The sequence below is a fragment of the Argiope bruennichi genome, chromosome 5 (assembly GCF_947563725.1).
Source record: "Argiope bruennichi chromosome 5, qqArgBrue1.1, whole genome shotgun sequence".
Classification (NCBI taxonomy): Eukaryota; Metazoa; Arthropoda; class Arachnida; order Araneae; family Araneidae; genus Argiope; species Argiope bruennichi.
In genome coordinates this window covers 22460843-22532931 of record NC_079155.1, presented here as the reverse complement: position 1 = coordinate 22532931, position 72089 = coordinate 22460843, and the positions used below count along the sequence as shown (strand labels likewise).

The window sequence follows — 72089 nt, the reverse complement described above, 5'->3', positions numbered from 1 at the left end:
TTATCATGAGGTAGTATTAACTTAATTTTGGAAACTAAGACCTCGAAAACAATCATAATATACCACTTCTTTTTCCAACCAAAACATAAACTGAGTTACAGGAAGTATTCTTTCGTTTACTTAGGCGATCTTTCGCACGTATTTGATTTAATATTATGTCTAATGATCGTAGGATAGGTTAAAAAAAATCAATTCACCATAGAACAAATCACAGCAGTCATGTAGAAATTTTGTCGAACGTCTCACATAATTTATTGATTTCGTAAGGGATTCATTCCCTGCATATTATGCTACTCCTTGTTAAGAGCAAATCCAGAGTTCTTAAACATACATGGTTATTGCATCAGGTATTTACAGAAGTGCGCAATATACAAGAAAGAGTAAGTAACATGGCCGGGGTAGCCTAATTGGTAGGGTGCTAGATTCGAATCCCTTGGGTTGTGAATTCAAACCTGCCAGCCGAAGACTCTCCGTGTGTGCTGGTGGCTGGCGCACGTATAAAAGTCCTAAACACGTATGGTCACGAAGTCCTCCATGTCGAGAGTAATACCACTGGGGGTACTAGAACAGAGGTGATCGTTCTCTGGTTCAGGTCTAAATTCCGGTTTGTGGTTGCATGAATGAAGTCTGCCCCGTGAAAAGGATTGTGACGTGTGAGTAGCTAAGTCGTACTCTTAGCTCTAGACGGCGCTACTGAAAAAGAAAGGACGCAAAAATCTTCGGCTTAAATTCGCTAACTTAGTCAGCGGGCTTGTGTATGACAAGTGCAACCAGAAACAACAAAAGTAATATATAAATGGAAGTGAATACACATAACGCCGCCTACTCTTTAGACACTGTCATTCGCAACGGATTTCATGAATTTTACAAAAATGTAATGTTTTACCAAAGAACTTGTAAGAATTAAAATTTTTACACCTAGCATTTATATGTTTACCTTTAAAAAATATGAAATAATAATTGAATCATGTCTTCCTAGCTTGAAATAAGAATAGTCAAAATACATTTTTTTTTATATACGAAGTTTACTTTAAAACATTTTATTTTTTATACATACTTTTATAAATACCTTTTTTATATATGGTATGTTTATATTTTTTATACGAAGTATAGCTAAAGTAAATCTTCCTAATCAAAAAAAAAAAAAATGGAATTAAGTTTATCTGTGAACACGATAACTCAAAAACGCTTTGAGCTAGATGGCTGAAATTCGGTAAATGGAATTACCACAAAATTTGTAGATTTCTATCAAACTTTAAATCTATTCAGATGAAATCTTTCTGTCCGGCTGTTTGAGTACAGCTGAATTTGATAAACAGAAAATGTAAAGAGCTATATACATAAAATTTGGTACGAAGGTTTAGCATTCAAAGTATAAATTCTTACCAAATTTTGAACCAAATCTATAAAAGGATTGATCACCTATCAATTTGCAACTTTGTATGTGTATGAATGTATTAACTCATAGACGCAATGACTTAAATCAATGAAATTTGGTATGTGATCGTGTGACAACAACTGTAGTTCAGGGCGACACTTTGGTTTCAATCGGCCAGGTAAAAAATAAATATAAATAAATGGCGCCTAAAATACATATTAACACGACAGATTCAGTAATAATGTTAGATTCAAGTGAAGGATCTGTAATTCGTAACTATTATTCATCAGTGTTATATAAGATATTCATGAATTTACCCAAGTTCCATAATATTTTGCGAAGGGAGGGGAATACGATATTTATTGGAGAAAGTGTCAGGGAATTAACTTATAAATTGTTTTTCTAGCAAGTTCAAAGCAAGTTTCGCGTATCCATCATAGAATTAAAGACTAACATATCATACTAACAGTTTAATTTGAAATGTTGGATTTACTAAGTTACACAGGCTAAAGTTTAGGATCCTTACTTTCTTTAAAGGCCAGACAAAATGGCTCGATTGATGAAATGTCATATAGGGCGTCCACTGAAGTCCTTCTATCTTACATTAATTATAGAACGGCGACAACTATTGCCACAAACTTGATGTTTAGATATAGTAAAGTGATCCTACGCTGTTGGGTGAAATCGATTGCAGCGCTACCTGAAGGCAAACAAAGGAGATGGAGCTCCTATCTCGGATACGGTACAACATGCGGGAAAAAAGTCATTACAAAATTGTAGAGCATCTTCATTAGTAAAAAAAGGTACTTTAATCGCAACGAACAAAATGTGTAAAACGCGCATTTGTTTGGTTGTGTCTTTTCAATTCTGTGTTATAACAGCTCCCATCAATAGATGAAAAGATCAAAAATCATTTGAAAAATAAACGTTGAGTGTATTACAGATGTGGATTATCGAAAGTAAAGTGTCTGCTCATAATTAATTGTTCTGTTTTATTTCTAACGCGTCTCTGGTGTAAGAATATTACACACTTTGTATATACTATATGTACAAATAAATGGCCCCATATTTCAAATTGCTTATGGTCTTGTTGAGGATTGTGATGTGCGAGGATAGAACCTAGGACCTTGTGGTTCGCCGCCCAGTAACATGACCACGATACAAAAGCAATTGCTCGGGTAGCGTAGCTGTTAACTGGCTTATAAGCTTTCACCACAGTCTTTTCACGTCTAAATTCGGGAATGAGGTTTCTCTGTTCACAAGAGTGTATGGTATGTCATGTAAAATGAGATAACTACAATCCATTGGTTTCCTCCATATTATACAACAATTAATTTTGAAAGGTATAAGTGTTAGAATTTTCCTTTTCTGATGTCTCTTTTAGATAAAAACGGTAATGTTTTAAATAAATAATAAAGAAAAAAAAAGGTGCTTTATTGCATAATTATGTTGCACGAATCATCTCTTATCTTTATTCGGTTAGAAAAAAGATAATTTTCCCACCAAGTTTGAGATAAATGATCTGAATAGAAATGAGATTAACTGCCACCGAAATTATAAATCTGCACATGTTGATTCAAGTTTACTGCCAAATTTACGCATCATATTATGGTGAGGAAATCAGCGATTAATTAAAATTCTTAGGCTCAGTTATCACTCAATCAAAATAGCACTTGAACTCAAATAGATGAATAACATTATTATAAGTGATATACAGCAGATATGCGAAAGATTATAGGATGCCATATCAACAGTATATACTCGAAATCTTTAAGTATTCAAAAGATTTGCTATTCGAAGTGATACATGTTTTGCTTGTTGTTATTAATGCCTTGTATTTTCTTACTATTGTAAATTTTCATTCCTTTAGTTGATATAATAGACCTAGCTCAGGATTAAAATCTTTTCATGTATAATATTTTTAATATAAAACTTATAAACTATTTTAATATACTAAAAATTTAATCAGCTGCATTGGTTCCTTTTATTTAAAATTAAAATGTCAGTTTGGACAGACGATTTTAAAACCTCCGACAGCTCATTTTCTCAATAAATTATTAATATTGTTTAATAGAAAATTCCATTCACAAATGATGAGAAAGACTGTCCGCGATTGATTTAAGCTTTGCTTTAAAAATGATTAAATCATTACTTTTAAATCAATAAAAACAAATTTTAAAAAAAACCAGTTTGAAGTATTTAAAAATGTAAAAAAGACAACGTTTTTCTTAATTTAATTAATAATTAAATTATAAATATTTTATATTTCTATTAATAACTATATTTTAATATTATTCATTTTAATCTTATTTAATTAAACATTTTCTAATTTAATTAAATATTTAAATGATTTTTATACTTTGAAAAGTCGATAGTTTTCCTTCTCATATCTTCGTAAAAAGTTGCGAAATTTGGCTAAGTTGTTTAGAAGATGCGAAACATGTATGTATGTACGTAGGTATAGCCACAATAACCTTTATTTGTATTAACCCTTTCTAGGGCCGTGGGAAGTATGCTTCCCACCAAATTTATCAATCTTTGTATGAATTTATGTAGGTTGGCATCAGTTTTGACAAATTTTTTTAGAAAGACAGAAACTTAGAGGCTTCAGTTCTTTATCTTACACAAAAATGACGTGTCTTGATTTTTTACTTAATTATTAATTAACCTAATTAATCAAATTAAATTTATCTAATAAGCTAAATGAATCCCTTTTCTTATTCTAATTTCAAGCCTAAGAATATTTTAACATAATATGACTAGAAAAAAATGGCCCTTTAAAGGGTTAAAATTTGTCGATTTACATTAAGATTTATTTATTTTCGAACATTTTACGTAACATATCCTTTTTACTTAATTCATTGACAAACAACCCCCTGCAGCTGCTTTTTTAGTTTCAGGCTCAATGATCTATTATAAAAATGGGTAATTAGTATAGATCAGATCTAAAATCAACGTTTGTTCCATGATTTTAACCCATTAACTCCTTGGGGCTTGAATCCAAATAATCATTTTGGTGCAGTCGACGTATACTTCTTTTATAAAAATGAAATCTTATTCGAAAAGTATTTTTATGAAACCATTTGTATTGCATACGATGTGCATGCATGTCATCGCTTGATTTTGATTACATACCGCTTGAACGACTATTAAAAATAAATTCCGCAGTTAACGGGTTAAAAATATCCTGGATGTACCAATTTGACAACATAAGAGTGGGATTTTGAAATAAATTTGGAAAATTAACTTATATTATCCCATATAATCATTTTAACCTTCACAATATAAAGCGAGATATAATTGATAATAAATCACTATCAGTGAGAAGTGAATCCTTTTTATTTGATTAATCGTGATTTTAACAGAAAATAATCAATTAATAACGTTTGATTGTTTTCCATTTCATAAAACAATAGTTAACAACAATAACCTTTTTATGTAAATTAAATAGCACGGAAGAAAAATAATAAAGAAATTTAAATAATGAATTTAATGATGTTTCCATTTTGATAACTGTTAACTTTTTTATTCTCTACCAGCTGCAATTTTTTTTTCTAATCTCAAATTTCTTTAAAAAATGCTGACTATTTTTTTTTCTTTCTTTCGGTATTTAAAATATATTTCAGTTGCTACCAGATTTGGGCCAACGAACTCTTACCACTTAAATAAAACGAAGAAAAATTAGGACGATCTTTGTATCGTCTGGCGTTCATCCTAATAGACAACGTTATAAAAAAAAAAAAATCAATTATAATTCCATGGCTTTATTTCCGCCAAACTAGAAAATGTCAGATTTTTGTCAGACAGATTTTTCACAGCGGACTTCCGTTTCGAAATCACAGTCCATTAAGTCGTATTTTTTTAATGCATTTTCATCCAAAACTGCTAAAGAAATTGCTCATGAAAATATGTACAATTATTGCTCATATTATGTACTCTTATCATAAATACAACCATATATATCCATAAAGATACACTATAAAATAACATGGGAAACTAAAATTAAATTTCATTTTTGAATGCTTTTTTTAAATCGTTTGTTGAAGTCGAGGAGGTCTATGTCTACTCAAGGTCTATATCTGAAACCACCTTTTGAGCAAAAAAAAAAAAAAAAAAACCCACTTCTATACCATTTCAAAAAAGGATGAAAAAATAAATTATCAAAAGTGTGTGGAGGAGAGAATTCAATAAAACATTTTATTTACTAAGAGAAGAAATTGAAAGATGAAGCAATAGAAATGTACTTCATACTTCAAGAAACCTTATGCGTTCCTTTTTACTCCTTTAACCAATGAAAATGCATTCTTAAAGATGAAAGAGAATTCAGTTTGCACAGATATGGACTTGTTCGACATGCTTTTTAACGTTCAGACTAGTGTTAACTGCACTGCTTTAAAATAGTGAGGCATTCATTTGAGAAATTGAACACCAAATTTTCGGAATCCCCACAATTTCTATTCATTTGAATTGTTTATGATTCCTAATAACTTATCCAATTATTTATAATAATTGAAATTTGTTGTATAATCCGAATAATCAGTTACGAAATTACCTCTTTACATTAAAGTTCGAAGATTTCTGAAAAAAAAAAATCCATATATTGAAATTTTGATAACAGGAACACTAACTACAAATTTATACTATTTCCTTATTAAAAATAATTATGCTTAGTAAATATATGAATGGGGAATTTACTGGGACAGATTTCAGCACTTCTGACGATAAAACTGGAGAAGTTACAAAATAAATAAATAAAAAAAGGAGATCGAGTGAAAGCGCAATTAGAAAAATGTGTGCTATACCATATTAAAAACATTAAAAAAAAAGCTTCATGGAATTATCTGTAAAACTGACGAAGATATTTGCGCTTAAAATCAGGCACTTTCAGAGACTTGAAAAAGGGTTCGTCCTAAATTTCAAAAATGTGTTATCCGGTATTTTCATACAATTTTTCGAGTTAAGCAATGGCGAAGTGAAATTTAAGCAATGAAGAAAGCAAACACGGGGAAATAGCAGACGGGGAAATATCAAAAGCAAATGCGCGTGATACCAATTTTAATGAATAATTGGTGAATCAAAAAAAGAAAAAAAAAGAAAAAGTAAAACTTAAAATTTATTAGTAAACATTTTTCAAATTTTTTAAAATTATTTTTGTTTAGTTTCTTTATTGCTTAAATTTCATTTCGCCTGTTTCTTAGCTCATAAAAACTTGTATGATGATATTGCAAAATACATTTTTCAATTTTAGGTTGAACCTTTCTTCAAGTCACAGAAAGTTCCAACATTTAATTGCAATTGACAATTTTACAGATAACTCCATGAAACGTTTTCATGTCTTTTTATTATGGTATAGTGTACATGTTTCTAATTGGACTTTTTAACTAATATCCTTTATTTTTTAGTTACTTTTTGTAACTTTTTTATTTTATCGTTAAAGAAGCTGTAACTAGTAAATTCAGCATAGTCATTTTACTAGTACATTTTAATTTCCTCTACTTAATTTAATCTACAAGAGACATCGTTTTGAAAAGACCACTCACCCTGTATAAAACCAAACAGAAACAACACACTATGTAATCTGGCATGACCTTCAAGAAAATTGGTTACAATAGTTCAATGACAAAATATTTTAAAATGTTAATTTAAACGCAATTTCATATATTATGGTAAAAAAATTGTCAAACATTTTAAACATTATCTAAAAACTTGAATGCTAAGTTCGTTAGCTGTTGACTTGCGGATCAATTAGTTAACTAAGAACAAAAAAAAAAAAAAAAAAAAAAATCATAAATTTTACTAGCTAATTTGAAAACATGAAACAAAAATATCGAAGAATAATGTTCTGAAATTTAAACGCTATTTCCTTTTAATTTGAGTAAGTTCAACTACATGATCCTTATAAAATCAAATGAAAGCGAAAATTAAATTAATCGGAAAATACCTAATATCACTCTGGCGCCCTTAATATTTGTACTTTACCAATATGATTACCCGTCTTCACACAAATATAAAAGGTTCCGAATTATCGAATCCGTAGTTTCGAAAGCAATTCAGATTTCAAAATTGAAAGCAATATTTAAATATGTGCTTTACTGTTGTATCTGTAATTCAAAATTAAATATGAGGAAATATAGTTATTTACTTTTATTCTTGACATTGTTTGATAAAAAAAAAAAAAAAAAAAAAAAAAAAAAAAAAAACTTTATTTCAAAATGTGTGATTGGAGTTAGTTTCCTATTGCGCAAGTACATCCAATACTTGCATGATGATTATGCTAATATCTTCTTCCGCTACCCATAATTGTGCAACTACATATTTCAACGCCAAAGGAAATATATATTACAATTTTTTGACTTTTTCCTAAAGAGCAGAAATTGATTTTTCGGCATTTCTTTAAAAATGATGACACGCAAACAATTATACAAGTCATCTCCCCCTACACACATACCACTTTACTCTAATTATAGCGGTAGATAGAAAACAGACAGCATCTGGCAATATCCGAGCAATTTACTAGTTAATATATCGATTGCCGGAAAACAATAGGGGATTACATTGCTTCTATTCCTCAAAATTTCTTACCGTTGGTCGGAACCTTCACTAGATGATTATTAAGAATAATAAATAACAAATAAAACTTCAAAACAGTTGTGTTTTATTATTAAGAATAATAAAAAACAAACGCAGACTTCGAAACAGTTTTCTATATATTTGATTTAGCAGGATAGCTCACCTCTCCCCTCCCCCACACACACTAAGCTACAGGGGGGGGGGGTGAGAGGAGGGGTTGATACGGCCTCACATGGAGTAACTGCTCAAATGCGTCTACAACATATACTTTCCCCCAACTTGCAGTGTTGTGGGAAGAAAGGGGGCAAAAAATATAGCCCATTCCGTTACATGTTCCTAAACATGTCTACAAATACATTTTTTTTAATACCAGAATGTATTTTATGATTACTAGCTCACATTTTATTATATTTGTTTAAGAAATTAAATTGATTGCCCAACAAATATTAAAATCGCAATTTGATAAATTATTTAATAAAATAATTAATGAACCATTTGTGTAATCACTATTTTTTATCATATGTAAATGTCATTATTAGTATTTAAATATATCATATTAGTGTTGCAAGTTTGTATTTAAATATATCATAATACAGTATTGCAAGTTTGAAAAAACTACATATATTCGTGCTTATATTACAAAAAATATTTTTCTATCTGTTTGTAATATCATTACTTTTTCACAAAACTAATTAACTCATAGTATTTATTCAATATCGGAATTTATAGAATCTAGTAGAGGAAACAAATTATATTCAACACTAATAAATTTCGACATATATCGTTTGCCAAAACTTTTCTTTGTTATATTTTCCTTCTGAATCCATAAAATAATAATTATTTTTATAAATAAAAAACATTCCCTCAATTGAAAACGCACCTAAAAAAAATCCAGACTTTTCATATTTATCGACGGGAAAATAAATAACAAAGCAAGAATTGAAACAAATATTATTTCAAGATACTATTTTTTTTTCTCTTCAGGTAAAAATCCATTCTTAAGTCAGATAAGAACCAATAATATATGTTAGAAAATATTAAATCGTTATTAACTAAACAATTGATAAGTATCTACGCGTGCACATTACACTTTCGACAAATAATATTCTTTATTTTAAAAATTAAAGGTTATCCTCCATGACAGAAAAGAATTTACATCAAACCAATTTAAAGATCATAAAAAATAATAACCAAAAATTTAATATTAATATCATTACAAAAAATCCGCTAGTTTTTATCCTAAAAATAAGGAAAAAAAATTGGAAATATTTTTTATATATCTAATTAAAAAATTATTAACGAATAAGATTATTTTAGAAATTAGTCAAAAAAAGTACGATTTTTTTTTTTAAATAGGAGAAAAAGCTAAACGTCAAAGTATACCTCAAATTGACAGTAGTATTTTATTTCTTTCATTAAGAAAAAAAAAGTTAATTAACAGTATTTTCAATTTAGTATAAAAAATCATGGTAGTTCATTGAGATTACATTTTACAAAATTAAACTAATAAATTATCGGTATAAATGAAATTAGACATGTCACTACTTAAAATTCATTAATCCATAAAATTCTCTGAACTCATATATCTAAAAAATCAGACTTTTCGTGACTTCTAAATCTTATTAATTCATTCGATACATGTCTTTTACATCTTAAATTAAAAATAGTTTCGAAAAGCTAATAAAGGTATTTCACAAGATTTCTCTTTTCATTACATCAGAAATTCTACCAATAGGAATTAAACGTTTTTCAAATTTGATATTTAACTAAAAATATTAAACATTAAAACTCATCAAAAAATAATAAATATTTTTTTTTCAAAATTTTTATCAAAACAAAAATTAATTAAAAAATTTTTTTATCCCTACCATTCCCCCCCCCCTCGAATTCTGAGGAAGAACACTTTTCATATTCTGATAGCAACCGGCAAGTAAACTTAACACATATAAGAAAAAACGCGTAACTTCCGCAATCTTAATATCACAAAAGCCTTAATGAACTACAGCGATAAAAACAAAATAAATCTTACCTTGCAAAATATCTTCACACACTTTACAGAGTTGAAGACACATGGGATATATTCCTCGACACAAGAAAAAAAAAAGACACACAACACATTAAGAAAAAAAAATCGGTAGTAGATTTCTTCTTTTTTTTTACTTCAAGCTCTTTTTAAAAGCGAATTTATACAGCGAATAAAACAAATTCTATGTGGAATCATTTACAGAACGGAAAGTATGCGATGATATTTTATCGATACATATATATATATTTCAAGATGTTAGATGAAAAAAAAAAAAAAAAAAGCGAATTCTGTACAAACGATTTTTTTCACGGTTGTGATTAACCCGTCTTGGACGGCAACCGTAAACGAAGTTTCTCATTTTCTGTCTGCAGTATATCATTTTCTTTCATAAGAGAGTCAATTTCTTCTCTAAAAACTCGAATCTTTTCCATCTCTTCTTCCACATTAAATGTTCGTCTCGTCGCACTCCTTTGCAGTCGAGCCTCCATAAGGGATTTCTGCAACTCTTCAATTTTGTCTTCCATGTCCATGTAATTTTTCACCAAGTCCCAACATGTTCTATCGTTCACAAACTGATCCTCAACACAACCGGACTGGTACCAGGACTCCAAATTTCTTTCCAAGTCTTCTTCTTCTTCAAAGGAACTTGACAAGTCGTCACATGAATCAACACTCCCAATACTGCAAGTACTGTTTTCCCTGCGTCTATGTCCAACAACGCCGTTGTCATTAACTTTAATCAAATCGTCTTTACCTATGGAGATGGATCTGTTAATACCATATCGACGCATCTCCTCGCGCAATCTAAGGACCCTTCTGGACTGTCTTTCCATCAAACGTTGTTTTTCTCTTTCAGAAAGTTGTTCATAAGGTTTCTTTCCATGTAAAATACACTTATTATTTTTCATTTTCGCAACATAATTAGTTTGCGATGAGTTATTAGTAATTCCCTCATTTAAATTAAGTTCAGAAACAATAGATGGTTTACTTGTATCATTGTCTGAATTCGACACCGAGTCATCGCTAGTAGGGATTTGGGGGTAAACAGAAGTCTCGTCCTCGACATGAACCCTCCGAAGATCCTCCGCACGTAACACATCTACTCCTAACATTCTTCCGGGCCACGGCGCCACTACGATCAAAATCCTATAACCGCTAAGACTGGATGCAACAGCTAACGTCAGCTGTTTGATAACGTCTGCTACCGATCCGATAGGTGGGATGACTTTTCACGAAGTAGTAAGCGCAGGACAGATTTGTATGACGCCGAGTAAAAATATAGTGCGCTTGTTTTTCTTTACCGTTTATAGTCAAAAAGAGAAAAAATGGGTGTATCGATTCAAAATATTGCTAATAAATGATAAGTTTTAAAGTATTAAGATGTTTATGAACTTAAATTCTGCTCAAATTCAAAAAGCGCATGAATACGAAATAAATTTGATATTATGTAGCAAAGAGTAAAATCTCGTGTTTTAGGAACTCGTGCTGCCATCTTCTGAATGCTTATTAAACAATGTTTGCTTTGAATAAATAACATGAAATATTAAGGAATTTATTTTAATCTTCAAAGAAACATATATCAAACAGGAATATTTAAAACGAGTGATAAAAGCTAAATATTTTTATAAGTTTCGCGACAGCTAAGTTCGAGTTTAAAATCAAGGAGTAAACAATAAGATAGGGATAATAAAACAGGAAAAATATGCAAGGAATTTAGTTCTTGTGTTTCATTTATTTTATATTTTTTTTTGTGTAACAGAAATAGGACAATGGTGCATTTTTTATTCTTATAGATCCTTTACCATTTCATTTAAATGAATAAAAACAGAGCTTTATTTTTTAAAATTTTAGTTCTATTTTATATTTATAAAAAGAACTTCTTTAAGTGCAATAAAAAAAAATTATCTGTAAAAGTAAACATTATAGGAAGTACTACATTGAACTAAAAGTTTCTTTTTCAAATATATTTATTGAAAATGAACGTGTCTGGACCCATGGTTGGATATGATGTTGTAATTAAATACATTATTTTTAGCGGCAATTAATTAGAATGCTATGAATAGTTAGTTTTATTTTAACTCAATAAAATAGTTAATAGAATTTTAGTTTTAAAAATCTGTGATTTGATTATTTTATTCTATAATTGATAATTTGAAAAAGAATTAACTGTAATTTTAATGGAAGTTATAAAAGAGATGCAACATGTATTTTTTTAAAAGCGGATATTGCCATGTCTAGTCTTGTCTGCATTATATTTTGAACATCTTGCGCAACAGTACTTTTGCGCAATAAACAGTCTGGTTTTTGTATGAATTCAGCAGTAAATCATTAGAAAGTGATTAGGTCTTAATTTTCAAAATTTCACAATTTTCAAAAATAATAATAATGGTCATTATTTTCTACAAAAATAGTCCATTTTTCTGTAAGAATCGAATTGAAATTCGAATTAGTTGTGAAATGTCATTATGAGTGGATTTTCATATTTCTTTAAGTGACGTTGTAATCACAAAAATTCTAATTATGAAAGTGATAATAATTCAGTAATTAAAAAGGCTTCATTATTGAAAAAATAAATTTATCAAGAAAATGAATAATATCTATTCTTTTAGTTTTTTTTTTTTTTTTTTAACTTTTGTTATCAGTGTTTTTTATTACTCTTATTAAAAATAATAGGGTTTGGTAATTTTTAGTGACTTTATTATTTTTTCAGAATTTTTTTTTCCCAACTTTCTTATTATTGCAGCAACATTAAGACAGAGACATGACAAAATGGTTGAAAACTGTATTTCACTATTTGAAAAACATTTCCACAGAATTTGTTTTATAAACAAATCAAGAGACTAATTTTTAAAACAAATTCTGTGGAAATGTTTATGAATTCGTGATTTGTAAAGTATGCATTGAAAAAAAAAGCATAACATTTAATTCATTGTTAATTATTTTAAGAACAATAGCCGTAAAAATGAGATAAAAGAAGAAAAAGAATAATTTGAATTTACGAATTTGTGACACTTCATCATTCCCATTGTAATGCAATTAAAAAAAAACAATTTAATAAGTTTGCATGTTAATAAGTTATTTAAAGCAAAATTTCATTATAAAAAAAATTGTTCTGTATTACTTATCGTTGAACTAATTTAGAAATATTAGGTATCTATTCCGCTCACATGATATAATGCAAATGCGTAATACGATTTTTGCGTACATATACGTATGTGTATTGCTTTCGTTTTATATTTTTCAATAAACCTATATTATTATACTATAAATATTTAGTTTCTCTAAACTATAAATATATAGTTTCGTCCAAAATGAAGAGATTCCATATTGTAAAAATATCATCTGAAAATTTTCTTCCAATTTTTATTTGACAGTAATATTGTCTGGCATTTAGATACTTTATTTTGAAGAAATATTGTATATGAATTTTTAATTGATTTCTGTATAGCAACAATTATTTTCATTTGATATAATTTTTAATATGATGATGGAATTCAATGTATATCAGAGAGATTTAATATTTAATCAAAACATTTTATATGATTAATGGTTTTAATTATAATAATTTCATTTGTTTCATGACTAAGATTTAAAAACAACTGATTTTTCCAAACTTCTTTACTTTTTTTTACTAGCCGCCTTTGGCAACCCGTTCAGCAGCTGAAATTTTCAATTAAATATTTTGTTTGCCTTAATGGCTTCTTCAGCAAAATAATTGCGAACTTTACATTTTGATAAAAATCCATACATTTTAAAAATGTATGGAAAGTTACATGGTTTTCTGGATTGTTTTATCCATTTCCTTAACTTCCGGTTTATATTTTTTTGTACTTCTAATACTACTACAAGAAAAAGCAACACTATTTAAGAATGGGCATACTTTAAATTTTTTCACCATTCCTTGATTCTGAAGTTAGGCGAGTTTACACTCAGTTATACGATTCCAGTAAGTCACGCATGCGCAGAAGGAAGATGTGCTGAAAGAGCGGACAATAGCACGTTCTTGTCTTGCCCGGACAAGTACTTGCTACTGTACAGTTTCTGCGCATGCGTGGTCTTACTGGATGGATTGTAGCTGGGTAAATATAAACCTTACTTTAAGTCTTAATTGTGAGCGGAACAAAATTAAAATTTTTTTTTCAAAAGCATGCTTTATACTAAAATTTTTTCAATATGGAAAAAAAAAAAGGCCGAATTTTTATATCTTGATCATCGGCAAAGAAAAAGAAAGCCAGAATTAAATATTAGTAGTAACAGAAAAGGCGAATTGAATTTCACTTTAATAAAGAAATATATATAAAATTTAGCTGAATGTTTAGTTAAGAGAACTCTTAATAAAAAGTTCTCAAGTGCACATTTTTACCCTCTAAAGTATATATGTGGTAAAAAATGGGGGGAAAAAACACAGAGACACACACACATTCATCTTTATTATTACTAGAGATAGAGATCCAATGATATGAAAACTCAGTACAAATTTTTTTTATTACGTTCACAACTTGTAAATAGTATCAGATTCCTTATCAATATCCTTATCTGAGCGTTTCTACCTTCTTTTAAGGAAGGAAAATTTCTCTATTTAAGCAATTTTCATTATCTGCCTACATGTACGGTTGACTCAGAATATCTGTTATCAGTGCTCGTTATGTCAATTTATGCAATCTGATTTACAACAAAACATTATGTGGGCATAACTGTTCTGCATTGCTTTTAAATTGATATGGGATTGGCCGAGCAAAAAAAAAAAAAAAAAAAAAAAAAATGGGGATTTGTTAGTTATACGAGGAATATCCAGAAACTAAATCCCGTTAAATAATGAAATAAAAGGGAAATGATTATTAGTAAAATGCTTGTTTTGCATTATGAAGTACAATGTTTTTAGCATTAATTACCACCATTGTTGAAGCATTTATCTGAGCGGGGTACGAGCGTTTGTATGTTCTCAACGTAGAACAATACCGTCTGCGATGATGAAGTGAATCGAAAATTTGTGGAAAATACATATGATTATGTCATAACAGTGAATCTTCGATTCTCCTTAATCTTCTCTTCAACATTCTGTAAGCTAATCGTCATGAATCAGATGATTCATGATGATCATCACACCGCCGCCCACTTCTTTCTTCATCGTGAACATTTTCACATCGTTCATTGAAATTTTGCATCCACCTCCTTAACATCGAATCACACATCTTCTTTTGTCCCTAAAGTTCACAAATTTGTCAATCAATTTCTATTGGTTTTGTTTTGTTAGTATTAGAAAGCGGATGACAAAATGTATTTCGCATGCCGCGAGATATTCAATTTTTTGAAACATTTTTAACCGTTAACATGCAACCAGTTCAATTCTAGGTTATTTAAAAATGATCATTAAATATTGTATTTTTAGCATTTAAAATGTATCATTTGCTAAGGAATTAGCAAAGTGATCGCGCATGCGTGATATCATGGACTCAACAATTCCATGGCAAAAATCGAAAGCAGTGCTTAGTGTTTAAATACCTGTTGTATTAACGTCTCATTAAAAAATATATAGCTTAATTCTGATCTGCGGTCAAGCGACGTTTGGTAGATGCGATGGCAATCGTTAGGGCCAATTCATATTTCACAACAATAATAATTTAAAAATATTTGTATGTTATTTTTAAATAAGTATTGTAGTGTTTGTAATATTGTGACCCTAAAAAACAAAACTTGCCAAAATTTGATTTCTTTTAGTACATCATTGCTATCAAAGTCATTTGAAGTCTTTGCAACTGTTGAGAAAATAAACTTTAGTCAATTTAGGAATATTATTCGGATTATACTTAAAAAGTAGTAGGTAGTATGTCCAAGATAAATTTCTAACCATTTCTTTCAAGAAATGATGTACTTTAAATTATAAGTAGAAAAAAATTTAATTTTTGCAAAATCAATCGTGATACTCGATTCTCGAAAACGTGAAACCTCGCACGCCAGCACTTTTCGCCACATCCTGTTTTAAATCCTGAAACTGTTATTTTTTAAAACGAAAATTTGACATTTTTACTCTCTTGTATATGAAGTATATAAAAAAATCACTGAAATCGTTAAAAAAAACTCCTAGTTTCCTAGTTTCAAATCACTTTGAATCCGAAAGCATACAATAAGCCAATGAAATTTGTCGATGAATAGAAGGTTGAAGTTTGTAATGTGGTGTTTATACTAAATTTGTAGATTTCTATGAAATTGTGAATGGAATCCATTCACAAGAAGTTTGGTTGCCTACTGTTGGATTACAAGTAAACACAATAACTGCAAAATGTGAAAATCCAGATGGATGAAATAGGTACCCAGTTTTAGCATCTAAAGCATAGACCTATATTAAATTTTGGACCAAATTCTTCGACTGTTTGTCAGTTTATGCATTGGTATGTATATAAAAGGGATAATTCAAAAACAGTTTAGATAAATTAAATTTGGTATATGATCTTGCTACTAAAATTTGTCCTGTGTCATATTTTGAAGACAAGAAGGCGTCTAAGAAGGCACGGTCGGTTTTCTTTGCTGTACTAAAGCCCCGTTCCCATGATCCTTCTGCCCGGTACATTTTGCCCTCTTTTCCCTCACATGTGGTTTTATGGGGTTCTTTGAGGCCTGTTCATTTTGCAACAAGTTTGCTGGAAGCTCCCGATCAACGTCCACAGGCGAGAGTGATTCTACAATGCTTCATGGCAGATTTACGACCATATCCATTAAAGGCAACAGACTGTGGGTTTGGTTTAGTTATATTAACGTCCCGTTTTAAAGCAACACTAGGGCTATTTTGAGTAGGACCTCGTCATTTTGAACCGCGGTCAGATGGCGAGGACGACACCTGAGCTGGCACCCCCTCTCCACACCACACCACACCAGCGGGAGGACGTTTGGTCATGACGGATTTAACGTGCAACAGACCTCCTTACACGAAGGTTCTTCGGTGGAATCGGGTCACGAACCTGAAACCCACTGGTTCTGAAGAGACCTTACCATCAGGCCACCGCGGCCCTTTAACAGACTGTGGGAAAGGGGCTTAAGATACGCAAGCTGCTTAAATGGCGGATTCTGAAAATAAAATTCCGAGCGTTTGTGAATGTTCAATGTCTTTCTCACTATTTAATGCTGCAATGGGATGGGTAATACTTTTATTAGAAAGTATCCGAGAGAGTTTCGGAGAGACTACTCTCACTGGTTATTTTAATGTGGTAGTTTAATGTCTTAATCTTTAAATGTTATAAAATCTTTATACAAGGATTGGGAAGTCAAGAATGGAAAGCTGGTTGTAGCGTGAAATGAAAGCAATATGATTAAGATTTAATTCTAATCATAATTTCCCCCATCTACAGTCAATAAATGAATTCGTCTATTAAAATCTACACGAAGGTGCTGTAATATATTGTAGAAAATTGTATATTATTTCCGTGATCTAAAGCTGGGCGTTAATGATACAAGATAGTAGTGTCTTAAGTCGGAGAAAATTGCATCGCCAAATGTTCAAATATTTAACAAAATGCAGAAATAAAAGATTTATTAGATGGCATTCATTACCGAAATCATAGCAGTAATTCTTAAAATGACAGATCGCTTCTTCTAAACTATCAACAAAACTGGTACTACTTTAGGCGTACCCCAGTATCCATAGCAGTGGTAACGGATTTTATAGAACGCCAATGAAAATATCGAAGAAATGTAAAGATTTAAAGGAAATACCTATGTTGTATCAGCTGCAATTACACGATTGTCACTATTGAATTTCCAGTCCTCATATATAAAACTGAACGCATATGTGCCTATTAGTGTGTTTGTTTTAGCATCACTTCTGAATGGCTGGAAGGATTTGAGTGAATCTATTTCTCTCTCATCGACAGAAAATATTTCTTGTGTACAGCTGATTACCCTATCACTACAGGATTGACAGGATTTGTTTGTGGCCGTCAGTCGATAGAAAATACTGTTGGGATAAACCAATCCCTTTTTATAAGGTGTAGACAAATTAGTTAAATACTTGTACTTTCAAATGGAATGATTAATTTAATCACTAAAATTAAAAATATGGTGGGGTTTAATTTCTTAATTAAAACATCTAGATGATTACTACCTTCAATCTACCGATTCTAGATAAAGTAAGGTCTATCATTTAAGATATATGTAACAAATGGAGCAAATTAGATGAAGTTGTTTCCCATGATTCAATTTAAGGAAATAAAAATTAGGAAAATGTTAATTCTTATCAAACGAGACCTTTTATAATAATAATCATCCCAAAGGAATCAAAGAGAAGATCGTCTCCAAGATTGGCGTAATATTTATGATTTTTTGGAAGCATGCTCTTCCATATTCAAATAAACATATTTAAATGTTAAAGGAGTCAATGAAAGAAGTTTAACGAATGGAGTAATTAACATGAAATGGTATGTTCGGTATTCTTGAAAGGAATGTTCCTTCAAGAAAAACATGCCTACGAATGTCAGTAGTAAAACCTTTTCACGAATGTCAATGGAAAAATATCTACGAATGTCAATAGAAAACATTTCCACAAGCGTTAATGGAAAGAATGCCCACGAATGTTTATAGAAGACGTTTCCACAGAGGTCAACAGATAAAACGTCTACGAATGTCAATAGAAAACATTTCCACGAATGTCGATGAAAAAAATGTCTACGAATGTCAACAGAAAACATTTCTGCGAATGTTAATGGAAAAAACATCTACGAATGTCAAAGAAAAAATGTCTAAGAATGTCAAAGAAAAAAATGTCTACGAATGTCAATAGAAAACATATCCACGAATGTCAACGGAATAAATGTCTACGAATGCTAATAGAAAACATTTCCACGAATGTCAAGGAAAAAATGGTCCGCGAATAGGTTGTAAGAAATATAGGAAATGCATAATATTACATTTTAAAGTAAAGAAAATTTCCATACTTTTAGTTTTAGAAAGATTAATTAGAACTTTCAAAATTCCTTTAAAACACAAATATTAATTAATAATTGTATTATTTGTATCACTATGTCCTTTTCATCATTTATATCGTTTACAGTCTGTTCAAAATTTTGATAAGAAAGAGAACAGATAATATTGGGCATTCCTCAATAGAAAAAAAAATTTATAATGCTATGATTACACGTGTTTATGGATCTTTTTTTTTAAAAATTATTAGATTAATTTATAACGGCTATATACTTATAGATATTCATTTATCTATATCTATACTTATAATAAAGCTCTTGTGTGTGTGTTGGAGTTATACAGGCCAGACCGTTTGACTTACAACTACCGAATTTTACACATGTATACCTTGGAAGTCGGGAATGTGCACCCGGGGTCCCTTTTTGAATTTTTAATTAGAATTTTAATTATTAATTAAAAACTAGCTTTCCGCCCCAAAAAATCTTCATTTCCCCACCGCCAAATGAGTAAGGCTTCAGTTTTTTTCCTCCCGCTAATGAGGTTAGGCTTAACATGTTTTCGACCGATTATTTCAAAGGATTCTGTTTATTTTTTTAATGTTTGATGCATTTAAAATTAAACATTGTTAATTAATCGTTCAGATTCATTCTGAAGTACTTTTGAATTAAAATAAAACAGAATAAAAGAAATTAAAAAATTCTAACCTGCATAGCGTTACCCCAACTGGCGTAGAAAATTCACGCTTTTGCGTTACCATAACAGGCGTGAAAAATTCACGCATGCGCATTGTGTTCTGTTTGTTGACAACTATTTTCAACGGATTCGGATTTGATTTAAATTATTTTTAGGTTAGTTGTGTGCTTTTGTAATTAAATTGTATTTATGTTAGTTATATATTTTTTGTATATGCATATAGTTTTAAGTACATCGTTTTTTAAGTAGTTTTTTTAAAACCTGTTTTCAACCGATTATTTTAAACGATTCTGTTTATTTTCTTGGTGTTTCATGCATTTAAAACTAAACATTGTTAATGAATCGATCTGCTCATAATGAATCTGAGAAAGTTTTGTTGAAAAATTCTTGAGATATTACATAAATTAAGAAAGATATTCTTCAGTGTCCATAAAGTTTAAATGCTCGGGGACTCTGTTTTCAGTAATCATATTATTAAAAAAAATGCTTTGTTTCAGTAAAAATTGTTATTATATTAATTGCAGTTGATTCATTTCCACTTTAATTTAAAGCATAAACCCTACGGGAGCTAACAGAAAATTAGAAAGATACATATTACATTATGGCTGAAGGCCTTTATAATATTATGACTGAAATATATGACTATCAAAATTTGAAGTTTTAAAATATTTTGATTAAGAAGCTATTAAAATAGGAGTTACATAAAATATTTAATTATTAAAATTTTAACGAGCATTAACATTGGCGAACCGGCTGGTCGCCAAAGGCGGCTAGTCAGTTCATAAAAATAAGAACTTTATTATAGTATAATAAAGGTATTAAGCAAATAAATTAATTTTTTAATTTTTCTGTTCTGTGATTTTAATGCGAATGCTTTCATATCCGAATTGTTTCTGATATAATGTGTACACTAAATTGGCGCAATTAAAAATTTTACTACATTTTCTTTTTATCTTGGACAATTTTATGTTCGTTTCAGTGCTTTCCACTAAATAAAAATTATTAAAAAATGTTTATGAATATATTAAGTCGAAAAACTGCCGGTTATTTTATAGTTTATATTTATTTTATAGATACAGCTTGCAAAATAGCTTTTTAACCATTTTAATAATGTTTTTTATTCAATGTTTGAATACAATACATGTATGGGTATTCCATCGAATAAAATAAGATATTCTTTGAGAAACAAGTTGTTTCTGACGGAATTTTTCTGCAGCTATACGCAATCAGCTTCCTACTTTATCAGCAGGTGGTTGTGATCTGCAGGGCGTTTGAACAGATGAAAGAATTTTGTGAACAGCTGACAATAAATACTGATGTGTAGGCGGTCATTTTATTTTATTTTTCTTCTCTAATTCATTGACGTACCAAGAAGAAAAGCTGATAAGAAATAGAAATATTTGATCACTTGCTGATGCCAAAATAGAAAAATATCAAATCACAAATCAATAAATAGCTTTGCAAGATATTCTCTATATCTACCCGGATCTGTGTTTGAATTCTATTTTGTGTGGTTTATTATATTTTTATATTTATCTGATTTTTTATTTCTACGATCGAAATGATCTGTTGTTTACAAACTGTAGATGGATTTGGATTATTCGTACGTATATAGTTTGAATTCTTCGATTATTCTAGCATTTTCTTTGGCCTTATGGAAGGAAAAGCCGAGTTTGAAAAATAGTATTGTAAAAGAAAAATGCGATCGAATTGCATATTCATTATATCACAATGTCTATGATGTTTTACACTCTCCTTAAAATAGAACAGCATTAAAACACATTAATAATAATATTATAATAACATAAACAGAATGGTGAATATAATAGAAATATAAATAAAATTCTAAAATTGAACGAAACTATGTTTCAATTTAAACGTGCTATTGTGTTACGTAAGCATGTTGCCCCGCCTCTCACTTGTAAAGCCCTCTAGTGGTATATGTAAAAAACCATCAGTCTTTGTAACATCATCGACGTAGCAGCAACGCCGAAAGGCAAGGTTCAATCCAACTCCCGAAAGCGGAGAAACAATAAAATCTTTAAAATACAAAAAAAGGTCCGTCATCATTATCGAACCTCTCCACTATTGTATGTCAAAAATCAATTTAAAAAATTCTATCAGTTAATCCTTCATACATGGTTGTAGGCTTTGTTGTAGTTGCGAAAAAAAAATGTCGTCAGTGGAAGTAATACACAGGATTTCGTTCCCTTATTAGCGTGACGGAAATGCTTACAGACTAATACGTGTATTATTAAAATGTTTTTATTGCTTTCTCCTGTTATTGATTCTTATTCTAATTTAATATGTATTCCAGTATAGTATGTCTGTTTCTTTTATCTTGCAATCCAATTTTTATATGAATGTAATTCCAATGTAATATTTTTTTTTTACTTTCTCTTATAAATAGTATAAGGAAAATATAGTAATCGTTAAAAAATTCGTTCTCGATATTTTGACGAAACACCACGATTTAGACCTCTCTGAATTCGAAAAACACATTTTTGGAAAATGACCGTTCGTCTGTCTGTCTGCGACAGAGTAACTCAAAAACGCTATGAGCTAGACGGTTGAAATTTGGTACAAAGTCTTTACACCAAATTTGCAGATTTCTATCAAATTTTGAATAAAATCTATTCATAGAAAATCCGTCTATTTGGCTGTTCGAATATAAATGAACACAATAAATACAAACGAAGAGAGCTAGATAAATAAGACTTGGTACACAGATTTAACATCTATAGTGCAGACACCTGCCAAATAATTAAAGATTATTGCTAAAACCCAACAACGTGTTGATTGTCTGTCGGTCTGTATTTTCAGAAACATGTAAACACGATAATTCAAAAACGCAGTGACTTAAATTTATGAAATTTGGTATAGGATTTTGTGACTACAAAAACAGTTTTGTGTCAGATCTTTGTTCCAATCCATTGAGAAAAACATGCCTAAAGCACAAATTCGATTTTCGGATACTATAACGGCATATCATCGCTTAAAATCTCGCCAAGGATGCCACGACAGATTCAGTAAAAATGCTAAATTCACGCCAAAAGCTAATATTGCGTAACTATTGTATGCCAAAGTCTTCTCTGGCATGACTCATAGAGAGTATTCCAGGAAGTCTTGAGGGAGACCTCTAGCACTGGTTTCTTTCTAATGTTATAACGAATTATTCAAACAATGATAAACTATTTTTCATAATAAAGTAGACTAAACCTATTTTGGGGTGCTTTTTTGATGCTCTTTAAGCACTGACTGGAAAAGGGATTAGCGGTTAGTGCTTTAGTCGAAGAGTTTCATAGCTACATCCGCTTAAAGATATTTTTAACATTATTAGATTTAAAACTTAATACCCATTTTCTACAGTAGAAATGGGGGAAAAAAGTAACAAATCAAGAATTTTTCTTAACAAATGTTTAAATCGAAATTCGAGAAATAATGTCGGACTTCATCTTTCTTTTTCGCATTATAACTGCCAAAAATCTAAAATAACGATTAGTTTTTCAGTTGAGCTTTTGAAAAACATAAAAAAAGTGATATATAGTAGGCTTAAGCCTACTATGTCATTTATACAATATTTCGCAGAGGGCTTAGATACTAGGGCAATTACTTCTGTCACCTGATTGTGTGGTCACGTGACTTGACCCGGTGAATCATTATTTAACCCTTTCAAGGGTCGTGGGAAGTTTGTTTCCCACCAAACTTATCAATCTCTGTATGAAATTATGTAGGTTGGCATAAGTTCTGACAATTTTTTTTACTAAGTCAGAAACTTAGAGGCTTCAGTTCTTTATCTCAGACAAAATGATGTGTCTTGATTTGCTACTTAATTATTAATTAACCAAATTAATTAACTAGTCAAATTAAATTTATCTAATAAGCTAAATGAATCCCTTTTCTTATTCTAATTTCAAGCCTAAAAATATTTTAACATAATATGACTAGAAAAAAATGACCCTTTAAAGGGTTAATAGAAGAAAAATTAAATTATGGAAATTAGATGCATTTTCTTATTAATTTTAAAACAGTTTTGGGGCATAATTTATCACAGATGGACAAAATATTTTTTAAAATTAAATTTACAATTATTCAGCTGATATTTACATAATATTTAAGAAAAGGAAATATAGCACATTCTTTCTAAGAATTCTTTCAAAATATTTGTTTTGATCGGAAACATTGTAAATATATAAAATGTTTTAAAAGTGTAACATTAATTTTAGAATGAAATAGCAAATCCTTAATTTCAGATGCTTATTTTGTAAAAGAACAATATATTTAATATGTATAAATTGAGATTTCCTTGGAATACCTAATATATTCCTTTCGTTTATGACTTTAATAAATTGTTCTGAATCCATTTAATTTCAAAATGATTCTCTTCAAGTTCAGATTGCTTAAAAGATAATCAAAAAGAAGAAACGTATAAGTGCACTGATGCTGGCTTTGAAGGGCCCATTATCGTATCTTAAGATAATAACCGATAAGATAATAATGAGAGTGTTGTTTACGAACCAGAAATATTTAATAACTAAGCTGTTTTAAAACTTTTTCTTTAAAAGGCATTTTAAAAATGGATGATATTTAGTACTATTAAGATTCTTTATTAAATGAATTTTTGAATATTGATGTAATCAGAAGAAATTTTATGAATATGCTTATGTTGTTAAGAAATTTTGTAAACATTTATATTATATTACAGCCTAAGAAGCTTCGCAGCTTAACAATTTTGGATAGATATGTTTTTGTCCCTATTTATCGTGTTTTGTTTCAGCTAACGCAGGAATATTAGTTTAAAAAATGTATTCCAAAATAAATAACATCTAAAAGTATTGGGATATTTCATACATTTGTAGAAAATGCTCTGGAATTGGAATTGAATTCGAAACAACGTTAACATTTTTTTTTATTTCTCTGTTTGACCCCAAATAAAATTTGACATATTTGTTTTGTTCTTTCTATTTCTTCGTTTTCTGCAAAGAGCAGAAAAGTAACGTACCACAAAGGAGTTTTTAAATCAAGATAGCTTCAGATAAATTCAGAGATAAAATTATCGTCAGCTTCTGTACTTTAATTATATAACATGATGATGTTTAAAATATCGTTTGGAATTTACGGTTTTTAAATTAATGGAAAAAAAATACTTTATTGATCAACTAAAGATGATGCGTAATCTTGGTTCGTTCAAAAAAACATTCTGAAATTGATTATTTCAAACATAAAAATGGTAGTAAATAAACTCAAAATTCATTTCAGTTATCAATCCATTTAACAGTTTATAGAATGATAAAATGCTTTATATAGAAAAATTGAAAGAAAAAAGTTAGATAAAAGTAGCATTTTGTGTTGTTTTTCAAATTGTATTTTTATAAGTTTATGAAGCGATTGTATTTGTTTTTAATTTATTAACGACTATTTTGTGATTTAAATGTTAACCATGCGTAATTTATCATTTTAATGTATTTCTTAGCTTCTTATTATAGCAATTTATGTAGAGTAAAAAAATAGCGAAATACAATAAATCATCATATTATTATACGAACTTTGTTTTAAGGCTCTGTAAATCCATTTTTATTTGGACCGGTCTTGTTAATCACTAGTAAAGTTCTTGATGAAAAAATATAAATTACTTAAAAAAAAGTATATGAATAAAGATCTGATCCTGTTACAAAATGATGGTGAACTGTATTCTCTTATTCTTTACCTGAAATATCACTTAAATAATTGCAATATTAAGGCTAAAAATCCTGAGCACTTTACAAGTGGCTACTGAAAATAATCATAATAATAATAATAATAAATAAACCTCCAACGGGGGAGGTCTTCTCGAATCGATCTCGCATACTCTGTAATAAACTTGTCATGCCAGATGACATTGGCGTACAATAGTTACGAAATATTAATCCTTGGCGTGAAATTAGTCTTTTTATTGAATCTAACGTGCCATCTTTGGCGATTAATCCCTGGCATGCGGTTAATAATATCCAAAAATCGAATTTGCGCTTTGGACGAATTTTTTTTAAATGAACTAAACCAAAATTGCTTGCAAAACTACAAATCACGTACCAAATTTGATTATTTAAGTCATTGTGTTTTTGAGCTACTGCGTTGACATGTCAAACCTTTATGCTGAATTTTATCCCTCTGGCTCTCTCCGTTTTATAGTTATCTTGTTAACTTATATTCGAACAGTCAGATAGACAGACTTCCCTTGGATGGATTTTGCTGACAAGGTGACAGAAATCTGCGAATTTGGTGTAAGGACAGTATACCAAATTTCAACCGTCTAGCTCAAAACGTTTTTGAATTATCTGTGCCACAGACAGACAGACGAACATTTACCAAACGTGTGTTTTTCGAACTCAGAAAGGTCTAAAACGTGGAGATTCTTCAAAATCTCGAGGCCGTGGTGGCCTGGTGGTAAGGTCTCGGCCGTAGGGTTTCAGGTTCGAGACCCGATTCCACCGAAGAACCGTCGTGTAAGGGGGTATGTTGCACGTTAAATCTGTCATGCCAAACATCCTCCCGCTGGTGTGGCGTGGAGAGAGGGGTGCCAGCTCAGGTGTCGTCCTCGTCATCTGACCGCGGTTCAAAATGACGAGGTCCGTCCCAAAATAACCCTAGTGTTGCTTTACAACGGGACGTTAATATAACTAAACTAAACTAATCTTCAAAATCTCAAGTTAATATTGTTTGACAATTACTATACTTTCTCTATACTGCGTATAATAGAAAGTAAAAAAGGATTATAATTTGATCAAACATTTTATCAAAAATACTTATCTACAGGTTAAAGACAAATCCTTAGCGATTGTATTGTTGATTGAATGTTTCTATTCTTAAAAGAATTACACATAATTTAGGATCTGCCTTGAGACGAATTAACGAATATATTATCACTTCTTTGAAATGAAACAGAATTAATACGAAATATCGATTTTCATGAAATAATTTAACATTCTTTTAAGGATAATGAATTTCTAGTAAGTATTTGTAAGTATTGAAGAAATTAGATTGAGAATTATTTTTCTTAAGGTTATGTAATTTCATTTCTGCTATGCAACTCATTGTAGGTTTGAATTAAAAATATAATTTGGCTCAAAGATTATTTTACGATTATGTTTCATAAGCTAATTAAATGCTTATGCGTTTTAGATGAAACTATTATTTTGGATATTCTGTAGAATTAGATTATCTTTAAGTTTAGACGCAAATCAAGAAAAAACATAATGCTACATTAGAACCCGAGGTGGTCGGAAACGCAAAAAGATGGCAGTGAATTTAAATAAATGAATTAGTCAAAATATGTAAACATATTTATGAAATACAAATTCACAAAACAATAGTTGCATAAATAGCTCCATTACATATCTTACATTGCATAATAGATGCTATAATACAAATAGGGCGAAATATCAACATCAACCTTTTGGAGTATTTAATTTAAGTATTGAGTGTCTTGTCATCCGAACATGTTTTGTCTATTGTTATTCTTACGACTGTGTTGTTGTATTATTTAAATTCATATTCCATTAAATTTATGTTTAGGTTTTTATCTGGTGGATCGTTTTCCTTTATTTAATTCATTGAAAACGTTCTACTTTATGTGCCCCCCTTCCCTTCCATTTCTTTTGCTTTATAGCAGAAATGACTTGTTTCAGTATGTTCGATCTTTAAAGTTTGATTATAGTTTATAAACGACCTTTCGACACAACCTTTAAATAAAATCGAAAATTATAAATTAGCTTTTTCAGGAGAAGATGTGAAATTGCACGTTTTAGCCCAGGATGTAGAAATGTGTAAATCTTTCACTGATTCTACAGATTGTTACAAAATTTTTCTTCTACAACAAATACCGCTAATTAATCTTAATGACGCAGCGCATTTAATCTCTAATAGTTCATTAGTTCAGCAGCTTTCTTGCTGTCTAATTCTCTAGTCTTTTTACTCATCGGCGACTCCGATCACTTTCACACACACACAACTTTTGAAGATCCACACAACTTCTGACGATACACACGACTTCTTCCTCAGATTCAGATTGCCTGTCTTTTATAGTTCCGGGAGGCGGGGCTGGAATCTTCAGACCAATCAGGGCGTACCTGGCTGTATCTCGGGTCTTAGTGGATGGATCGTGAAAGTTCTCGAACTTTCCAGTATGATCCATTTAGTCGCCAAACTCGCCAAATTCGTCGCCAAGTCGCCAAATGGTCGCCAAGCTCACAGGTCATTGACGCACAGGACAGATCTTACAAAGGGTCTTTCTTACGGTGATACTAGCCGTGATGGGAAGCAAATTACAAGTTTGTAACAATATATATTTCACTCAAAAGGTGCAGATCAAAGGTGAAGATTGGGTATGATTGCAGATTAAAAACGTAAAAATTGTCTTGCATGATTGTCTAAAAACAATAAAAATCTGATAAATGGTCTCAAAAGTCACAAAAGTTATGACTATATTTCAAGTATAACTACAAAAATAATGCAAATACCCGAGTGTTAAGGAATTTAAAAAGAACTGTTCATTAAGAGTAGAGACGTTTTGACCTAATTGATAGGTGTATTCTTCTGAGCTGGTAAGTTTCAAGTTCGAAACCCGATTGGACTGAAGATCCGACCTATATGTGTGGGGCTTGGAAATGAACGTTGTAGCCGGTTCCGTTATTAAATAGGTCACCTTTGCTTCAATATTATTAATATATAAGTAATTAATCAAAAATTAATTACCTATAAATAATTCAATTAATAAGAACATTAATCAAACATCCAAGTTTGGTGAAGTTCTATTGGATGTATTTATTTGAAAATTATCGGAGATCAGCTTTGCACCTTGTACATTGACCATATATAAAGTGGATATACGATGTCTTAGAATGGGTTTATTAGTTCAATATTAAACCAGAAGATTTTTAAATAACTTAGTTCACAAAAAAAAAAAAAAAAAAAAAAATTATTTATTATGGAATGGCAGCAGTCAAATGTAAACATCGATATACGAACGTTTAAAACTGCAAAACTGCTTTATTTTATTGATGCTATAAGTCCCAATCTCCTACTTCGTTCGCGAGTTCGCAAATTGTACAGACTAACTCTATGGCAAAGGATACCGACGTGCTCTGATTGGTGTAAGCCTTGGCATATTTTTGGCAATGTTTTGCACTCACAATAGTGCAGTTATCGCTTATTTGGCTGAAACCTTGCAAAACTGTGCCAAACTGTTTCCGATCTTTGTTGATATTCTTGAATCCATTCATGAAATATGTGTTACAGAAATGCAAGAAATAAGTATTCAAAAGAAATGTATAAACTATTTATATATTTATAAATCTTAATATTAAGTTAATAACAAATATCAAGATTAATAATTAGATTGTTAATAACTATATGAATCTAAATATCTTAACAAATATAGCACATTTGCAGATAGACATCTCATGGTAATAATTTGAATACGAAATGAATAAATAAATATCTCCTTATTTTATTTTGCATGAATATTCAATAAGAATTATAATGATTTCTATTCCGTTTAATGTCATCTAAATATCTTAATAAATATAGTATATTTGCATATAAATATTTTATGGTAATGATTTTAACGTGAAGATTGAATAAAAAAATTGGCCGATCATTTCCCGTAAAATAAAAGCTTAATTTTCAAGTCTTATTTTAATAATACTTCACAGAAAAATTGCTACCTGTGCTAATTCCTTATTTACAAGATCTGAAATACGAAAAATAGCTCTATTCTGATCAATCTCAACTATTTTATAATTGTATTTCTCTGGAAGAAATAATTTATCCATTTTGAAAAATGTCAGGCAAAAAAATACGTAGAAACGAAACAATGCAACAGGGTTGCAGCAGCTACAGCATAGAAAGTCTGTGCGAAAGAAGAGCACGTCGGTATCCTTTGCCATAGAGTTAGTCTGTACAATTTGCGAACTCGCACTTCGTTCAGGTTCAACTGCTTTATTCAACATTTTTGCAGCGGACTCAATACTTTGCTGATAAACAATTATATTATAAATGCTATTCTCCGTGTCAAACATTTCATTTAGTCAGAAGATGTACGAGAAACCAAGAAATGGGGATTAAACACAAAGTTTAATCGAGGGCCAAAATAGGCTTACACGTCACTAGATGGATATTGGCAATCACTTACCTATGGAAACAGATGACTATATCTTCCAAAGCTGTTAATTTCACAAAAAGAATTTTTATAAACTTAAAACTTAAAAAATTACTTTTTTAATGATATCAATTTCACTTCAGTGAAATCTTTTCTTTACTTTTAATGAATTTTTCAAGTTTAATTCACAATATTACATAGCTTTTAATGTTATGAAATTCGATATCCACCGAAATTTTCAATCCCGTGGTTTTGTAAATGTTAAAATTAAGATTTCTTTTTAAACGAGATAAAAATTTCTTTTTTAGACATTAATTCCAAAATAGGATTTTCACTTCCACTTTTATTTCTTAGTATATGTATTTTGGTACTTGTTGATTTTAAAAAGCGCCAAGAAAACATTTCGCCAATTTGGCGATTTCAATCGTCAAAATGTGATCTGCACTCTCAAAACTTTTCATAATCTTCTATACTTATAACAAAGTTCAAAGTGTGTGTATGTGTGTGTGTGTGTGTGTGTGTGTGTGTGTGCGTGTTGGCTCTACAGGTCACAGCGTTTGACCTACGGCTACCACATTTGACACATGTACACCTCGGAGCTATTTTTTCGATTTTTAAATAGAATTTTAATTAATTAAAAGTTAAGCGAAATTTTGGTGTTTTTCCTCTATAACTTTCGAAAATAGTATAGCACAAAAATTATTTTTACATTAAGTTTAAGTTCAAAAAGTTATTTTTTTAATGATATATATGTTTTAATCTATAAATTAAGTTTCTATTTTTAATGAATTAAAAAAATATTTAACCATATTTTTCAACAATTGATTTCGTGCAAAATAAAAATAAAATTTAACTTGCACGAGCACGTAACGCATGCAAGATTTATGTATAAAAAAATTAGCTTTATCAACGTGTTGTCATCCCCAGTTAAAAGTACAAATTAAAAAAAAAATCATTTTTACTGGAAGAGACTTAAAAGATGCATAATATTCAGCATGTGTCTGTATGAAATGAAATAAATACAAAATATGATATTTTCTAAAAAGTAAATTAAAAGAACTTTTCTTTTGTCATTTACAATATCTATATTATTAATTCAATAAATCAGCTTTATTTAAGACAAACATGGTTTAATATGTATCCATTCAATTCAGGGCCCAACGTCTAATTTGTGAACCTTTAATAACAGAAATACATGTATTAAAATAGTCTAAAGGAAGTAAATAATTATATTGTATGCATCTTGAGCCTAAAAGTGCTCAAATATATGAAGCATATTTAGCTTCCATCTTGATTCTTTGCTCTATGAATCATATTTAACAAAATATTCTTGAGATACTTAAATTTTTATGAAAAAGAGTTAAAAACTAAATCAGTCACTAAATTTGACTGATTTATGAAAAATTCGAATATCACTATTCGATGAAAATGGTCGATTTTAGATCACTTCAACGACATCTCAAAGAAGATATCATCTCTTAGGGTTTATCAAGACTGACCGGTCTAAGATTATGAGCATGTTGTTTGTTTTAAAAAAGAAATATTCAAAACTTTATGATTCGATCAGATTTCACAGCAAAAAATAGTGTTCACTTATTTATTTAAAAGTTGAAGTGTCAAGAATATTTCGCAGAATATAATTCCTTAGGACCAAAGGACTGAAAACAAAGTAGATTTTATAATTTTTAAAAATATTTTCATAGAACGAAACAAAATAAAATATTATTATACACGTCATTTAAATCGTTTTTAATGTAAAATTAAAAACTGAATTTTATGATGAATCTGAGAAATTTTTGTTGAATAATTCTTGAGATATTACATTAAATATGAAAATTATTTTGTGGCACACATAAGACTTAAACGTTGAATGACTCTGCTTTCAATACTCATACTTTAAAAAGAATTTTGGTTTTAACAAAAAATTATTTTTTTAATTAATTGCAGTTTAATCATTTCCACTTTAATTTAAAGTTGAAATTTTACTGGGGTGGAGAGAAAATTAAAGAGATACATAGTACATTATGGCGCAAGACCTCTATTACAGTATTAGTGAATTGTATGACTATCAAAATTTGAAGCTTAAAAATATTTTGATCAAGAAGCTATTAAAGACAAGTTATAAAAAACATTTAATTGAAAATTTTAAAGAGCATTAAGATTGACGAACCGACTGGTCGCCAAAAGCGGCTAGTAAATAATGATGCATTTTAATATATTTTTATAATTTGGCGAAATTTTTTCTTGGTGCTCTTTGGTTTGTCGTTAAAACAGAATTGTACCTGTATTCAAAAGCGGCTAGTAAATAATGATACATTTTAATATATTTTTATAATTTGGCGAAATTTTTTCTTGGTGCTCTTTGGTTTGTCGTTAACACCGAATTGTACCTGCCCGTTTTAATTTATACCCACAATGATTTGCTGCAGATTGATTCAATTAAATTCATATTTTTAAGTTGTATCATATAAACCGAAATTTAAAAAAAGCATTTCATATTAATCATTTAATAGTCTGAAAAATGTATAATCTAGGATGGCAAGCCGGTCGTCAAATGGGACTAGTATTTTACAACAACATGCGTTCATGTTTGGTGCAAGGATGAAGACACATTTAAAACTCATGAATTCTTTCACGGATGTTTCGTGCCGTTTCCTGCAATTCCCCTCCAAAATTTTCATGGTTTCTTTGAAACTCTTCAACATTCGTAGTTGTGAAATCACGAATTATTTCCGCACGAAATCCACGGATTGGATTACTTTTGAACAGTTGGGAAATCAGGAATTATTGCCTCAAGAAAACTCTCAATCAGTTAAGATCACAATATCCCCCCCCCCTTCTGGAGGATTTACCGCCCTCGCAAGAAATGACCCTTAAAGGAAAAGTAGACGCTACAAGCTCCTTTTCAGTACTTGTGTATTAATCGCATACCTTTGGCGAATATAGTTAAATTTTAGTTACGAAATAGTTTATTGGCGTGAGATCTTTGACTAATAACAGTTGGCATACGATTGAAACAAATACCTCATGTTTTTGTAGAGTTAATTAAAATTAAATTAAATTTTAATGTTTTCCCGCTATAATTCCAAAAATTTTATTGCCCAAATATAAATTTCATGCCTTTTTAAAATTTATAAATTTGACTTTCTAATTTACCAATTTAATAGGCACACAGGTTTTTCTAAATTTTGGCAATTAAAAAAAAATACTTTTTGCCTATTTTTTAACAATAGATGAAGCATTGTTGTCCTGAAATTCAAACCATTTTCATTATTTCATTAAATTTAGAAATCATCTGATTTTTTTTCCATTGTTAAAAGCTAAAGAAGAAGGAATCTGTTTAATATATGCGTTGTTTACAAGATAAATAAAAAAGTGAAGTTGCATCATTGCGAAAATTAGAAGAATGATGAACTGCACATTTACTTTTTTTAATAGTGCGATGATGTCTTGGTACTGGTCTTCGTTATAAAGATTCATGTACATGGTGGACAGACCATTTGAAAGGCAATTAAAATGACAGGACTTTAATATCTAATCATTTGACGAAGTCATGGACATGAATATATCTAAATATAGGCCGGGATAGCCTGGTTGGTAGGGCTCCGTCCCTTGAGTTGCGCATTCGAACCCGGCCGGCCGAAGACTCTCCGTGTGTGTATGTGTGTGGTGGCTGGTGCACGTATAAATCTGTCGTGGTTCGAAAGTCCTCCATGTCGAGAGTAATACCACTAGAGGTACTGGATCAGGGGTGATTCAGGTCAGGGGTGGTCAGGTCAGGTGGATGAGGGAATGAAATGCATGAATGATGTCCGCCCCGTAAAAAGGGTTGTGACGTATGTGTAGCTAAGTAGTACTCTTGAACCTAGATGGCGCTACTGAAAAAACAAGAGATGCACCTTTGGCTTAAACTCACTGACTTCTAAAGTCAGTGGGCTTGTCTATAACAAGTGCCATTAGAAACAACAACAACATATATCTAAATGATTTAAATAAAATTAAATATACAGAATATCACCTGGGGAACCAACTGGTAGCGAAAGGCGAGTTGTCAGTAATAAGATTAAATCTTTGGAACAAATCTTAATCCTAAAAAGTACTGAATATATAAATCGATACAAAAATCTCTTGAAATTTGTGAATCAAAAATAGATTGAAGACTGAATGAATTTAAGGAATAAATTTAGATAAATAATAAACAGATTCATAATAAATATTTGAGGGGATGATACTGGAAGAGGAATTTAGTTTTGAATCGAAATAATAAGAAGATTAAATTCCGCTCAGACGTTTCATTTCCTTTTCAAATTTCATAAGGAATCGAACAGCGAACAGAATGAAACTAAGGTGATCTTTCTAATTAGTGCACCTCGGCGCGATTTTCATGCAATTTTTTAAATCCTTGTTTTAACTAATTAGAAATTAAGAAAGATTTATTTTTTAAAATTAAAATGACAATGTGGAATGGAGTTGAAGTTACTAAATGATAGCGATTTAATAAGAACCTTGTACCAACTACATCAAAACTAATTGGATTTCAATATACATTATACTTTCCTTTAAAAAAAACCAACAAGGGAAATTTAAATTTTATTTGAGAAATTTTCCTTGTAAAGAAATATCTAATTGAAAAGTAAAAAGCTTTTTTCATGAAAAATTTAAATTTCACATTAAAAGGTTGTTTTAAATTGATGAAAGAAAAAGATCCACATTAAGATGCCAAAAAGAAAGCAATACGATAGCAAGACGAAACAATAATTGACGGACGATTGGCAATAATAAATAACACGTAAAAGATTCTTGATTCTTTTTGCGTTTTGAATAAATTGAAAATAATTTCAAACCTCTAAGAAAAATAATTTAAATTTGAAACTCAGCTAAAACACAATAATCGTTTTTACTTAATTGTCGGAAAATGTTTGATTCAATGATTCAAGATGACGCAAGATCGTCTTGGGGACTCGAGATAAAAAAAATCCTGAGTTTTAATAAAAATTATATTTACGTTTTGGAAAGTCCTCTACTTGGTAAGCCAACTACAGTACACTCCCGATTATCCGCGGAATCGGGTGGCGCGGCCGCCGCTGATAACAAAAATCTCGGATAATCCGAAAAAAAGCTAAAAACGGGTATAGCAAAAGAGAAAAAAGAAATTCCAACTTTGAAAAATCGTTTTATGTACAATAAAACGTAAAATAAACAGCAGGAAATGTTTAACTAATGCTTACTATTTTAGTAAATCACTCAAAACTAATCTAAAATGCATTTTGTTAATGAAAATAGAAAAGTGCTTTGTACTTACGAGAGGCGTCAAGGATACACAGAAAAATGAATACATATGTACTGTTTTAATACGGTAATGTATTATGTAATTACAAAAGCATAACTGTAAAACTACATCTTTTTGAAGAAATCAGTCATTCGTGTTTGCTTCTTGCTTTGGAAGCATTTTTTCTTTGCTTGGAAAAAAAAAAAAAAAAACTTAAGTGCGGCAGGCGCGGATAATCGGGAGTCTACTGTATCTAAAAAGTAAATACCAGTTAAATTTGGTTATAGTCGGTACAATTGTCTATTCTGTAGAGCTTTTGAATGATTTTTACACTATGGCGCTAAGCAGTTTACAGTTATAAACATTACCAATTCATACATATTGTTAGGATTTCCATCTCGGTTTCATTTGTGATATGCAAATAGGTAGGGAGAATAAGATTTATTTTGGGCTTATTATACTGTGTGATTACAAAATCTTCCCCTGATTATCAAAAATTATTGCAAAAGAATGATTGAATATAATGCAGTAAAACTTTTACAATGGAATATTATTTTTAAAACTTTTTTTTAATCTAATAAATGGCGCAAATAAGGCAGCAATGGGAATTTTACATTCTATTGTAACCAATGTGGCACCAACAAAGTCAAGGTGAAAATGGCGACGGTGATGCTCACGCTCACACGATATTACTCCCTTAGATTTTTTCTTTTGAGGTTAAATAAAAGATAGAGGGTTTTGGAACAGCATCTGAAGATATTAGCATATTCAAAGCTAGATGCTGCGTCTAGTGTGATGGCCGAAATATAGGACAATATGCGACGAGAATCGGAACACCGTCCTGATGTACTTCGAACTACCAAGGGTGCTTACATTAAAATTTACTGACATAAATGTTTTTATTAAAAGTTTTATAATCGTCTTTATAATATTACAAGAACAGAAAAGATTTTGGAACAATTATATACCAAATTATAATGTTTTTTAACGATATTTTTCTTTATAACCAGGGGGAAACTTTGTGACCATCTTAAATAACCGAGAAAGAAAAACGTATATTGAAATGTAGAGATATTGAGATCTATATTAACAGGACTTATGTCTATTTCAAATTATAATTAATCCAGAGAGATTCAGATTTTGTTCTTAATTCCTAAATGACAATTGATGTGTAGACACTTCTTTAGAGTGAGTTAGGTAATTAGAAATTAAATATATGTTCTGAAATGAGTGTCGAAACATTGAGTAATTTCGATGTATTATATAAGAGAAATATCTTCACGTCTGTATTCGTTAATTGTATTATTTGTAGAAATAAAATCATAAATACTGGCTGGGCCCAATTTAAATGTGCAAGAAGTTATAAAATAGGTCTCTGTAATTTACCTAAATGTGTGATAAACATTTAGTTATACTTCTTTTGCATATATGCATTTGCATTCGTTGACATACGGTTATTGCCCCAATAATATGATCTGTAAATAAAGAATTTCTTTGGTGGAAGAAAAAGCTGCTTAAAAAAAGCTTACAGAATTAAGAAATTTTTTTTAATTCTGTAAAATTTTTTTTTTATTTTCTTATCTTGTAATGATTAAAATCTTTCACACTTATAAAATAAATAGGAATCATTATTAAAATTATTAAATTATTAGGACAATTATTAAAATTTCTGCAATACTATTGCCGCACAAACTTGCATTTAAAACGTGCAATGCTCAGTATGATTGACAATAAACACTTTTTACTGTGGATGATAAAATTAATAAAATAAGCATTAAGAAAAATATGTAAATCAGAATCAACAGTAGGCATTTGGCATCAGACAGTATTGAAATAATGAAAAAAAATTATTATTTGAAAAACTAATAACAACTCGGCAAAAATAAAATCAGTTTTGAAATTAGCTTCTAGAAAACTTTTAAGTATTAATAGTGATTGAAAAATATATTTTTCAGCAATATTATATCACCAAAATGAAAATTCATTGCATTTAAATCATTTCGATAAATCCTGATGTTTTGGCATAAGGTTAACGAAATGAGGACATTGTATGTAGAGCTTTCGTATTAATCATATCTTGGGATTTGGGATGGATTCAAAGTGAATTTATATCAAACATCTTTTCTATTGTTCAAAATGAAATGTCAATAGTTTATTGTATTTAAACTGAAATTCACTGTTATCATAATATCCTGTTATAACACTGTGCACCTCAGTGATTTCTGTTTTAATAAATAAAGGTCTTTTCATTGAAAATCAATTTCCATATCAGCATTTATTATATAATTTTTATTCCCAACTTCATTGCTACATGCATGTTTCACCCCCCCCCTTTTTTTTTTCTATTTCTTTAACATATCAATTTTGAATTATAAAATTCTGTGAAAGCATAAAAGTGTTTCTTTCAACTCCTCTTTATATCCTATTTAACTTCTCTCTCTATATATATATGTATATATATCATGACCTTATTGTTGTTTATTAAATTTACTCTATTATATGTTTTTGTTTTATTTTATGATATTCGTTCAATTTAATTTTTATCAATGTAACTTTAGCATTTAAAAAAAATTCATAAATGTTCTGCTTTAAAAGTATACTGTTCAACATTATGTTTTTATTAGTGATAAAAAAAACTGTTCTTTAGTATCTAGGATGTTTCTGTTGAATAAAATTGATTTCATCATTTACATTAACATTCTTGTCATACTGTGTTTATATTATTTCTAAGTGTCTAGAAAAATAAATGTTGATAAATAATTAATAGTTTTTTTTTAGTTTTTTGTATTAGTGAGTACATTGAAACATACATTGGATCATATTTTTTCAAATAATTATCACATATATTTTATATATATCTCTCTTTCTATATATATATATATATATTTGTAATGTGTAAATAAAAATTATGAAAGCGTGATTTTGTTTGTTTTCCTTTAATGATTTCTACAAATTAAAATGAAATTATTTATTCATAAGTTGCATAGATTTAAAAAAAGGTATCCATACCTTTTATATTTCATAATTTGAAATTGTAAACATAATTTATTCAATATATACTAATTTCAGTTTCATGTTCTTTCTTCTAAGCAAACTGAAAACATCAAATAACTAACTCTCAATATTTATAAAAGTAATTACATAAGAAAAAAAATACAATAATTTCATAAGTAAGCTTTAAAATATTAACTTATCTAAGAGTAATAATTATTTTTAAAAAGAACTAACTGGGGGAACTATATTCATAAAATTCAACATTCAATACTATTTAAATAATATGTAAAAAGAACATATGTAATTTTTCAAAAACACTGCCATAGTCATTTGTCAAAATGTATCCTTCGGATGAAAAAATGGGGGTGGGGGGATGTGGGAAAGGAAAGAATAAAGCGGCACCAGACGAATTAAAAAGCGATGTTAGTTAATTGTGCATAAACAATAATTCTATCGAAAATATTAATTAAAATTTTAATATAACTAAGAAAATGTGGAGAAAATAATTCAAAATAATATCTTTTAAAAAAAAATCAGAAGTTTTTAATAATTGATCGGCTAGCTTAATATTTACTAAACAATGTCAACAACAATGTAAACAGTGTCAACGTTATCGGCAGACATCACGACATGCGCAGAACGGTTGAAAATTGAACAGAAGCGGTTTGTTTGGTACCTGACACGTGACCGTGAATTGACCCCATTATCTTTCTTTATATTACTTTGATAGTAAATTAAAATGGAAATTATACTTTTTATAATTTAAAAAGCCATGAAAGATCTTCAATTCCATTTTCTCTATGCAAAGTATACAAAGAGAAATTATTGTAAATTAAACTATTGTAACTCGAGTAAAATTCAAACTTGAGGCTCTGAGGAATTTATGCATTTCATAACTTTAAATAACTAAATAAAAAGCAAATTAAATAAATAAATAAAATACTACTATTGGAATTTTGATTATCTGTCTGTCTGAGAAACATTATAATTAAAAAAAATTTGAGCTGGACAGATGAAATTTGGTATGTAGTGTTTAAACCAAATTTGTATTTTCTATCAAATTTTGAGCGGAATACATTCGTCGAATATTTGTCTGTCTATTTGTTCGAATACAAATGAATATAATAACTGCAAAACGTAAAGAATTAAATGGTTAAAATTTGATTAATAATTTTAATACCTAAAGCATGAAACCATACGAAATTTTCATCCAAACTGATCAAAAAGGTAGTCTTCTATAGCTTCTATAGATCTAAAAATTCTAAACATTTGTGGTGTTCATGGCCTTGTCCAAATATGGAGAAAAAGAATTGTGGAATAATTTGTATTAAAATATAATATTTATTTTGTCATGATTAATTCCTTGAAGTCTGGAATAAAACAAATAAAAATCTAAATGCTTTTAAAATAAAATTCTAAAATTAGTGTTCAAAATTAATAATAATTATTTTATGGTTACATTAATACTTTTTACTGTTTTTATTTATTGAAATTATATTTTGAAGTAAATTTATAAATCTAGCCACCTTTGGCGACCAGTTTGTTCGACCAGTTAACTGACTTTTTAGACTATTCATTTTCTAAAATTTTTATTTAGGTCTTAAAAGAATACTTGAAGTGTTTACAGATTATTTGTAATCTTTGCATCCAATTATTAATTTGATAAGTTTCTAAAGCAATCATTGGATGCCATCTGCACTAGAGATGTATAATCCACGATTTTTTGAATAACAAAAAATATTGCTATTGTTATTTTTAAATATGCGTTCCAAATATCTGTTATTTCAATCATATTATTAATTAAAAATTATTACTTAATATTAAATATAAAATTTATTAATTGTAATTAATACTTAATTTACTAATTTAATTAACGTGTGAATGAATTAATTTATCTGTTTCAGCTTACTTCTTAAATTTTATTTTTTTCCTCAAAACTATTTACTTAATTTATTTATTAGAGTGAACCATTTTCTGGAAAAGATGAGTTAAAAATATATGTCATTTCTTTAAAATGTTTACTTTAGTCCTATATTCTACCAATAGATGGCGCCTGCAGTAAACAGAGTACATGTAATCAATGTCAATCATGTCATGAGCAATTAAAAATGATCTGTATGGAATAGTGCATCATGAAATACGAATATCGGTCACTCCCGTAAAGTGGAGCGGTGACTTCGCACTTTCCAGTGAAGCCTCGCACTTTCCGGTGAAATCACCGCTCCGATAAATTTCAGTGATATGCAATTCAATGATACGATACGATAATTCCAATAACCGGTCCGTTCACTTTTCAATCCAATCACAGATTTCTTTCGAGAGCTTCCATTGGACAGATCATATCGATTATTACTTTGCAGTGAAGTCACCGCTCCGGCAAATTTCAGTGATATTGTATCGATTGTTACTTTCTATCGTGTAATCGAAATATCATCAGTAAGATCGTATCAAGGATTTGAATTACACCCCTCTTTGAAAAGTATTGATTACTTGTATTTGTGACCTTTTGATATTGGTTACGTAATAACCGCTCTGAAAATATTCTTCATCCCTAATCTGCACTCATGATTCAATTTAGAAACTTAGATTTTGTCGCGCTGGAACATCTAAGAATTGCAATAAGTTTGTCAAAATTTGGTAATATTTTGAATAATATACGAGTTTAGATGGTTACTGATAGCATAAAACATCTGTCTATCAACGATTAATTTTAAAACTAATGATTTTATAACTGCTAAAAATCAACTCAACTCACTCCGACAGGTTGTTGTGTCACGTGAAAGTTTTGTTTATCAACATTGAAGTAAAACACCGAAAAAGTGATAAAAAAAAGGTGAAAAAAAAAAATAGTTTTGAAATAAGCCTGATAACATGTTTAGTTGATAACTAGTGTTTTATTTGAATGTTTGTAATAAAAATATCGCTTGGAAAATTGTATTATTGGCATTGTATATGATGGCTTTTTTCAGGATTTGTTTCATTTCAACTTTATTGGTTTGGCATATGGGTGACTCACTCAATTTACCTTTAGTCATTAATACATGGGCATTTACAAATGGTACTGCGAAAGGTAATTTGAATACTTGCAACGATATATTTTCTCAGATTTTTGAAAAAGATTCTGTGCAGCATTTTTAAAACTTTTTATTGAAATCTACAACTTTTGAAATTACACTCATATTTCACTTTTCATATAAATTTAGTTGCCTTTGAATATGAAATTAAAATGATTGCTTAGTCTAGTGTAACACCTAGAAATATCACATTTGCACGCTTTTTTCAATGACATTAATATATATTGTTTTTATATTAATTAATATACTATCAATACATATTAATTGTATCAATGTATCTTATGTTCAATATATATATTATGTTCAATGTATTCTTCACTATCATGATAGTGAAGAAATGTTTTAGAAATTATCTTATTCTATTTTTCCTGTCTCTTCGCAACAATTGCCCCTTAAATTGCATGCATTTTCTCATAACTGTTAGTTAATGTAAGTTATTCATGGCTGTTAGTTAATTTTCTGAGATTAGTGAAATTTATTTATGAAATTGTTCTCTTTGCATTTAGACATAATATTTGAAAAGTGGCCATAAAATAACATCATGTGGATAAGGTAAAGGCGGTATAAAGACATGGAATATTTTAACAAAATTTTTATAAAAAAATGGTGAAATACAATTTAATAAAAACATTACATGCCATCCAAGTAAGCAAATGTACTTAGCCATTGTAAAAAACATTTTGTGGGCAATTAGGTAAATTTTTTTGGAGACTCTTTTGATTTGAATTGAGTTGAGTTGAAGGGTTAAAAAAAAACAACTAAAAATAGTAAAATATTTGATTAAGTGATTTAAAAAATAAATATGTGCATTGGTTTGTGTAGTATTGTTTGTTAAAAAGTTTGGTACTTGTGGATATTTATGTTCTTAGTTTACTTGTCAATTTTTAAATATCACAAATTCCATTATACTTAAATCAAACGATCTTGGTTGTATTTCTTGTTTGTTTACTTATAAATTTCAGGGGCTATAAATACCTGCAAGTACCAAAATTTATGTTTTAAAATATGCTGTAGTTTATGTTTAAAATATGCTGTATGCCCTTCATAAAGTTTGGAAGTGAATATAATATTCTTTATTTATATTTAAATAAGTTGTAAATACTGTTTTATGTCCTAGCATGGAATGTAGTCTCTAATGAAGGACGATCTGCTCTGGATGCAGTTGAAGCAGGTTGTACACAATGTGAAATTGAGCAGTGTGATCATACTGTAGGGTATGGTGGAAGTCCTGATGAAAATGGAGAAACCACTCTTGATGCAATGATTATGGATGGGTTAGTTTAACTTAGTGGTTTTGAATGATATCAATTTACAAATTTTTATAATATAACTGTATGTTATAAAATTTCTTTCACTGTAAGCAAATGATTTAATACTTAAGATTTGAAATATTTCTTTTCCGTTCTATCCAGAAAATAATACACATAATCTCTTCTAATAATGAAAGTGAATATGTTTGTTTATGTGTGTGTGCATATTGGTACTACAGGAAAGATGCACATATATCTTGAACTGTAAGAATGTGTACATTGGAGTGATTTTTTTTGAAATTTTAATTAGATTTTCAACTAATTAAAAGCTCCATTTCGACATTTTCCCTCGATAACTTCTGAAAATAGTGTTGCACTAAAATAAATTTTACATTTCTCCAAAATTTAGAAAATAATGTTTTCTAATGGTACCAGTTTTAAAGCTGTGCAATATTTTAAAAACTTTATTTAATTTACAACATTATATTACATTATTGTTCTGAAATTTAAACCACTTTTATTGCTTCATCAGATATTTAATCATGCAATTTTCTTTCATTATTGAAAGTTTAAGAAAGATTCTGTTTAATATCTGTGTAATGTAAGACAAATAAAAAAAGTGAAACTACAATATCCCGAAATTTAGAAGATAGATGAGTCAGATATTTATATTTAGCACCACAATGTTATAGGACATCTCCAAACAATAAATAGAAAAGTAAGAGAATTGACATAAATTTAATGTCAGAAAAATTGATGGAATCTTGGACTTGGTTATTTGTGAACTATTTATCTGAAATTTAATATAATGAATGTTTCCATTGAACTAGCTGGTGGGCTCAGTTAGCTAGTATTCAATAAAAGAATTGACATGATTATTTTCTAGTTGTTTGTGCAACTCTTGTACCTTTTTTAGCTTTTCATTCTATATCTTAATACAATAGTTTAAATTCTAAATGTCTATATCAAATGAATCAGTATGTTTCATGTTAATTTAAAAATAATTTTATTGTTTGAAAATTGATGATGCTTATCAAGGCAGAAGTGTCCTGGTGCTAAATCAAAAAATTTCCAATTTGAAACTTGAGTTTTCTGAAGATCCATTTTGTGTATGAGGTTGGTGTATGCTAGGCTGCCTCAATGGTTAGATGCCATCACATTGATATGGTATGAAAATTGGTAGAATGAGTTGCTGGCTCGGTTATTGTCCTCATCATTTAGCTACAAGTCAAAATATGAGGTTTGTCCCCAAATACTCCTTGTACATCAATGAGTTAAAAGGAACTAAATTGAAACTTTGTGATTTATGTTACTAATTCTCAGCTTTTATGCAATTTATCATGATAATGGTATTTGTTTCAAGGTTATATTCACATTCATCTATAATTTTTTTCTTTAATGATCTTTTTAGTTATTATTTTTAATTTAAATTGATTCATAATTTTAAAAACGAAATACTATTTGAATGGTCAATAAAATATACATTTGTAAAAATTTTATTTTATTATATCTAGAGAGGGTGAATTGAATAATTTCTTTAACTTAATAGTTGTAGCTGTTTTTTTCATTTCTATTAATTTAGAAATTATAAGTATTCTCTCCTCTAATTATGTTGTTAAATGTTTTTTTTTTTTTTTTTGTAGTTTGAAAGTTTGAAGTTTTTTCTATTGTTTCTATATTTCTACATTTTTTTGGGGGGGCATTTGCTGTTTTCTCAAAGATGAATTTATTCTTTCCCAGTCCATAAATAGACTTGTTAATATTTAATTATAAATTATAATGTAATTATTCTTTTTATCTTTTAACATGATCTTGCTTAATTTTTGTATGTTGATATTTTATTTTTAGTATAACACATAATGTTGGTGCTGTGGGTGATCTTCGCAGAATTAAAAGTGCAATTTCAGTTGCTCGCAAAGTTTTGGAACATACTGAGCATACTTTACTGGTTGGTGAACAAGGTGAGACTTTTCTTTTTCTACTTATAGGTAATATTCTTTTTTATACGGGGTGAGACTGATCAATTCTGACAAACAAAGGTGAGTGAGAAAAGAGCTCATGGGGATCATAAAATACTATAGCAACCCTGTCCCATCTCCAACCGTTTGCGAGTTATGGCAAAAAAATTGATTTTGCTCAAAATCACGTAAAATCTAAGTTAAAAACACTTTGGGCACATTTTCATGTAAAGTAAGGACATATTCTAAAAGAACGGTTTAAATCCTTTAAGATTACACCAGTTTCGTGAAAATACATGGATTTACAGCCGAATAATAAATGCTAAAACGTTGGCGAAATTCGAAATTTTGCCACATTTTTTTGATTCTGAAAAACCGTACAAACTACAATTTGTGAAATTTACCAAAAACTGGAACATACAATAAATTGAATGTGCGCCAATCAAGATGGATCAGTGATTCTTACTTTTCTTCAAAGATCTTACTAAACAAACCACAGTCGGCTATTTTGGCTCCTCGAGAGTTACCATTTCAAAATTCGTACACAAAATGAATACTCTTCATATGTAAAATGAGACATACCCATTAAGAGGCAAGTAGTAATAAACACTACGTGAAAAAAAAAATCGGACGAGTTGAATGATGCCATCAGTAGTTCTCTTGCCTTGTACCAGTGTGTGTGATACTCGCACAAGTAAATTACAATACATCTGCTCATCCAAAAATGTTCATAGCGGATTTGCGTACATTCCATTTATCTTTAATTGTTTTGTTTGGCGACTTTTTGTCAAATATCTCTTTCAATGAACACCGATTTCCAAAATGCATTGCCAACGAAAGACCTAATTTTTCCTGAAATAAAACACTTACAGTGGCTCAAACAATTGAGAGTACACTTTACTTTTACTTAATAAATCCAACTTTCAACCTAAATAACACATTACCGAGAAGTGCAAATATGTTTTTATTTTTACGCATAACAAATGGTTCAATTTAAAGTAAAAGTAAAGAACAACCAACGAAAAATTTCTAAATTGAAAAGTTTCTGAAGCATTTTAAATAAACATATGCAGATTTTTGCCTCAAATTGTCAATATTTAGTTGCATGTCTTTTGGCTTTTATAATGGCCTCTAAACATCGAGGTACCGATTCGACCCATTTTTGGTGGTATCTGAAGATATTTTACCCCATTATTCTTGTAACACTTATTGTAAATGGGTTTTGTTTTTGATTTTGTGTTTTTGGACTGCTGTTTCGAATGTGACCCATAGATTTTCAATGAGAGTGTTGTCAGGGGACTGCAGTGGTGCATGTAACTGTTGTTTACAATGAAAAAGATACTACATTTTGATGTTACATGCAGTATGTTTGCGGTCATTGTCCTACTGGGAAACGAAATTTCCATCTAAACCCAAATTTTTAGTACCTCCTTTTAAATTGCTGCAAAGTATATTCAAGTAAATCATATGGTTCATAATGCCATCTATAAAAACTGAATTTCCTTCCCCAGATGAAGCCATACAACCCAAAATCATAACGGAGTCACCACGATGTTAAACTGTAGAACGTAAATTTTTTGGATCCAAAGCAGTATTGGGTTTTCTCCATACTGTGTGATGGCTGTCACTGCCAAAAATGTTGTTTATCACTAAATATAACTTTCTTCCAAAAATAATTGGTCTTTGATTGATGTATTTTTGAAAACTCCAAATGCTTTTTCTGATTTTGCAAACTGAGGAACGGTTTCTTTTTAACAACTCGACTTTTGTATCCAGCTTGTCTAATTACATTTCACACAGTTTCAGCACTCACACTTCTGCCTACGATTTAAGAAATTTCTGCAGCATATGGATTACTTACTTCTGCAGATAAAACATATAATTTACTTAGATATACTTCGCAGCTAATGTACTGGATATACTAAAAGAAAGTGCTAAAAATTTGGGTTTAGATGGAAATTTCATTTTCAGTCTGAACACCGACCACGTACACGATGCTACATGTAACGTCAAAATCTGGTGTCTGTTTCAATGTAAACAGCAGTTACACACACCACCACCACAGTTCCCTGACATCATTGTCTTTGAAAATCTATGAGCACAACATAAAAAACATAAAATTTGAAACAAAACCAATTTAAAACAAGTCTTGCTAGAAGAATGGGGTAAAATATCTTCAGATACCACCAAAAATTGGTCGAATCTGCACCACAACGTTTAGAGGCCATTATAAAAGCCAAAAGACATGCAACTAAATATTGACAATTTCTTTTTATGCAAGATATTACAAAAATTTCAATGGTTTATTCTCAATTTTTTGGGGCAAAAATCTGCATATGTTTATTTAAAATGCTTCTGAAACTTTTCAATTTAGAAATTTTTCATTGATTGTTCTTTATTTTTACTTTAAATTAAACCGTTTGTTGCATGTAAAAATAAAAGCATGTTTGCACTTTTTGGTAATAAGTTATTTAGATTGAAAGTTGAATTTATCAAGTGAAAGCAAGATGTACTCTCAGTTGTTTGAGCCACTGTATATGGTTTATGGTATTCTCATACGAAAGCCTATGGTATGGGCAAATTTTTGGTAAATTTGATGAATTGTAGCTTGTGCGTTTTTTTCGGAATTCAGAATTAAAATCAGTAGTGACATTTCGATTTTGAATTTAGCCAACGTTTCAGCGCTTTTTACTCGGCTGTAAATCTATGTATTTTCATGAAACTGGTGTCACCTTAAAGGATTTAAACCATCCTTTCAGAATACAAGCTTACTTTATGCAGAATACGTGCTTTATTTGCCATAACTCGCAAGCAGTTAGAGATGGGACAGGGTTGCTATAGGTGAGTTGATCAAACTCATCATGTAGATATACACTAACATATATTCTTTTATTATTAATATGACTAAGAATGAAAAATAATATCTTAATTAATACACTCTTCTTTAATTAAACTATTCTTTTTCTTCCAAAAAGTCTAATTTATTTCAAGTGAAATAGTTTTTGTAAAACTGCAAACATATTAAATCAGTCATTTATTTTATTATTATATTATGGACAGCATCTAATTTTTTAATTGTTGCGACTGAAGTAGATTCTTTTATATAAACTATTTTATTAACATTGTGTACATGGTGCTTTTCAACAATGTAAACATGGATGAATTCTAATTCTTCTATTCTTTTCGTTGCCAACTCAATAACAAGTTAATTAATTAGAAAAGACAACAGGAATTGGGAAATCCAAGATGTGTGACAACATTAATAATAAAGATAAATGTATCTGTGTGTTTGCAATCTACAGACCTGACAGGTTGGCTTATAACTTCTTAATTTGGTAGAGATGTACCCTGAAAATGAAAATATGAACCTAAAAGCAATTTTTTTTTTTAAAAAAAAATTTGAGTAGAATATTATTAAAAATTAAGTTGAATTTTGTCATTTTCCATGATAACTTCTAAAAATATTATTGCACAAAAGTAAATTTTACACTATTTAAAAAAAATGATAATGATTTTATAATAGGCACATTTTTTTCTAAATTTTGGCATTTCTTTAAAATATTTTTGTTGCTTAGTTTCCAGTAATAAATTACATTGAAAATTCGAATCATTTTCATTGTTTCATCAAATATTTAATCTCATGATTTTCTTCCATTATTGGAAACTAAAGAAGAAGAATCCTGGTTTAATATTAGTGTAGTTTACAAGATGAAAAAAAAAAAAAAAAAAAAAGTTACAATACTATTTCATTTTGAAGATAGATGTAGGTGTATTATATGAAAAATAGACATGCATTTATGTTTTTAATAGCACTATGATGTTATGGGGCTGATATTCATTAGAAAGGCTTATGTACACTATAGTGAGAACATATGTAAGACAAAAAATCCGCTGTTATTATGTGTGACAATTTGATAGAATCATGGATATGAAAATATATTTAAACATTTTAACTGGAATTGAATATAATTAATATTCCTGAGAATTTAGGTGGTTGCCAAAGGCAACTAGTATTAAATTAGGTAGGATACTGTGCCTTAAAATATAAATGTATAATGTACATAGAATGTAATTAACAAAGAAAAAGAAAATATAAATCTCTTAGAATGGTTATTAGATGAAAGAAAAAAAGAAGGAACTAAATGAAACCAAGAATACTATTTAAATTTTATTTCTTTAATTGTAAGTCATTATATTTAGGACTTGATATGCTTTCATTTTCTGCATCATAAAATAACATATATTTATTTGATTTCATTAGCTTTCTTAAATGACATTTAATGTCATTTTCATTGTTTTTATCAATTTCATTTCATAAAAGAAATTTAATGTCATTTGTTAATTTTTTTTACCCTTGTTTGATTTTTTTTGATCATTTGAGTCTTTATTTAAGAAATTGATGTTTTTACATAAAAAATTATTACAAAATTTGCTGCATTATAAGATAGTTGATCTATTTGTTTTATGGCTCATATTTCGTGCCCTCTCTTTCCCTCATTTTACTAGTATTTTTATTACAGATTTACCTTTAATCCTATTTTTCAGGCACACAAAAGTTTATTAGGTTTTTTTTAATACATTCAACATAAACTTCAATAACACATAAAATGTTGAGCTTGCAATCTTGCTTCAATCTTATGTCTTATATAGCCATCATCAGTATTTGAATTGTCATCATTACTCGTTTGATTTTTTTCTTGCAAATTCAGCATTTCATTTTTTTTTTGCTTTTAATAATTTAAGGGACATTTATATTATTTTCATAAATCTATGCTATAATTAATTACAACTGTATAATTCTTGGGTGGTATGTCAAGTTTAGATTTGCTTGTAAGTTTAATTTTTGATATTGAATAAATTTGTATTGGGATTTTTAAAAAGAAAAATAAAATAAAATAAATAAATAAAAATAAAAACTTCCAATGTCGATTTTTTTTCTAAATTGAAATGTAATGCACACAATCACAAATAGGTGCATTCATTAAAAAGTCCCATACTGTTTTTTTCTGTCATTTTACTAATTTCATTCGAAAAGTCAGTAGTTATTTTGTTGTGGTTCTTGTACTAAATATTTCATATATAAAGACATAACTTTAATGCTAATACGATAATAAACAAAAAAAAAAAATCTTTGTCGCTGTTATTTTAAGTGAATGTATTATGTTAATTTAAATGGTCTATTGTCTAAATGTGGACCTTATCGCATTTTCTTTGCTTTTTCTCTTGTAATGCAAATAAGCTTTCAGATCAGTATACGTTTAGAGGCTAATTCAAGTATTCTTCAAAGCATTTTCTTTTAATTTTATTAAATTTAACACTTGAAAAGAGTAATAATAATTCAGGCTCTACCTTTGACTATGAAAAACACAAATTACTGAATTTGTTACTTACAAACTACTCAATATATATTTCTTTAGATTACATGATAATTTATGTTTAGAAACAGCTAATTAATAATAATTTGGGTTCTTTCATGTTAAGAGAAGAATAAGCATGAGAAGACCTGAGACTGGTGTCTCTGATTGCTTTGTGGCAGGGTTATTAGTTCGTCCAGTGCTGCTTTAAAATCATTTGTCAGATTTCAACTTCCCTACTTGAAGATTAACCATCTATAAGTTTCAGAACAGTCTTGAAACATTTCTTTGCCCTTCTATTCTAGGATTCAAGATGAATTCTTCATGTACAGTTCAACCACAATTAAATTATATTATGAATTATGCAATTAATCATGCAATTCATGCCATAGATTATGTAATTAATTATCATACATTTACATTCAAATCATCTTATGAAAATGCAATGGTTTTCAGTACAATTCTTTTATCTTTATTCAAAATTTAAGTGGATAGAAAATAATTTTATGAACATGGTTAAAGTGAAATTATTATGATATATATATATATATATATATATATATATATGTTTGTGTAGTTCAAATGAGAGAGAAGCATTCTTGGAAAAAACAGACATGATGTTCTTTAACATTGTTGTAATTAGGGATTGCAATACCGGGATACCGAATACTAGTATTTTGAGCCATTTGTACAATTTTGTAATACCGGTTTTTCGGTATTTACTAGAAATTTTTAAAATTGTCTCTGCTATACGTTCAGGGAGCATAGCAACATAGCAAAATAGTATACGTTTTTGTTTTTATGTCTCCCTAACGGGTGAAATTAATTAACTAATTAATGGCTTAATTAATTGCTTAAATCTAAATTAGCGAAACATGGATTATCCCTGAAAGAAGAAACTGTATCCATAACGACTGATGGAGCAACAGCTATGAAAAAAGTTGGAAAGTTGATTGGTGCAAATCAGCAATTGTGCTATGCTCATGGAATTCAGTTAGGAATAATAGATGTATTATACCAAAAAAATAAAGAACAGAAGAATCCAAATACTGTGGATATAGAAACTTCGGATTCCAACTTTGAAAAGAGTAAGAGTGAGAGTGATATTGACAATGAAGATAATGACAATGTAATTGTTGAAGAAGTTATTGTTAATGAGGATGAAATATTAACCTATCAAGCATTGCTTCCTATAATTTATTAAGTTCGAAAAATTGTTAAGATATTTAAACGTTCCTCTATAAAAGATGACATATTAATAAAATACATACTAACTGAAAATAAAACAGAATATATGTTAATATAAGATTTTAAAACACGTTGGCACCATTTACTCCTAACAGCACGCATCACTATCTGAAGATTATATATTGCATTCAAAAATCGCACAGAAGAAAGGCATATCGAAATAGAAAATGTCTTATGGTATTTACATAATTATAATGATTTTAAAAATGAAAATGAAAAAGAAGAAAATAAAATAACCAATTCAAATCTGATTAAGTTTATAGTAAATTTCCTTAAAATTTTTTACCCACAAACCTATCCACATTCAGAAGAATTCGGTTCAGTTATCGAAGATTATGATGATACTAATGTCGATAGTGAAAAGTAATTGTCTCTTGAACAAAAATTAGAATAAGCAATAAATAATAAAATTTCAACGAACTAAAATACAATACAGAAATCAGCTATATCCAAAACCATCTGACGAGAAATTGATTTAGAAGATGAGAGATTTATAGGTAAATACTTGGAAAAAGTATATCATGCATTGCTAACAGTACCACCAACAAGCTTAGATGCCGAAAGAGTGTTTTCGACAGCTCGTAATTTTTGCACAAAATTTCTTTTCAGTCTTAATGACAGTATAATTGATGCATTATGTTTTTTAAGATCACTTTTCAAAAATTTGTAATAGTACCACAAACTGAATAGAAATATTTACACTTTTTTGTGATTTAAATAAATAAGATGTTCCTTTATTTTTTTGTGATTCTTTATGTACTGTTATAATTTATAGGTTACAAATTATTTTTTGTGATATTTACACTAATAAAACTGGGAAATAAAACAAAGAAACACCTAAAGTATTCTAAAATTTCTAATACTGGTATTAAAACCAGTATCGCGGTATTAAGATCTAAAAGTACTGAATACCAGTATTGAAATTTTGGTCCGATATTGCAATCCCTAATTACAATCAATGTACAATTGATTGGATGTAAAATAGCTGTTTGGGCGGGGGTGAAAATTGCAAATATTAAATATTTCTTCATTCTTCAAGTAATAATCACATTTAATATACAAGAATTTCAACAATCAATACATTTTATTTTTTCAATAAGAAGCAGAAGTTATAGAAAATGTGTTAAAATGTGTCTTGAAAGTTGAATAAAATTCAAATTTTTTGAAATGCTTTGGTACATTAATACATTATACATTAAAAAGTATAATATGCCATGATTTCAATAAATCCTAATTGAAATTCAAAATTTTAAATTAAAGTTTAAAAATAAAGTTACAATTAATTTTTATTGGATAAAAGAATCACTGAAAAACCCTTATACACTATTTAGTATTAAGATTTTATAAGAATGTATACCCTTTCTTTGGCTAATCTAGATCACTGAGTTCATCAATAACAGATTAACTTATTTTTAACACACCGGTTGCCCCTATTTTATAGGGTGACAAAACATATCTATGAAAATACAAATCACCATACAATGCATAGTTATAATTAAAGGGAAGAACAACAAATGCCAGCTCTTGCTAAATTCAGAAATGATAAAATATAAGAATGGCAAAGAAGAACATTTTTTTAAAAATTTAAAAAAAATAAGTAATACATTTTACAGAAGAAATAAGAGAAACTGTTCAAATGTGTAGCTGCCAACACTGATGCATATTTCATATTGTAAAAGTATAACAGATAAAAACAATAGATGATATATATTATAACTATATAGTAACTTCTGCAAAAAGATAATCCTGACAAAAAATTTAGCTTCATTGTTAATGAACCTATCTTCATTAATGAGACTTGCTCTATAACCTCACAAAAAAAAACAGGTATAAGAGAGTAACTGAAATCTTTATCCTGTCAATAGAGCTATCTCCACTGGGCGATGCCCATCAGTACTTGAATACTTTATTTAATATCATAAATAATAACGTGATTAGAGCTCATCCCTTTTAATTTGCATCCAAAATTTTGAAACATCTAGTCCATCTTACCTTAGACTAATCATATGTTGTAATACAATTTAGATACCACAAACAAATATTATTTAAAGATGAATTATTCAAAAATCTTACAAATAATAAAAATTATTTTTTGCTACACTTACCATACTCGGTACTTACTTCGGTATTAAGATCTAGAAAATACCGAATACCGGTATTGAAATTTTGGTACGGTATTGCAATCCCTAGTTGTAATATAACTTCATAATTTTAAAGGAATAGTCCAATTTAAATCTTGTCTAGATGTTTTTAGTTGTTAAAGCCATGACAAGTGCACTGCTGCAAAATGACTAAAAAAGCAGAAAAAAAGAAAGCATGAGAAAGTATTCTGAACTTATATAGCTTTAGAAAAGAATTTACTGATATAGCATATTAGTTCTGTGGGAAAAGCCATACAATCAGAAGCTAATGTTATAGTGAATCTGGGGTTTTTCAAAATGAAATGATTGAAGGATTGTTTAAAAATCATGACACACACACACAAATTTTTTCTTTTTGTAATTATACAATACCAGTAGCTTGTCTCAAGCAATAAGAATTTGTCTTTGTCTTCATACATTTTAGATTATAGAAATAATGTTAGACATATCTTACAAGTTCTTTTTCATTTAAAACTGAATTCTATATGAATTGGAATGTTATATGTGGGAATCTATAACAATTGGAATATGTTATAATTTGTAAAAAAAAAAAAAAAAAAAAAAAAAAAGAATAATTTCTGAAAGGTTGAATTTCTGACTTGTTGATTCTTTTTCAGCTACTAAATTTGCAATAAGTATGGGGTTTAAGGAAGAAAATTTATCCACAGATTATTCATTAAGTCTTTGGAAACAGTGGAAAGAGAATAACTGCCAACCTAATTACTGGATGGTTAGTAGAAATAATTTTATTAAACAGTGAATTCTCATAAATGTTTTTATGTTTTTAATACCTGTAATGTTATTTCTTCATGATATGATTTTATGTCTTTGACTGTATATTTTCAGAATAATAGTATTATTCATTACACAATGCATTTTTATACATGTTAATGTAATGATGAAATAATGAACAGTGAATTTTACATTGCTTGATAGATTAAGGAATGAACTCCATTTCCTTAATCTAATATGCATGCTATTGTATACATTTAAAATTCCATATAAGTTCCTTAAATTGCAAAAGATTTAAATGTTTTTAAGAACTTGAAGAATAGAATGTAGATTTATGAATTGAATAAAATGATAAAAATTGAAAGACCTGCATTTTTTAAATTGCACTATTGTATATTATTTGATTAGAATTTTTAAGTACTATAAGTTGATTAATTTGCAATATTAGTATTTTATTTCTTGACAACACTAGGCTTATTAATATATCTATGAATTTGAGCTCTTTTTGGATTAACAGCATTTTTCACTACTTTCCTTATTGTTGTTAATATTTTGGGTCTATTTTGTTTCCATTTTGCTTATGGATTCAGATGTAAGATTTCTTGTATCTTTTGTTGTTGTATTTAGATTCTTATATTGCTGTTAAGATTAGGAACAAATAAACTTGGACTTAATTTTGATTAATTTTATTTTTTTAATTTCTCTGCTATTTTCAGGTGAATCTTAAATATGAATTACATTAAGCTAAATATTGATAACTGCAAAAATCAAATATCATAAAAGCTAATTTCCATATAAATATAGAAAATATATTTACATTCATGTCCATGCACTTATATACAAACAAAGCAATGCTGATTTGATTTGGTGAGATACATGCATATTTTCACTCTAAATTGAACTTGTGGTGGATGAGATGATAGCCGCTTTAAAACTAAAACAAAGGCTTTTATTTTATGTTGAAATGGGTAATTATACTGAAGGTTATTACCAATATCAGCTTTTATATATGCACAGATACATATTATGGTTACAGCTAATATAAGGGTATGAAAAAGTTATATTTGGAATGCTAGTGGATAATCACCGAGATTTCAATCCAAAGTTTTACTAGTGAGTTTGAAATCCATAGTTCTCCATAAACTAATCTAAGAACTGAAATGAATCACAAGTAAAATCTTAAACAACAACTTGTACTAATTCCCTCTTTTTAGGTTAACAATAAGATAAGATCTACTATTTCCCTCCACCAAAGACAAAATTATTATTTTGATGGGTAATCTATCTATTTATCATGCATGAACAACTGAACAGATGAGGAAATAAGTCTGCAGGTTTGTCTGTGGGAGGATCAGAGCAGAAACAGATTAGCTAAATGATGTGTGTGTATGTGTTTGGGTGGAGAATACCATAATTGTTAACTAAATAAATAATTGTTGCAATTTGTAAACATCTATATCATCTGTAAATTACAATGATTAAGAACTTATTGTTAAAGAATTGTTGATGAATCAGATAAACTGTCATCTATGAAAGAGGTTAGAAACACTATTTTCAATTTTGTTATCTTTTTTTCATTTCCTTTCTTGGTTAGAGTAGAATAGTTTAATACATAACTTCCTGATACATTGTCCTTCTAGACAGACAATTCAGACCCACAGACAAAATTCTATCCTCACTTCTGCATTTTTGCATCAATAGCAGGCTTTTCATAGATAAAATTTGCATGCTATGTAGAATATTTATTCAAAACATTATTCTCTAACCAATCTGTATTTTTCTGCAGAATGTGGTGCCTGATCCAAAGACTTCATGTGGACCATATAAAGCCTTGCCTTCTCAGGATAGACCTCAGACAATTAATACTTCTCCTAGTAAGTTTAGAACTGATAATCATGATACTATTGGGATGATAGTTATTGATGGTAATGGAAGAATTGCTGGTGGAACATCAACTAATGGAGCTAGATTTAAAATTCCTGGGTAAGCTGCATTGAATATAGCAAATTTAAATTTATTATAACTTAAAATTCTTCTTTTTGTAATGACCAATATTATTTTATTTTGTCTAATCGTAAATATTTCAATAATGTGATATATTATTATTATTTTATATTATTATTTCGACATTGATTCTGTACCCCTCGTTTTACAAATTCACTACACTTTCTAATTAGATAATACATACTATTTAGACATTAATTGTTATTTTAATTCCTGTAATAATATAAATGGAATTTCAGATATTAAAACATTTCTAAATGATTTTTGCATTTTAAATTACTGAATATATTCAAATAATTGTTAATTTAAATCTAAAAATTCAATTATTCGATGTATATGTCAGACACTCCATTGTATGTGAGAGGTTAATTTTAGAGGTTTCCTGATATACATTTGTGATACTTTGTAGTAGAAGATTTTTTTTTCTTATAAATGATTCTACTTCTCAAAACATTGTCATTTAAATGATGGCTAATTGTGTTTAAAAATGTATAAATTGTCATACATTTATATATCAGATCTGATTTTTCTTTGAAAGACCATTTTAAATAATACTACTGTTTCACATCATATTTATTTGAACAGAAATTGTAGCCAGGGTTGATATTTTTAAAAATTAAGTACTATAGGTTTTCAGTATTCTATAGTCTGTGTATTTTCTGTAGGCGGTTCAAGGTCACATTTTTTACCTCGTTATTGGTTGTCTGGTCCCAGTAACGCAGTAGAAAATGTGACCTTGAACCACCTACAGCAAATATACAGACTATAGTAGTTATCTGACTAGAGATCTGCCAGATGTAATGTAAGTATCAAATTAATAAAGGTTTATTAAAAATTGCATTTTAATACCAAAATTTATGTTTATTTAAATACTAAAACTAAAAATTTTTCATTTATTATATCATACATTATAAATATTACGAAATGTTTTCCAAAATCTGAGCAGCAGGCTGTTGTTTATTTCCCAACAAAGCCACTCACGTCCATATGCAATGCATTGTTTTTTTCTTCGCTACTTACTATTTGCCATTGAAAAGGAACTATAGGAAGAGCTGGATTGTTTGCAGTGGGGAATTACTTAGATTCTGTTGTAGTATAGAGTTTGATAATTTACATTAATGACCATTGCATGCTGCATATTAAAGAATACGGTATTTTCTTGATCATATATTTGTGAATGAAAGAATTATGGATATACTTAAAACATCTGTTTGGCAATTGAATATTGGTGCCCTAAGTCTTAATAAATGTTGCAAAATTAAGTAATATATGTTTTGTAAGTGTCAGCATGCGAAGTGCCAGAAAGTATAACAGAAAGTGTTTAGCACTAATAGTATGGCGTATAGACAACCATTTAATTTCAAATATTTGCAAATTACTTACAATTGATATTAAGGCTTATTCATCTTTTCTTAATATCAGAAGTTATGTTAAATTTTATTATTTTTTCACGATTTGAAATTTCAAAATTGCACTTTTTTAATGTTAAACTTGGTTTGAAATCAATCAATGTTATTTGCTTTATCGAAAATACTCTACTTCTTTTTACTGGGAAAATTTATACTGATGATGATCTTAATGAAGATTATTATTAATGCTATAGCAAACAAATAAAATTTTTGATTCTTTTATCACATAATTATGAAGACATTCTACATCACAGATCAGGTTTTATACCCTATATAAATGAAGCCTATTCATATGTAATCTATGTCGGTTGCCAGCCATTGTCTGAGATATTTGTTAATCATGGTCCTTTTACTATTCTCTTCAATTATTGGTCGTCAGTAAGTGTTGTAAATAAAACATCAATAATAGTTTATAATAGAAATAAAAATCATTTCTAGTTACTTAAACATTAACAATTCTAGTATGTTTATGCTGACAAATAGTTTTTAGTTTCACATTTAGGCTCATATTTGCTAGTATTTGCAAAATTTATATCCTGTATATTAATTATTTCATTATCTTTTCACTGTATATTGCAGATTCTGTTTACTAAAAAAAAAAAAATTATTTACCATAAGATAATTTAGGAAATAAAATACTATGAAGAAAAGTATTACATTCTTAGTATGTTGTTCTGTGTCTTTTAGGACAGTGATGGTGTACAGAGAATGTTCAACACTAGATTTCTATCAATTATTGTGCTAATTAGCAATAACTAAATATCATGTTATACTGATTATTGTTATATTTTATTATTAAATTAAATTTGCTTTCCTTTTTATCAAAAATGAGATGGTTCTTTCTGTTGGAAATAATGTGTTCCCTGTGGGGGTAAAATAAATAAATAAATAAAAAAAAAATCTTTCTGCGAGCAGAAATTTTTGCTATTTTTTCCCCCTGTTGCCAATTTTTTTTAATTCATTCAAAGATATTACAATATTTACTTTTCAAACATCAATAGCCAAGTCCTGCATATTTTTAGGAGTAAAAACCTTAATGCATCATAATTATCAACACTTTTGAAAGATGTTACGTTTGGTCACTTGTACTGTATTTACAAAATTTAAAATTGCTTTTGCAAAGATGCGATTTGTATCTAAATTGGAAACATTATTACAATTGCAAAAATACATTTGAATTATTGATGTGTTTTACAAAATAAATAGATTGATAAAAATTGCATATATTTTACCAGTATCAACATATGCATGTGAAAGAAAGAAGTTGCAAAACATTTTGAATTGTTACAAATTATAGATGCATTATCTTGGTTCAGAATAGACTTCAAGGCCTCATAATCTTTTGCAAAGCAAAATATGTGATCAAGAAAAATATATATTTGCATCCTATTGTAGAAACATTGATAAAGTGTATACAAAAGACCAAATTTATCTACACTAATGTTACAACTTTGACTATTACTTTGAACAGGTTTATCGTACTTTCCAATAAAACATAACATGTTTGCAATTGTGATTTTGTATCTTTTGTACAATGTTTATTTGTTACAACTTAAAGCCTTATTTTCTGTAAATGTGGAATATACTATTGGCTATCTGGTAATGGATACAAATCAATACAATCTGTTTATAAGCATCCAAAGTAAATACTTTTTTTACTTTTAAATATATCACTTATGCTCTTTCATTCTTTTATGTAAAATTCTTGTTATAAAGGTAGTAAGAAAAATGTTAAGATTTTGTTTTAAAAAGTTGTTGAGGTCAGGTAACACATGTTTTTATTGAATTCAAAAATTTATAATTTGACCCTCAAATCCTATTTTTATATTTTGATTGTGCCTGAGTTAAATTTAAAATGGTTATAATCAAGGAAACAGAAATACTTTATTTGCAACTCTTTTTATCAGGTTTGGGGTAATAATTTTATTTGAAGTGTGTACAACTAGAATAATAAGCTACATAAAAAAAAAAATACTATAAAGATTTTAATAATGCCTTTATAGCCCATTCACTCTGTGGGCTATTCATCTAGAAGATAAATAATGATTTGAGGAAAATTGGAAAGGGTCATTGTTCTATCCCCTACCTGTTCAGTAGGTAATTCACCACTTCTTTTTCCCTTCAAACAGACCATGAAACCTTGTCGAACAAATTCTAACAGCATATGTTTTCATCGTTTTAATAACATATTTTATCCCAAATGAAATAAGATCTGGTTACAAAGGTCTGCTGTTTTGCAAATCATTTTTATGCTGATGTTTCTCTTGTTAGTAATATTAAAAACTAGCTACAGATAATGTAATTTATTAATTTGATTTATATTATGTAGTTATTAATATATATGATGTTATATATTTTGATTTATTTAATTTCTTTTGGTTATACAAATTTAGTAGTCATACTTGGTAGGTAAGCAATGAATATTTATTTATTTATATTATTATTCAATAAACTTTTTTTTGGTATTATATTTTAAATAGTTATTTGTTCAGTATATTTCTGACATGAAATATATTTCTTTAAAATTTGACTTTGTAATTGTGTGTTCTAGTATATAAAAGCTGTTTGAATTGTGCATGCAGGAGAGTTGGAGATTCACCCATTGCTGGAGCTGGGTGCTATGTTGACCAAGATGTTGGAGGAGCTGCTGCTACTGGGGATGGAGATGTCATGATGCGATTTTTACCAAGGTAATACAATAATTTCCTATATTGCCACTAACAAATGTCATAAACAATGTATTAATAATAGCATTAGTAATTTTTTGGGTAATAATTTCAGAGTACTCAAGCTAAAGGTATTCCAAAAGTTAATTGTTTAACCCTGAATGAGCAGGGCATTATTAATTAAGCAAGTGCTCCAGTTTTTCAACATGATGATGTTTTAAGTTTGTATTCTATATTTAAAATAGTCATATAACTTGCATGATGAAAATATTACACAAAACACTCTACAAAGCAAACTGCCGGACCTGGACTTGTTCCTTTTTTACTTCTTATGTAGTAAGTACTCATTAACAGGGCAAACTGCTGGACCTAGACTTAATTCCTTTTTTATTTCTTATGTAGTAAGTACTCATTAATAAAGAATTTTTAAAATTTAAATTAACTATTTAATTAAAATCTAATTAAAATTTTAATACTTTTTCTTTAATAACTTCAGTGTATATTATTACATAAAAACTGTCTATATTTCAAAATTCAAAAAATAAAATCAACTTTTCAATGACACCGATTTTATTTCTATATAATATTTTTTTCTATTTTTTGATAAATTTCTAAAAATGGATTCAAATTTTAAATGTTTTTATAATAATACTTTTCTTTGCTTTAATTATGAAATTTATACTTATCTGTGTTGCCACAATATAAATGATTTTTTTGTGTGTGCTCATTATTGTTGCTATATAATTAAGGAAAATTTTAAAATAATAGATATGATAAATTATATTGATAAGTGAAACCTTAAAACATCATCATGCTACAATCCGAATCTCCTTTGAATTTTTAAAAAAAGAGTGTTCTCTATTATGGTTGCATATAATATCTCTTGTTTTCTGATTGCTCCTGTCTTATATCTGGCTACTTTTTCTACAGTCATCAATGATTACCAGTCAACATGTGGACATCACAGTTTAAGAATCAATATATGTTTTAGCCAGCTGAATTTAAATTTCTGACATTTGCAGATTATTGTGTGTGATTCAATCAGAAATGTAGTCACACTCATCAATTCTACATTGTGATGTTTGATTTCGAAATGAAAGATTTTTACCGTTTTCAGAGCTACTAATGGTGTTCACATTGACCTTTATGGGCTTGTTAAAAAAATAAAGTTAAATATGAGAAATTTGACCTCTTTAATGCAGCTGAAACTTAGAGCTAGTCTTGTGTGGCTCTGTATGTATGTTAATTTTAGCCACTGTTAGCCTACATTTTATCATTCTGTCTTGTCAATCTTTCTAAAGTGGTCTAATTCATTGAATTTGGTATGTTTGGTTTCAAAAAGTATAAGACAGTAATTACATTTTGTTCATCTGCAGAGAAGGTTTTTTTTTTTTTTTTTTTTTTTTTATAACTTTATCCTGCATGCCTTATGTTATATCATGCTGATTCTTTTTTCTTTGTCATATTATATGTCACACTAATCATCTTTGATAGTCTTCACTGAGAATAATGGTTATGTTCAATTTTAACTATACCTCTAATGCACAGTGATTTTCATTTGTTCCTTAGCAAAGTAATTTTAAGGATTAAATTGTAATAGGCGTTAAAGTTATGTTTTAAAAAAATAATTTTACGCATGTTTATCATACACATGAACCTTCTTAATGAAGTTAAATTCGTGACATCATAATGGGTTTAAAGACATAGATTCCCAAACAATTTATTTTCTGATTGCATACTGTCCTTCACAATATTGTAACTTCTCTTTCATATTCTCAAATAAGCTGACTTGTTAATAAAGAGAATTTTTCTTTATTATCAGGCTTGTTGTTTTATCTTTAAGTATTGAAAGAACCACATGCAATAAAATATTTAATGAAATAATGAAAATTGAATTTATGACAATATTGAAATTTATCGTTTAAAATTTTGCAAAAAATGTATTACGATAAAGTTGCAGAAATTCAGCAAAACATCGCATGACAATTAAATTGCCGTTATTTAATATATATATATATATATATATATATATATATAAATACTTTTTACATTATATATTATTATATATATAAATACTTTTTACATTATTCTGATATATATATATATATATATATATATATATATATATATATATATATATATATATATATATATATATATATATATATCAGAATAATGTAAAAAGTATTTTTTGTGAAGGAATATTTTTAGAAGTAGTTATAGAATAACACTAAAATCTCTTTTAATTTTTAATTAATATAAATTCTGATAAAATTAAAAAAAAACACCTTGCAGATGCACATCCACATTTTCCAAAGTATATTTCTACCAAATTTGGTAACAATTTATTCAGTTAAGAGCTAATGCATATATACTTTTAAGCTACCTTCTCATATCCAAAATATAGCAAAAATATTGCAGTTATCAAAAAATTCGAATTTGGATTTTGACAAATCTCCATGTTTAAATTTTGAACCTCTCTCTCTTCGATAAACACATTCTTGGTTTATATTTATCTGTCTGTGGACACAATTAATCATACAAGCTTTTAGCAAAACAGATGAAATTGATATCTGGACTTCAGATCAAATTTGTAGATTTCTTTCCAATTTTGAGCAAAATCCATTCAGAGGAAGTCTACCTGTTTGATCTATTGAACTAAAAAGGGATTCAGTAACTATATATATAAACAAACAGTAAACAGTAACAATAACAGTAGTAACAAAATGTAAAGAGATAAATAAATCAAAATTGTTGATAGATTAAGCATTTAAAATGTAGATTCTTATTAAATTTTAAAAATTCGATTATTGTGTTGACTGTATGTCAGATTTTATTTTTTTATATGCATAAACATAATAATTCATGAACATAGTGACTTAAATTAATGAAATTTGGTATGTGATCTTGTGTCTACAATTTGTAGTTCTCTGTCAACTTTTGGTTTCAGACAATCAGAAAAAAGAGTTCCAAAATGCATATTTGGTCATTAAATTCAGTTGAAATGCCAGAATCATGCCAAAGATTTATATTGCATTATTATTTTTCACCACTGCCATGCTTCATGGTCCTACCTAGCCCACAATTTTAACAGGTTTAGTAGGTAAGACCTTTGTTTGGAGATAATGTAAGAAAGTCTTTAGGATATCATTTTTGCTGGTTATTAGCGAAGATTTACTGGACATAAAAGAAATTTAGGTTGCAAGATATTTTTGCATTTTAAATGGAGTATTATATAATACTTTCATGCTATATATATATATTCTGTTTATGCTATATATATATATATATATATATATATATATATATATATATATATATATATATATATATATATATTCTATTTTTATTATATAAGCATTAAATATGTATATAAATTTATAAAATTCAGAACATTTTAATTTCTCCTGTTTATGATCATATTCTATATTTTGTAGTTTTTAATTTCTTGATTTTTTATTATTATTAAAGTGCAAATAATGTTCATTAATATTATCCAAAAAATGTATGTAAAAGTTTAACTAAGAAACTTTTATTTTTGAAGTAAATTCTAATTATTTAATCTAATTATCTAATCATTTAATAAAAATTGTATAAATTTTGTTGGAATGATTTTGTTTTATTTTCTATATTAGGATAACTTACAAGCATTTAGTTAAAAGCTGAAACATTGTTTTCTGAATGCTTTGTAGGTTGCTACATTACACCGTGTCATGAATTTCTGGCTTCTCCATATTAATTACTAGCTGCCTTTGGCGACCAGCCGGTTCGCCAATCTTAATGTTCGTTAAAATTTTAATAATTAAATATTTTATGCAATTTCTACTTTAATAGCTTATTCATCAAAATATTTTAAAACTTCAAATTTTGATTATCATATAATTCATTCATAGTATTATAAAGGCCTTCAGCCATAACGTAATATGTATCTCTCTCATTTTCTGTTAGCACCCGTAGAATTTATGCTTTAAATTAAAGTGGAAAGAATTAATCTTTAATTAATATAATAATATTTTTTACTGAAACAAAGCATTTTTTTTATAATCTGATTACTGAAAATAGAGTCACTCAGCGTTTAAACTTTATGCGCACTAAAGAATATCTTTTTTAATTTATGTAATATCTCAAGAGTTGGTCAACAAAATTTTCTTAGATTCATTATGAGCAGATCGATTCATTAACAATGTTTAAATTTAAATGCATCAAACACTAAGAAAATAAAACGAATCGTTTAAAATAAACGGTTGAAAACAGGTTTTAAAAAAACTACTTAAAAAACGATGTACTTAAAACTATAAGCATATACAAAAAATATATAACTAACATAAATACAATTTACTTACAAAAGCATGCAACTAACCCAAAAATAATTTAAATCATCCATTGATAACGGTTGTCATGGCAACAATCAGAACAGAATGAGCATGCGGGAATTTTCTTCGCCGGTTACGTAACGCAAATACGTGATTTTTTCTACGCCAGTTGGGGTAACGCTATGCGGATTAGAAATTTTTAATTTCCTTTATTCTGTTTTATTTTAATTCAAAAGTACTTCAGAATGAATTTGAAACATGGATTAATTAACAATGTTTCATTTTAAATGCATCAAACATTAAGAAAATAAACAGAATGGATTGAAATAATCCGCCGAAGAATTTTAACCCTAGCCTCATTACTGTTGGGAGAAAAAAAAACTGAAGCCTTTCTCGTTTGGCGATGGGGAAAATGGAAGATTTTTTTGGCAGAAAAGTTGGCGGTGGGGAAAATGGAAGATTTTTTTGGCGGGAAAGTTAGTTTTTAATTAATAATTAAAATTCTAATTAAAAATTCGAAAAAAGGAACCCCAGGTGCACATTCCCGACCTCCAAGGTATACATATACCAAATTTGGTAGCTGTATGTCAAACGGTCTGGCCTGTAGAGCGCCAACACACACACACACACACACACACACACACACACACACACACACACACACACACACACACACACACACACACACACACACACACACACACACACACACACACACACACACACACACACACACACACACACACACACATTGAGCTTTATTATAAGTATAGATGAATATCTATAGTATGTTGTCTGATGTAGACTATTGAAATGCTTATAATTCATTGAAGTTTCCCATATTTGCAAATTTTGTGAAGGCAATTGAATGTAATTAAAAGGCTTTTGAAAAGAAAGTATGTGCTGGCTATTACTTTATAAAAGAACAAATAATTCAAATTTGCATAAGCATTTTGTATATGGTCCAAGAATGTTCTGTAAAAATAATTCACTGTTGATCAAAAGATGTATGATTTCAGAAATAACATTTAGGATTTAAGAGCATGCTTGTTTGTTCATGAAATCATCAATAATTCAATAAAGTTTTAGTGCAGTATTTTATATGTGCATACTTTTTCAAAATATGTGACATTTGTCTCTTTTACTTATTAGGAAACTAATCAAATGAATATTTATATGCATTTATTTTAGCTATAATACTGTGGAAAACATGAGGCATGGCATGAATCCCTCTGATGCTGCTAAAGATTCTATTAAACGCATTATTTCCAAATATCCATCATTCAGTGGTGCTGTAATTGCTGCAAAAATGAATGGAGAGTATGGTAAGTGTAGCAAAAAATAATTTTTATTATTTGTAAGATTTTTGAATAATTCATCTTTAAATAATATTTGTTTGTGGTATCTAAATTGTATTACAACATATGAGTAGTCTAAGGTAAGATGGACTAGATGTTTCAAAATTTTGGATGCAAATTAAAAGGGATGAGCTCTAATCATGTTATTATTTATGATATTAAATAAAGTATTCAAGTACTGATGGGCATCTCCCAGTGGAGATAGCTCTATTGAGAGGATAAAGATTTCAGTTACTCTCTTATACCTGTTTTTTTTTTTGTGAGGTTATAGAGCAAGTCTCATTAATGAAGATAGGTTCATTAACAATGAAGCTGATTTTTTTGTCAGGATTATCTTTTTGCAGAAGTTACTATATAGTTATAATATATATCATCTATTGTTTTTATCTGTTATACTTTTACAATATGAAATATGCATCAGTGTTAGCAGCTACACATTTGAACAGTTTCTCTTATTTCTTCTGTAAAATGTATTACTTATTTTTTTAAAATTTTTTAAAAAATGTTCTTCTTTGTCATTCTTATATTTTATCATTTCTGAATTTAGCAAGAGCTGGCATTTGTTGTTCTTCCCTTCAATTATAACTATGCATTGTAGGGTGATTTGTATTTTCATAGATATGTTTTGTCACCCTATAAAATAGGGGCAACCGGTGTGTTAAAAATAAGTTAATCTGTTATTGATGAACTCAGTGATCTAGATTAGCCAAAGAAAGGGTATACATTCTTATAAAATCTTAATACTAAATAGTGTATAAGGGTTTTTCAGTGATTCTTTTATCCAATAAAAAAGTTTCACTGAAAAAAATTAATTGGAACTTTATTTTTAAACTTTAATTTAAAATTTTGAATTTCAATTAGGATTTATTGAAATCAGGGCATATTATGCTTTTTAATGTATAATATGTACTATATAAATAATGTATAATATATTAATGTACCAAAGCATTTTAAAAAATTTGAATTTTATTCAACTTTCAAGACACATTTTCTATAACTTCTGCTTCTTATTAAAAAAAATAAAATGTATTAATTGTTGAAATTCTTGTATATTAAATGTGATTATTACTTGAAGAATGAAAAAATATTTAATATTCGCAATTTTCACCCCCGCCCAAACAGCTATTTTACATCCAATCAATTGTACATTGATTGTAATTTGGGATTGCAATATCGGACCAAAATTTCAATACTGGTATTCGGTATTTTTTAGATCTTAATACCGGGATACTGGTTTTAATACCAGTATTAGAAATTTTAGAATACTTTAGGTGTTTCTTCATTTTATTTCCCAGTTTTATTAGTGTAAATATCACAAAAAATAATTTGTAACCTATAAATTATAACAGTACATAAAGAATCACAAAAAAATAAAGGAACATCTTATTTATTTAAATCACAAAAAAGTGTAAATATTACTATTCAGTTTGTGGTACTATTACAAATTTTTGAAAAGTGATCTTAAAAAACATAATGCATCAATTATACTGTCATTAAGACTGAAAAGAAATTTTGTGCAAAAATTACCAGATGTCGAAAACACTCTTTCGGCATCTAAGCTTGTTGGTGGTACTGTTAGCAATGCATGATATACTCTTTCCAAGTATTTACCTTTAAATCTCTCATCTTCTAAATCAATTTCTCGTCGGAGGGTTTTGGATATAGCTGATTTCTGTATTGTATTTTAGTTCGTTGAAATTTTATTATTTATCGCTTATTCTAATTTTTGTTCAAGAGACAATTACTTTTCACTATCGACATTAGTATCATCATAATCTTCGATAACTGAACCGAATTCTTCTGAATGTGGATAGGTTTGGGGGTAAAAAATTTTAAGAAAATTTATGATAAACTTAATCAGATTTGAATTGGTTATTTTCTTTTCTTCTTTTTCATTTTCATTTTCAAAATCATTATAATTATGTAAATACCATAAGACATTTTCTATTTCGGTATGCCTTTCTTCTGTGCGATTTTTCAATGTAATATATAATTCTTCAGATAGTGATGTGTGCTGTTTTTTCAGTGACTGCAACATGCAATTTATTGTTGCATTAGCTGTTAATAAATTAGAAACTCACCGACATAATGCCTCAACAGCCAGTTTTATTGGAAGTAGAGCTGATACAGTTCTGGATATTAAGTCGAATTCACTATCTGAAAAATTAATTTGCAGGTTTAAATCGATTATTGCTTTGGATTGGATTTCTCAGTTTCAAAAAGGATTCATTTCTCAGTTTCATTAGGAGTAAACTGTTCCAACGTGTTTTAGAATCTAATATTAACATATATTCTGTTTTATTTTCAGTTCTGTTTTATTTTAGTAATTTGTCAATTATTTATAGAGGAACGTTTAAATATCTTAACAATTTTTCTAATTTTATAGATTATAAGAAGCAATTCTTGATGGGTTAATATTTTATCCTCATTAGCAATATCTTCTTCAAAATTACATTGTCCTTATCTTCATTGTCAATATCACTCTCACTCTCTTCAAAGTCGGAAATTTCTATATCCGTAGCATTTGAATTCTTCTGTTTTTTTTTTTTTTTGGTATAATAGATCTATTATTCCTAATTGAATTCCATGAGCATAGCACAATTGCTGATTTCAACTTTCCAACTTTTTTCATAACTGTTGCTCCATCAGTCGCTATGGATACAATATCTTCTTTCAGGGATAATCCATGTTTCGATAATTTAGATTTAAGCAATTAATTAAGTCTTTAATTAGCTAATTAATTTCGCCCGTTAGGGAGACATAAAAACAAAAACGTAAACTATTTTGCTATGTTGTCGATCTCTGAACATATAGTGGAGACCATTTTAAAAATTTCTAGTAAATACCGAAAAAACGGTATTTAAACTTGTGAATACCGATATTACAAAATTGTACAAATGGCTCAAAATACCGGTATTCGGTATTCCGGTATACCGGTATTGCAATCTCTAATTGTAATTATTATAATTGTAGTAAAAGGTAATGACCTGTCTTAATAAATGTATTAGATATTTGCTTTAGAATAATACTATGATGAATATGCTGCTATGCTTATAAACTGCTAAGATGAATAAAATAATATCATGTTAAAAAAAATTCATGTTTCTAAAATTTATCTTATATAAAGCTTTTTTTTTTATTATTTGCATAGCATTACATTAAATTCAAGAAAAAATGTCTGTTTTGTGTGAGAATTTATTGTTTGCTTAAAGCCTTCTATTTCAGCATCTTTTTTTTTATTTTACAGGAGCTGCATGTCATGGAATGGCAACATTTCCCTTCTCTGTTGCCAATAGAAAATTAGGAAATGTCACTGTACTGTCTGTTCCTTGTCTATAAGGAAGCAAATAACGAAAGAAATAGCATGAAATGTTAATCAGATCTTTATTTTTGTATTTTCACCTAAAATGATTTTAACATCTGTGATGAAAATCCATAGAAGTGAATGTTATTTATTGATTTTTATAAGAAAATTCTGGTTTATTTTATAAAAAATAAATATTTTTCTAACATTTTTATTTATACTTATCTTACAAATGTGATATAAAATGTTACATCATGAGATTGCATAAAGTATACTCTTTATTATCAGGCAGTTTATCAGTCTGACCTTTCTTATAGACCAACTTTTTAAATAGGCTAAGTGCGTAATGTTAAAGGAAAAATGAGTCACTGCATATGGATTTCAATGATATTGCTCTGACATAAACATTAGGACTTTGAATTATATTTTGTAATATTTATGATATATAATTTTTTTTATTGAATTTGGTGTACTTTTGCAATATTTTGTGCAATAAACATTGTTTTTACCATTAAAACGAATTTCCATTAATTAAGACACTAGTACTCTTTTTGTCTAGATATCTGCTAGATTACTGAAATCTGTCATATTTTCCACAATGATCATGAATAAAAAATTTTTTAAGGGACCTTAATTCTCTCGAATACTTGACTGCTATTCAATGTATCCAATAGAAAAAAATAGTGATAAAAATTTTCTTTCTGATTTAAAAAAGTTATTAAATTTATAATAATTATTATTATGAAATTATTAAATTCTTGTCAATAAATATTATTTGTTTATTTTTTTAAAATTTCATAGCTTTTTTATTCATACGTATTATTTATTAAAACTGTTAAATATTATGAATGAAACATTCTGTTTTAATTCTAGTTTTAAGTTCATTTTTTTTCTCCTCCTGTTTTTTTAAAAAAGGTTTTTCTAAATTCAACTTCAGATGTGTGCTTTATGTTTTGCTCGTGTAAATTAGATTTTTTTTCAGTGGAGTAATTTTTTTTTTTTTTTTGTAAAGTATGGAAATCGCTAATACTCCGGATAATAGAAGTAAAACATTTTTGCGAAAGTTTTGATTTTTATTGTTGTTCTAAAACTTTGAACATCAATAAAATCTTCAATTTCGTTACAATGTCCTCTGTGGGCTGCCATATTGTCTTCTTCCAAAGTTATTTATTGCGCTTGCGCTAGTTGTGAATACTTTCGGTTCGGATTCAAGAACTGTTTGAGTACTCGTATCCATCCGAAGCCATCTAGATTTATCCTCCTAAATTACGAGTTTATCATTTGATTAATGTTCTGGAGAGCTGAAAAACCATCTGAAAATTAAAATGGCACACTCTGCTATCTATAAATTATGATTTAATGACATGACAAGAAAATAAAATTTTCTTTCTTTCTTTGTAAAAGATTTCTTAACTTTTTTTTCCTCCCATTTCCCGTTTTCTCCTTTCATTTTGTTACGGTGACATTATTCATTATGTTTGGGAATAATAAAGAGCTGACAATGAAATATCGATTTTTTCCCCTTCTTCTGAGATGAATTAAGTAGATTCTGGGAAACCTAATTGACGTTGATGTGGAGTACTTAATTAAATAGGGAATGGGCATTCAACAAGAAGCATTAAGTTTCTTTGACTCAATATCTGTTAAGAATTTTAGCAAAGTAAATCGGGAAATCATGCGATTATTTATTTCTGACCTTGTGGGAGTGGCTTAGATTTCAAGTAATCTTATCTATGGTACTCGGAAAACTTCAATACGAAACCGAAATACTTGATGAGAAATTGGCTAAAATGCAAACAGTCATGCCAGTTATGCCAACTGTAACTCCCAATTATTCAGACATAGTAGTGAAATAAAGGAGGTGATCCCGATTACGCAGTAACCCTATTATCACAAAATGCTGAACAGCATTGTTACGATATCTTCACGATATGGCCGGCATTCAGAAAGTCGAATAACATCGGGGAGATATCGAACAATGTGTTAATAGGGGAAAGAAGAGTGCTATAGTTAATCCGAAAGAAGGAGAAAAAAGAAATATGGAGAACAAACTTCAAACGACAGTAGATTCGGCAAAACTCAAAAGTGGAGTACGATATGTTGAAAATGTTAATAAAGAAAGTGTACTTATAGAAGCTAGCAGTGAAGACGACATTAAAAAAATTAAAAGAATAACTGGTTAATAATAAAGTCTTTAAAGAAGAATTAATGCTTACAAGTCTTCTCAAAGTAAACCCCTAGGTATAATTTATAGAATTGATGAAAACCTAGATATTAATTCTGTTTTAAAACAGTTAAAGGAATGGAATTACTAAAAGCTATATGAAACATGAATATTTGATGAAATTGCTGATTAGATAACATCTTTTGCATAACTGCAAACTGGATAATATTGGAAACAGTATCTTTCAATAACGTTATAAAATCTGATTAGATTAATTTGGGTTAGTAGTAAATGTTAGAGAGTATATAAGGAAAAGAAAATGTTTTAATTGTTATAAGTTCGGCAACTCATTGAACCAGCAGGAGTGAACTCCACAAAAATTTCTCTAATGAACTTGTCACCCCAGAGGACGCCTTACATGGCATTGGCGTTTAATATTTAGAAACATTAACTTTTGGCTCGAGTTTAGCATTTTTTTTCTGAATCTTGCAGGGTCATTCTTGGCGAGTTAATTGGCGATTAATCCCTGATAAATATTAATAGTATCTAAAATTCGAATTTCTGTTTTAGACACGTTTTTCTCAACTGACTGAAAAAAATGGACACAAAACTGCACTTGTAGTCACAAAATCCCATGCCAAATTTGATATATTTAAGTTATTGCTTTTTTTTTAAAATCATAGCGTTTGTATGTTTCTGAAAATATGTATGTTCTGAAGACTGACATATAATCAACCCATTGTGAGATTTGGCTCAAAATTCAACAAGTGTCTACATTATAAATATTAAATCTTTGTACAAAAATTTATCTATCTATTTCTTCGTTTTGTTGATATCGGGTTGACTTATATTCGAACTGTTGGGCAGACGGGTTTCCTCTAATCAGATCTTTGGTGAAAAGACAGTATACCAAATTTCATCTGTCTAGCTCAAAGTTATCTTTATCACACAGACAGACAAATATTTTCCAAAAATGTTTTCCGGATTCAGGGAGGCCTAAAACGTGGAGATTCGTCAAAATCTCGAGTTCGAATTTTTTTGACGATTAACAATAGTTTCTTTATATTATGTATACGAGAAAATAAAAATTATTCTGAAAAAGATAAGCAAATTTGCTTAAATTATGGAGAAGAAAATCA

The 72089-nt window shown here is 28.7% G+C and overlaps 1 protein-coding gene across 3 annotated transcripts; it reads left to right on the top strand.

The window, feature by feature from the left end:
• Positions 1 to 40732: 40732 nt before the first annotated feature.
• On the top strand, positions 40733 to 69404 carry LOC129969640 (N(4)-(Beta-N-acetylglucosaminyl)-L-asparaginase-like). 3 transcript variants are annotated; one of them, XM_056084291.1, is made up of 9 exons: positions 40768 to 40808; positions 40945 to 41045; positions 42167 to 42323; positions 44148 to 44260; positions 53618 to 53730; positions 55519 to 55715; positions 59728 to 59835; positions 65316 to 65449; positions 68730 to 69403. In XM_056084291.1, exons 2-9 carry the CDS (start codon positions 40979 to 40981, stop codon positions 68819 to 68821), a joined length of 981 nt encoding a protein of 326 aa, XP_055940266.1. In that variant the 5' UTR covers positions 40768 to 40808; positions 40945 to 40978; the 3' UTR covers positions 68822 to 69403. The 3 variants fall into 3 exon arrangements, with proteins under 3 accessions (XP_055940267.1, XP_055940266.1, XP_055940265.1); XM_056084292.1 differs by lacking the exon at positions 40945 to 41045 and having other exon boundaries at positions 40733 to 40808; positions 68730 to 69404; XM_056084290.1 differs by lacking the exon at positions 40768 to 40808 and having other exon boundaries at positions 40824 to 41045; positions 68730 to 69404.
• Positions 69405 to 72089: the final 2685 nt, after the last annotated feature.

Coding starts and splice junctions, on each gene's coding strand:
- LOC129969640 (XM_056084290.1), top strand. CDS start 40,928: ATGATGGCTTTTTTCAGGATTTGTTTCATTTCAACTTTATTGGTTTGG. Junction 55,716..59,727: donor GCTAGATTTAAAATTCCTGG/GTAAGCTGCATT, acceptor TTGTGCATGCAG/GAGAGTTGGAGATTCACCCA. Junction 65,450..68,729: donor AAAAATGAATGGAGAGTATG/GTAAGTGTAGCA, acceptor TTTATTTTACAG/GAGCTGCATGTCATGGAATG.